The sequence below is a fragment of the Nerophis ophidion genome, unplaced genomic scaffold (genome assembly GCF_033978795.1).
Source record: "Nerophis ophidion isolate RoL-2023_Sa unplaced genomic scaffold, RoL_Noph_v1.0 HiC_scaffold_53, whole genome shotgun sequence".
NCBI classification, from domain to species: Eukaryota; Metazoa; Chordata; class Actinopteri; order Syngnathiformes; family Syngnathidae; genus Nerophis; species Nerophis ophidion.
Window position 1 is genome coordinate 217,784 of NW_026906975.1, and position 72,089 is coordinate 289,872.

The 72,089-nt window shown below is 40.7% G+C and overlaps 3 protein-coding genes, 1 long non-coding RNA gene and 5 other non-coding genes across 10 annotated transcripts in view; 6 read left to right on the plus strand and 3 right to left on the minus strand.

Moving 5' to 3' along the window:
- Positions 1 to 1,339: 1,339 nt before the first annotated feature.
- Positions 1,340 to 1,426, plus strand: trnay-gua (transfer RNA tyrosine (anticodon GUA)). The gene is given in 2 exon segments: positions 1,340 to 1,376; positions 1,391 to 1,426. It is a non-coding gene; the product is annotated as a tRNA-Tyr (tRNA).
- An 834-nt stretch (positions 1,427 to 2,260) lies between these two features.
- trnaf-gaa (transfer RNA phenylalanine (anticodon GAA)) lies at positions 2,261 to 2,333 on the plus strand. Its single transcript has one exon. It is a non-coding gene; the product is annotated as a tRNA-Phe (tRNA).
- Positions 2,334 to 11,744: 9,411 nt separating this feature from the next.
- Positions 11,745 to 16,114, plus strand: LOC133546963 (zinc finger protein 391-like). Of its 2 annotated transcripts, none has more exons than XM_061892812.1 (3): positions 11,745 to 11,880; positions 13,326 to 13,548; positions 14,656 to 16,114. In XM_061892812.1, the coding sequence occupies exons 2-3, from the start codon at positions 13,326 to 13,328 to the stop codon at positions 15,831 to 15,833; spliced, it is 1,401 nt and encodes a 466-aa protein (XP_061748796.1). In that variant the 5' UTR covers positions 11,745 to 11,880; the 3' UTR covers positions 15,834 to 16,114. The 2 variants fall into 2 exon arrangements, with proteins under 2 accessions (XP_061748796.1, XP_061748797.1); XM_061892813.1 differs by lacking the exon at positions 11,745 to 11,880 and adding an exon at positions 12,897 to 12,982.
- Positions 16,115 to 18,079: 1,965 nt separating this feature from the next.
- trnay-gua (transfer RNA tyrosine (anticodon GUA)) lies at positions 18,080 to 18,166 on the plus strand. The gene is given in 2 exon segments: positions 18,080 to 18,116; positions 18,131 to 18,166. It is a non-coding gene; the product is annotated as a tRNA-Tyr (tRNA).
- Positions 18,167 to 19,330: 1,164 nt separating this feature from the next.
- On the plus strand, positions 19,331 to 19,403 carry trnas-gga (transfer RNA serine (anticodon GGA)). The gene has a single exon. It is a non-coding gene; the product is annotated as a tRNA-Ser (tRNA).
- Positions 19,404 to 28,620: 9,217 nt separating this feature from the next.
- Positions 28,621 to 33,682, minus strand: LOC133546959 (uncharacterized). The gene is made up of 3 exons (XR_009805288.1): positions 33,580 to 33,682; positions 33,252 to 33,408; positions 28,621 to 28,795 (listed from the first exon to the last, which is right to left on the minus strand). It is a non-coding gene; the product is annotated as an uncharacterized LOC133546959 (long non-coding RNA).
- Positions 33,683 to 47,870: 14,188 nt separating this feature from the next.
- On the minus strand, positions 47,871 to 56,646 carry LOC133546960 (gastrula zinc finger protein XlCGF48.2-like). Its single transcript, XM_061892808.1, has 3 exons — positions 56,508 to 56,646; positions 54,348 to 54,570; positions 47,871 to 49,938 (listed from the first exon to the last, which is right to left on the minus strand). The coding sequence occupies exons 2-3, from the start codon at positions 54,568 to 54,570 to the stop codon at positions 48,920 to 48,922; spliced, it is 1,242 nt and encodes a 413-aa protein (XP_061748792.1). The 5' UTR covers positions 56,508 to 56,646; the 3' UTR covers positions 47,871 to 48,919.
- Positions 56,647 to 58,312: 1,666 nt separating this feature from the next.
- The window catches only part of LOC133546965 (gastrula zinc finger protein XlCGF8.2DB-like), a 27,021-nt gene continuing 13,244 nt past the window's right edge, over positions 58,313 to 72,089 (plus strand). Inside the window, exons 1-2 of the mRNA XM_061892815.1 lie at positions 58,313 to 58,361; positions 59,525 to 60,220. Coding sequence (XP_061748799.1) covers positions 58,313 to 58,361; positions 59,525 to 60,220 — 745 coding nt within the window. The remainder of the gene's footprint in view (positions 58,362 to 59,524; positions 60,221 to 72,089) is intronic.
- On the minus strand, positions 66,106 to 66,178 carry trnaf-gaa (transfer RNA phenylalanine (anticodon GAA)). The gene has a single exon. It is a non-coding gene; the product is annotated as a tRNA-Phe (tRNA).

Genomic DNA, 72,089 nt, shown 5'->3' on the forward strand with positions numbered 1-72,089 from the left:
AACAGTTCGATTTGTTATAAATGTCAGAGTATTGTATATTTAAATAGTACATGTACCATTGACACCAATAAAATGATGGGGACCAGCTGTCCGAGGTAAAATGAAGAAACATGGAGTGTTTATTCATATCATATCATTCATTAATTTGCCTAATGTAGGGAGCTAGCTTTTTTGGTTGTTTTTTAAATACATATTTTAAACTCTGCCATCTGTACTGATCTGGGCTGATATCTCATGTTCCATAATTTGAGTTGTTTGCAGAAACGTAAATACTTTTTATAGTAATATTAAAACCATATTCATTAATTGTAGTGATAGCCTGTCATTCATTATTCTACTAAAATAGTCATTGCAATCATAACATGAATAATTAGGCCCATATCAATCAATGTTTATTTATATAGCCCTAAATCACAAATGTCTCAAAGGACTGTACAAACCACTACGACTACGACATCCTCGGAAGAACCCACAGAATGCTAATCATGTGGTCCTGATATGAAGTAGGCATAGATAAGTGGGTTCGGGTAGACTCTGGTGTAAACTTCAAGTAGATAGAGGAAAGAAAATTAATAAATTAATCACATTAACTATGTGATGTTCTCTCAACAGATGAGACATTACCTTCGTCAAAGACTTTTAGATCAAATTCAATTGACATTTTCCACAACTCCACTAAATTTGGATGATTTAGAATGTGTTTGTCGACAGGAGCTGTATTATCTTGATACATATTGACCATGACCCGCTCTGCTATACTTCTGATTGACGCTCAGCTTTTTTGGCCTGACCAATCAGAAAGGAGGGGCCGTCTAAGCATACCCGCGCCCAAAGTGCCAAAACGAAAATGCACCGCGCGCACGAAGTGGAGAATCAGCACGCGATAACAGTTTTTATGCGCTTGGATTTTTGGCACTAATGTGACGCCATACAAATAGTCAGCTACTTTTGTTGAAGTCCAATTGACAGCGAAATGAACAAGGTACACAACAGGGTATTTAAACAGGATGGTTTCAAAGGGTTTCAGGCAGGTTACATGAAGTTTAATTGTATGCAATATTCCTAACATTCATGGTAGTAAAACATTCTTCAATGACGTGGCCTCATTTTGGTATATTTTTAATTACATCTGCGGTCCCCTCCAAGGTTTCTCATTGTCATCCCATTGGGTTGAGTTTTTTCTTGCCCTGATTTGGGATCTGAGCCAAAGACGTTGTTGGGGCTTGTGCAGCCCTTTGAGACACTTGTGATTTAGGTCAACTAAGTCAACTTAGGTCAACTAAGTCAACTTTGATACTAAAGTGACTCAAACATCAGAGTAAGTATGTGGTGATACTAACCTTCGATAGCTCAGTTGGTAGAGCGGAGGACTGTAGTTGCTCATGCTGGAATCCTTAGGTTGCTGGTTCAAATCCGGCTCGAAGGATTACTCTTTTTTTTAAAATGATTAAATCAAGATAAACAACACAAGATACACTTACAATTAGTGCACCAACCCAAAACATCCCTCCCTCATTCTCACTCATTCATACATTACATTTCTGTGTGACGTCGTTCAAATAAGAATCCAAATAATGTCTTACATCCTGAGGATGTAAACTGTGTGTTGTTTTGGCGTAAGATATTTACGAAACACAACCTGTCCTACAGTAAGATGTTTCTTTCTGTAGGGATAGTGATGCAATGGATTATGTGTCTCACTACGGACTAGAAGATTCTAGGTTCAACTCCTAGCCAGCGTGCTGTTGTTTGTTAACTCAACTGAAACAGTATTCTGTACAATTTTAGGGGGAGTTTATTTTGCTTTTTTTTTTTTTTTTTTTAAATCTACTAACTGAAACATGTGTTTGTTTTCTCTTTATTATTGCGAATGTATAACTGGTAGTTGTATCTGTTCTTATACCATTTAAACTATCTTTCTTCTAATCAAGGTTCATCTACACTTGAAGAATTAATTATTAGCCTGCTAAGAACTTTTGAACATTTCTGAAAAATCTGCCAAATGTTTGCAATAATCATAACATTCTCGGTAATAAAACATTCTTCAGAAGCATTTTGGTACATTTTTTAGAGAGCCTGACATGCTCAGTCATGGAGCGTAAGACATTCTTTTTGAGCTTCCGGGATTCAAGTACCTGTTCTGCTGACCAATACTAGACTTTGAGACCCCTTGGAAAGACCTCCTTCCACCCCTCAAAAGTCACCAATAGGGCAGACCTTGGTTACATTTGAAAATGTAAACCCAAGAAAATGTTGTATAGCTGAAATAGCTCAGTTGGGAGAGCGTCAGACTGAAGTTCTGAAGGTCCCTAGTTCAATCCCGGGTTTCAGCACAACTCGCTGAGTTTCTGAATCAAATCTTCTTACTAATAATCCTTCTGTGGCTCTTACAATACTGAAATGGTCTCCCTGGCCTGCCAGCCTTGCTGGTGGAATCCTAGTATCAGTTGTTACACACCTTTCCTCTCTTTTTAATTTGGACAACTGTTACGTGGTTTAACGGTGTATCGTTCCTTAAGCCAAAGTTTGGTCTTTAACTGAGCCTTCCATCGGGCTGTTTCAAACACAAATTTGTTGTCTTGAGGGTTTGTCTTGGACTGTATAACTTGAAACTGAGAGTAATAAAGCTGAGCTCAGTGTGAGGTGAAGGTGCATCTAACACACCTACAGCAAAATATTAACCACAACTTTTTCCATACAGATACACTGTCTAACAATTTGACTTTAAAGTATTGCGTTTAATCCTTCAGATAATCACATTAACGCTCTCCCACCTGAACTAAAGTGGATGTGAGGGATGTTTTTGAATTTCAGTTTTTCAAATGAAATAGAGAAAAAACAATCATTTTTGAAAACTATTTAAATTAAAAATAGATTTGAAAGACTGCTGCAGGGGGGCAAAGGGACATTTTTTGAGAAATGTATGGAGGTCAGCATCAGCCACTTGAACCCTCAGATTAAAAGTCTGATGCTCTGCCGACTGAGCTACCCAGGACCTTTGATGTGCTGATATGTCCAACATCTGAGATAACATCCATATTGGCAATCTCAGGTGAAAGCGAATTAGTCAGCATGTTCAGTGACAAGCTGGGAACTGTCAAAGTTCAAGCTCCCCAAGTGCTTGAACCCAAAGCTCATTTTTGACAGATAGGCCAGTTTTACATCGTCATCAACAAAGAAGGTTTTGACCAAAAAAGAAGCTCCTCTCCCGAAGTTGCAAACTCTGAGCTGCATTTAACTTGGATGCTCCCCAAAATATTGCCAGAAGCATTTTGTTTTAATTTTTAGTGGAGGTTAGCTGCAACAGGTAGAGCTGGTGAAGGCCCAGGCTGCAACAAATAGAAGGTCACTAGATTTTAAAGTCCAACATAAGCAGTCAGTAAAGCCCTGTTTTGGTAGTAAGCCTCATGTAAACTGTGTGTTCCTTTGGCCTAAGATGTTTACAATATACAACCTGTACAAAATTACAGGGCACGGAGCTAGTGGTGCAATGGATAACATGTCTGACTACGGATCAGAAGATTCTAGGTTCAACTCCTGACTAGCTCGTTGTTTTTTGTTAATTGAACTGAAACAAAATTCAGTGCTGTTTCTTTGAGAGTGTTTTTTTGCATTTAAAATAAATATCTACTAACTGGAACATGCTTTTTTTTGTCTTGTTATCATTGTGAATAGATAACTGGAAGTTGTATCTGTTGTTATACTCGGGACATTCATTTAGAATAAAGTGGGTGAGGAAAAAGGTGAAACAAAACAAATCTTACCTGAGCACGCCTTCCTCTTGTTAGAGTAAAACATGTTGGGGCTTGGTCACTAGCATTCAAACTAGATGTGACTATTCTGTCTATGAACATGAACAGGGAAGCAAACACATTATCAGTCTGGATGGTTTATTACAGCTGTGATGGTATAGTGGTTAGTACTCTGTGTTGTGGCTGCAGCAACCCTGGTGTGACTCCGGGTCATGGCACCATACCCTTCCTGTACTTTTTTGATGATTTTTGAAAAAAGAGCTATCTTGTTCCCTCTGGTAAGTGGTTGAACAAGATGTGAAACCAACCAGGTACTCTGGCGAAATTAAAAATATCTATTTGATGTCATTACAGTATTGTCCTTGATGCATCATTTAATATGACTGATGTGTGCTTTGTGCTGTTACTTTATCACTTGGTAAAATTGCATTATAAACTCAGTCAATCGATCAATACTTTCTTTCTTTTATTTCTTTCTTGTGTTTATTCCGAACATGAACATACTTACAACATAATACATCAGACACTTTAATACCATTTCACATTACATCATGTCCGAAAAGGAGTAGGATGAAGCAAAGCTTATTTAATCCTACCCCTTTCCCACTTCAGAGCGTTTACAAATATATACATTCATTTACTGACCTTTTTTGTAGTCAAATAGTGAAATGACATCCGTGAATGAGTAATACAACAGTTTTGTAATATGTAATTCATTAATTCAGTCATTATTAGCATACTGAGATGAAGAATATCTTATTTTCAATAAGGTTGAAGTTTTTCCTCTTCTTTGTACTTTATAAGCACTATTAATCTGAACAACATCTTAAACTGGATCATATCAGTACAATTTTTAACTTCATTACTTAATCCATCAATCCACCCATCTTCTTCCACTTAACCGAGGTCAGGTCACGGGGGCAGCAGCCTAAGCAGGGAAGCCCAGACTTCACTCTCCCCAGTCACTTTGTCCAGCTCTTCCCGGGGGAACCCAAGGCGTTCCCAGGCCAGCCGGGAAACATAGTCTTCCCAACGTGTCCTGGGTCTTCCCCGTGGCCTCCTACCGGTTAGGTGTGCCCTAAATCCTGACCAGATGCCCGAACCACCTCATCTGGCTCCTCTCCATGTGGAGTAGCAGCGGCTTTACTTTGAGGTCCCCTCGGATGACAGAGCTTCTCACCCTATCTCTAAGGGAGAAACCCATCACCCAGGCGGAGGAAACTCTTTTGTGCCGCTTGTACTCGTGATCTTGTCCTTTTGGTCATAACCCAAAGCTCATCACCATAGGTGAGGATGGGAACGTAGATCGACCGGTAAATTGAGAGCTTTGCCTCTCGGCTCAGCTCCTTCTTCACCACAACGGATCGATACAGCGTCCACATTACGATCCGCCTGTCGATCTCACCATCCACTCTTCCCTCACTCGTGAACAAGACTCCGAGGTACTTGAACTCCTCCACTTGGGGCAGGGTCTCCTCCCCAACGCGCAGATGGCACTCCACCCTTTTCCGGGCAAGAACCATGGACTCACACTTGGAGGTGCTGATTCTCATCCCAGTCGCTTCACGTTCGGCTGCGAACCGATCCAGTGAGAACTGAAGATCCTGGCCAGATGAAGCCATCAGGACCACATCATCTGCAAAAAGCAGGAACCTAATCCTGCAGTCACCAAACCCGATCCCCTTAACGCCTTGACTGCGCCTCGAAATTCTGTCCATAAAAGTTATGGACTTGAATCCTGGAAGTCAGAATGAAAGTCTGATGTTCTTACGACGGAGCACTTCAGGGTTTCTTCACAACACGTAAAAATAAATAAAAATGAAGCAAGATGCTTCTGGCAACAGTTTGCTTGCATATTTGACCCCGTTCTTGGAAATACTGGTAGATTTGATTGACATGTGTTGCTTTCTTGACACAGAGCCAGTTCAAAGCAATGTTCTCAAATGTTTAGCAGGGTTAAGGTCCAGTCTCTGGAACGGACATTCCAGAAACCTGCCTGAAACCCTTTGAAAACAGTTTTTATGTGTGTTTAATATTGTTGTCTTGTTGGAAAAGCTGCTTGTGTACAAAGATCAGCCTTTTCACTCTTGATTGGAGGTGAGGCAAAGTCTCATCTGACCAGTAAACTTTTCTCCCAAAACTGCTTTGGGTTCAAGCACTTGGTGGGCTTGAGGTTTGGCAGTTTCCACTCTGTCACTAAACATCCATCCATCCATTTTCTACTGCTTATCCCTTAAAACTGGACAATTCAAGGCATGAGCCGACTACAGCAGTGATGAACAAACAATATGAAAGTAGGTTTGAGGTTCTAGGTCACATGACTAAAGCTATTGACAATTGAAATGTTCTTAGTGAGCCAATGACAAGTACTTTATTGACGGTCCCTTAAAGTAAAGCACTTGTCAGCAGGGACTGACAGACGTGGCATGAGTTTTCAAACAGTCAGCCTGGCTGGATGTTGAATGTCTGTTGAATATCCAACTTGGAAACTCATTTGACCTCTGTTTGGCATTTGGAGATCACTCCAGCAGCACTGAGAGCAGTCTGAGTCAAACTACCTTGAGATAAATTTTGCAATTGTCAATGCCAACAAAGAAATGGACTCAAAAAAACGCTATAAAAGTTATGGTAGCTTGATGCTAATATACATTGGCTTTGCTATTGACATGCTACTGATTAGCATTAGCAATTTCTCATGACGTTAACACCCACCAAATGAGTTAATTAAAACTATAACTAAGATAAATGTTAGAATCAGACAGCTGGTGCATAATAAATCCAATATTTACAGTATGAACACTTTTTTGGGCGCAACAAAACACATTATGAATTTACACTACAGCCATCTAGCGTACTGGACTTGCAAATGTAAATAAAGCTACATGTAACTGATGATATGAAAACAAAAAAACAAAAAACAAAGGGTAACGAAAGGACCGCAGTTATCAATAATAATCTTATTTTTAAACGTTGCAATATAAATTTATCGCAAACAATCAAAATTATTAACAGACACAAAAGTACCAAAAAGTCGTACTGTTGAGGACTGGTATTGATTTGGAGGTAGTGGAATTTGTTCCGAATCAGTTGAAAAGTGAACAGTACCCATCCCTACCAGCAAGTGTTGTTGTATTGGAAACTAATTTACAAACACAACTTCATCACACACAATACTCCACTATGGAATTGTTCTTATATTAAAATGAGAAACAAATCCATCTCCGAACAGCAATGGTTTGAAAAAGGCATTTGGTCACTGATGCACTTATTGACTGATAAAAATAGTTTATTATTTGAAGATTTCATTAAGTACGACCTGGAACAAGAAAAAAACTCATAACTTAAAATTTTCCATTCTTTCTAAGGCAAAATAAATAATTTGAGAAAAAAACGACGGAATTGACCACTTAAAGTAATATTTTGGATGTTGTTTTGCAATTGAAGACAACACTTGTTCGATCTGTGATTGGGAAACACAATAAACTGTTTTTTTTTAAGAATATATGCAAAGTAAATCTCTGTGGGATGATGTACAATATTGGCTTTTGTCTGACACTCCAAACTTTGACTGATATTGATGTTGTTTTGGGGATGTTAAAAAAAAAAATAAAAAACATTAAAACAAATGTTTAAAACACAATACATATAATACACAAATGTAAGTTTGTAAAAACAAAACCATCCTTTCACAAAAAAAAAAATCTGCCATTTTCTCTCACTTTTATATTGCATAAAGGTCTGGGGACATACATATAAAACAATCACAACACAATCATCATAATACAGAGTAATGACGATAATGAATAAAAATGATTGTAGAGACCCAACAAATGGTTTAAAAAGACACATTTTAAAATTGTATAAAAGACAACTGTTTAAATGATGTATAAAGTAAATAACAATATGCTTCCTGAAGTGGTCCAGAAGATGTTTCAGATGTGAACCAGTACATATGTATATCATATAAAGGTGATAATCTATGGGATTATTAACAATTACAAATACAATATTTCATATAATTAAGTCTAAAATTGTATGATGAATATACAGGATATATATATATATATATATATATGTGTGTGTGTGTGTGTATACATACGCACAAAATGTTTATTGCATGTAAAATGTGTGTTGTACTGTTTACTCAGCTTTTTACCCAAATTGTTCTGTCCATTTTTTAATAAAAGTACACAATGTTGTATATTAATGCATGTGCTTGACTGAAAAAAGGATTAATATAAAATATCTAATCTATAAATGTGGAAGCATTTTAAAAAGATTGTTGGAAAAACAACAATGTCACACATGTTATATGTGCTGATGTTGTTAGAAAGTCAAAATGAAAGTCTGGACAGTTTATTTCAAATCCTGCAGTTTCATTTGCTGCTGCTGTTCTCACCAGCACACTTGTGTTTCTTACACTGGTACTTAGAAGACAATCTTTCACCACACACACTGCAACTCAACACTTTCTCTCCTGGGTGTCTTCTCATGTGTGCTTCAAGGGTTGATTGTTGACAAAAGCTTCTGTTACAGATTGAACAGGAATGTGAATTTTCACCAGTGTGTGTTCTCTTGTGTACTTTCAAACACCAGTTTTCTGTAAAACCTTTATCACAGATTGAACAGGAAAAAGGTTTTTCACCAGTGTGTGTTCTGTCGTGCAGTTTTAAATGATGACTTTGTGTAAAACCTTTACCACAGACTGAACAGGAAAACGGTTTTTCACCAGTGTGTGTTCTCATGTGCACTTTTAACCATCGACTTTCTGTAAAACCTTTACCACAGATTGAACAGACAAAAGGTTTTTCACCAGTGTGTGTTCTCATGTGTGCTTTTAAAAGGGGACTTTGTACAAAATCTTTACCACATTCTGAGCAAGAAAAAGGTTTTTCACCAGTGTGTGTTCTCATGTGTCTTTTCAAATTTTGACTTTCTGTAAAACCTTTACCACAGGTTGAGCAGGTAAAAGGTTTTTCACCAGTGTCCGTTCTCATGTGTCTTTTCAAATTTTGACTTTCTGTAAAACCTTTACCACAGGTTGAACAGGAAAAAGGTTTTTTACCAGTGTGTGTTCTCATCTGTATTTTCAAATTGTGACTTTCTACAAAACCTTTGACACAGGTTGAACAGACAAAATGTTTTTTACCACTGTGTATTCTCATGTGCACTTTCAAACTCCAATTTTGTGTAAAACCATTACCACATATTGAACGGATAAAAGGTTTTTCTCCAGTGTGTCTGCTCATGTGTGTTTTCAGACGACATGTGTGTTTTCAGACGACAACCTCTATAAATGGGTTGTACTTGTATCGCGCTTTTCTACTTTCAAGGTACTCTTTGACACTACTTCCACATTTACCCATTCACACACTGATGGAGGGAGCTGCCATGCAAGGTGCTAACCAGCACCCATCAGGAGCAAGGGTGAAGTGTCTTGCTCAGGACACAATGGACGTGACGAGGTTAGTACTAGGTGGGGATTGAACCAGGGACCCTCGAGTTGCGCACGGCCACTCTACCACTGCGCCACGCCGTCCCTATTATTACATCATTCCCAGTACTATGTTCTCAAATAAAGTAACCAGATATTAACAGTAAATAAACAAGTACATTAATAATAATTGTTTCGACAAAATAATACAATTAGAAAAGACACAATATGTTACTGCATATGTCAGCTGCCAAATTAAGAGCCTTTGTAAACAGTTTTGAAATTCTTCTATTATCAATCATATACCAAATGATGTATCGTGACATATATTGTTATTAGGATATAGATTTGAGGTCATATCACTCATACCAAACATTGTTTCGCCGAGTCATTTTGTTTAGCCCACCAAATATGTTTATTTTTTTATAATCTTCAGATGTGTGTGTATTAAGGGTGTAACGGTACGTGTATTTGTATTGAACCGTTTCGGTACGGGGGTTTGGGTTCGGTTCGGTGGTGTATCGAACAAGTTTCCACACGGACATATTAAGTAGCGCACCGCACGTTGTGTCAACAATGCACACTGAGGCACAACACACAGCATGCTAACAACGACCGGGCTACTACAAAGAGTAAAAACCAGAGCTGAAAGACACTCCTGCCTCGTTAAGATCTCCCGTTTGGGAACACTTCGGCTACGCAGTGCGATACAACAATGGATAACATGGCTTCAACGAAGAGAAAGACGAACAAACGCAGCTCCCACTGCATTCAAGCAGCTTCTACTCGGCAACTCAGGCAGGGCTAAAGCAATAACAAATGCTGTTGGTGTTTTTACAGCAGCAGATTTAAGACCATAGTGCATTAAAAACTCGATTTTGACCCACTTCTATGGTGGAAATACAATGAGCCCATATATCCTCTTACTGCCAAGTTAGCCAGGCACTACCTCGCCATACCTGCTACCTCCGTGTCCAGCGAAAGGGTATTTTTCACAGTTGGGGACATTGTAACTGCAAGCAGGTCTGCTCTTTCTGCAGACAAGGTGGTTAAACTAATTTTTCTGGCAGAAAACATGAAAATTGAGTGAAAGTCATCAGGGTTATAGGGTGGGGAGGGGGAAGAAAAGTTAATCTGAGGCTGAGTTGACTTGAAACTGTTTAATGTTGCACTTTTTGTATGTAGAAGGAAAGTTTTGTCATTTTATTTAATCTGAGCTACAACTTGAAGCAGTTTTATGTTGCACTTTATACGTTAAAATGTTGCATTTTATAAGTAGAAAGGTTTTGTTAAGAAACCAATTCAGAGCCTTATCTTATTTTGTTTTTAATTTTATATATATATATATATATATATATATATATATATATATATATATATATATATATATATATATATATATATATATATATATATATGTCCAGAGTCGGGACCTGGGGTGGACCGCTCGCCTGTGCAACGGTTGGGGACATCTCTGCGTTGCTGACCTGTCTGCGCTCGGGATGGTCTCCGGCTGGCCCCACTATGGACTGGACTCTCACTATTATGTTAGAAACTGGCTGGCCTGGGAACGCCTCGGGATCCCCTAGAAAGAGCTGTATGACGTGGCTGGGGAAAGGAAAGGCTGGGCTTCCCTACTTAGGCTGCTGGCCCCGCGACCCGACCTCAGATAAGCAGAAGAAGATAGATGATTGGATGTGTAACACAACTTGATGTTTCTTGAAAACACTGTCCAGTAGTTGATGTTGTCGCTCCTTCTCCTCTTTTGTTGGACAAAGTTCCTCCTCTTATTCTGTTGTCGTTTTTTTTTTTTTTTTTCTAAAATCACAAATATTTCTTCAACGGCAGCAGTTAGTCGCTGATTCAGCAACACTCACATCATTTGTAATGTAGACATGTTCACACAATAAAAACACTTTACACTTACATTGGATCTCTGCTTTGATGTGTCGATCACTTCCGCCTCTCTTTGTTAGCAGCTAACAAGCTAAGCTAACCAGCAGGCTAGGCTAGCACGTCAAAGTGCACTCAGACTAATGTATCCGCATACAAACAATTAATAACGACGTTTACTCTGTTAAACGACACACACGTGCACATGTACGTTGTAATTAAGACCTAGAAACCATAATAACCAAAACAACGTATTCTCCGCCAGACGCCATCTTGTTTTGTGCTTCCTCCTGTGTGACGTCATCGAGGTGTTCTCAACCGCGGAACAAATGTTGGCCCAGCACGTGTTTCACTGGGACAATAGTGAGTGGTGCACACTTCCTTCAAACACGTGTTTCACTGGGACAATAGTGAGTGGTGCACACTTCCTTCAAACACGTGTTTCACTGGGACAATAGTGAGTGGTGCACACTTCCTTCAAACACGTGTTTCACTGGGACAATAGTGAGTGGTGCACACTTCCTTCAAACACGTGTTTCACTGGGACAATAGTGAGTGGTGCACACTTCCTTCAAACACGTGTTTCACTGGGACAATAGTGAGTGGTGCACACTTCCTTCAAACACGTGTTTCACTGGGACAATAGTGAGTGGTGCACACTTCCTTCAAACACGTGTTTCACTGGGACAATAGTGGGTGGTGCACACTTCCTTCGCCCGGCCACAGAAGACAAAAAAGAGTTGCTGGTGTAACAATAGGAAGAATATATTCCACTCCTCTCTTGTACACGCGGCTTATGAGGTAATATACATGATATATTTTCATATTATTTATCTTATTTACCTCATATGTTGTTCGAAGCTAACGTGCTAGCTTTAGCCCGCTAGCAGGCCTTTGTAGCAAATGCGAGCGTTTTTTTTTTGAGGAGTGTATTTTATATGTTCTATGTAAGAATTATATTGACTTATTTAATACTTTTAACAGTATTTTTGTTGTATATTACAGTCACGCTTAACATCATTGAATATTTGTTACTAGAAAGAAACGAACGTCTCGAAATTTAAGTCTGGAATAAGTCACATGGTATAATAATAATAATAATAATACATTTTATTTGGTATAGCGCTTTTCAGTGTACTCAAAGATGTTTTACAGGATGAACAAAAAATATTATTGTTATTGTAATGACAGTGTAATATAATGTACTATTGCAGTGGTCTGCTTTATGTTGGTGTCAACTTTATTAGCAATAAATACAAATGATGTTTGCAGGAGAAAAGAATAGAATATTAAAATAAAATTTAAAAAAATTTGCATCAATATTTTGTATGTAGTCAGAACATGAGGTACCCAAATATTTTAAATAATTGTTTACATTTATGAATTTGTATATATATATATATATATATATATATATATATATATATATATATATATATATATATATATATATATATATATATATATATATATATATATACATATATATGTATATATGTATATATATACTCGCTGGCACTTGTTCCACGTGCTTCGCTGCACTTCTGTTTGTTTTCTGTTGGGTTAAAAATGTTGCTTTCGCAGAAGAAAGTTAAAGTAGCAATGATTGTCACACACACACTAGGTGTGGTGAAATTTGTCGTCTGCATTTGACCCATCCCCTTGATCACCCCCTGGGAGGTGAGGGGAGCAGTGGGCAGCAGCAGTGCTGCGCCCGGGAATCATTTTTGGTGATTTAACCCCCAATTCCAACCCTTGATGCTGAGTGCCAAGCAGGGAGGTAATGGAAAACAAGGAGAGGATATTGCGCGTAAAAGTAAAGCCAACCGACCACAGCTCTGTAGTCCTGGTCACCGTTGACGTGAGGTGGGACTATTTTGGAGGTGCACGTCAAGGTTGGCTGGTAGGTTGGTAGTGGGAGGAGCCAGTTGGCGTCACTTGATGCTGCAGCACAATGACACTTTTATACGTGCAGACTGACTTCATGCAGTCATGACGGTATTAAAATCCCAGCAGGAGGTTTTCTATAAGTTGTTACTTTTTAAACAATAATTAATGTAAATGCAGGAAACAGGATCAATGACACAATTCATAATAATCAATAACTGATGATTATTCCATGTGTAGAAGAACATCACCACAAAGTGGTGTCAGTCCACTTGGAAAATTTTATATTTGATAGACTAAACAACATTTGACACATCTGAGCTGAAGTTTGTTTGTGTTGTCTTGCGGACGTCCAACAGATGAACGCTCGTCAAGAAGAACGTCCCCTTCAGCAGCAGGAGGATCCACAGCCCCCCCACATTAAAGAGGAAGAGGAGGAAGTGTGGATCAGTCAGGAGGGAGAGTGTCCTGTAGGGCAGGAGGAGGCTGATGTCAGCAAGTTTCCACTGACTGTTGTCTCTGTGAAGACTGAAGAGCATGAAGACAAACCACCTGAGTCCTCACAGCTTCATCACAGTCCAAGTAAGCACAACATCCACATATCATCTAATACAATGTTTGTGACACATGTTCATCCAGGGGCCACATTTATCACTAAAGATGGAGATATATTTGCTTTTTAACACCACCATTTAAAAATGAATGATTATCAATCATCAACAGTGTAATTGCTGGGGTGTAACCATGTGACCTAGAGGCCGTCCTCCTTACCTCACGTGGTCAGATGAAGGCAATCATTCAATATGGCTACTGTTTATTTACCTTTGGCAGCACATATGTCAGCATATTTCAAGGGTTTAGTGATGAAGATAAGAGCTGTATACCAAGTACCATTTTTTTTTTTTTAGTACTGGTTCCTAAAGGTCTACTGAAAGCCACTACTAGCCACCACACAGTCTGATAGTTTATATATCAATGATGAAATATTAACATTGCAACACATGCCAATACGGCCTTTTTAGTTTACTAAATTGCAATTTAAAATTTCCCGGGAGTTTCGTCTTAAAAACGTTGTGTAATGATGACGTGTACGCAAGACGTCACGGGTTTATAGGAAGTATGAGCGCTGCACACACACACAGCTAAAAGTCGTCTGCTTTCACGGCATAATTACACAGTATTTTGGAGATCTGTGTTGCTGAATCTTTTGCAATTTGTTCAATTAATATTTCAGAAGTCAAAGTAGAAAGATGGAGTTGGGAAGCTTTAGCCTTTAGCCACACAAACACATGGTGATTCCTTGTTTAAAATTCCCGGAGATCAAACTTTCCATCATAGCTGAGACAACAATACAGAATACAGATTTACACTGTAAACAACCTCATCTTTTCTCCAAGCTTATACATCAGTAACTGACATTAACATCACAGGGGTCGCTGGAGCCTATCCCAGCTGCATTCAGGTTAAAGGGAATTTATCACAATTTAGATTTTAGGCCATATTGCCCATCCCTCGTAAAAAGTGGTCTTCTATTCCTGTGAATAATGTTGTAAAGAGCAATGTGTTTGTTTTCAGGCCAATTAATATAATCACTTTTTATTTTAAGTACATGTAAACTTACTGAATGTCTCATGTGACTGAGCAAATCTGGACATTTCTCAAGCATGTTTGTCATTGTGTGTCCTGCAGACGTCTGTGGAGAACAACGTCTGCCTGAAAAAAAGGAGAGTAGCTTCAGGATGGTGAAGGAGGATCCTTCAAAGAGGAAGACCAGGCGCCACGGACCCTCTGGCGTCTCCTTTTCCTCTTTGACACAGACCCTTCCCTGTAAAAATGAAGAGGAAGACTCACTGACGCCCCACATTAAAGAGGAAGAGGAGGAACACAGCATCACTCAAGAGGGAGATCATCTTGAAGGACTGGAGGAGTTCCCAGTGACTGGTGTCCCTGTGAAGAGTGAAGATGATGAGGTGAAAGGTGAAAGTGAGGAGAGGGGAGGGGGGGAGCCTCCAAGCAGCAGCTCAACACAACACATGACAACAGAAGCTGATGGAGACCACTGTGGAGGATCACAAGCAGACAAGCTCTTAGCTCCACTATCAGATAGTGAGGACACAACGTCACACTCTCCTGACACTGATGATGAAGACTCTAAAGATGATAAGACATGTCACACTGACAACACTCACTTCACATCTTCTCACTGTCACAAAACATTTAAAAACCATAGTCATCTGAAAAGACACATGAGAACACACACTGGAGAAAAACCTTTTATCTGTTCAGTCTGTGGTAAACGTTTTGTTCGAAGTCACAATGTGAAAGTGCACATGAGAACACACACTGGTGAAAAAGCTTTTATCTGTTCAGTCTGTGGTAAACGTTTTGTTCGAAGTCATAATGTGAAAGTACACATGAGAACACACACTGGAGAAAAAACGTTTTCTTGTTCAATCTGTGGTAAAGGTTTTATACAAAGTCAATATTTGAAAGTGCACATGAGAACGCACACTGGAGAAAAACCTTTTCCCTGTTCAACCTGTGGTAAAGGTTTTACAAAAAATCAATATTTGAAAGTACACATGAGAACACACACTGGCGAAAAACCTTTTTCCTGTTCAATCTGTAGTAAAGGTTTTGTACAAAGTAACAGTTTGAAAGTACACATAAGAACACACACTGGTGAAAAATCACATTCTTGTTCAATCTGCAACAGAAGCTTTTGTGACCGATCAAACCTTTTAGCACACATGAGAAGACACCCAGGAGAGAAAGTGTTGAGTTGCAGTGTGTGTGGTGAAAGATTGTCTTCTAAGTACCAGTGTAAGAAACACAAGTGTGCTGGTGAGAACAGCAGCAGCAAATGAAACTGCAGGATTTGAAATAAACTGTCAAGACTTTCATTTTGACTTTCTAACAACTTTATGATTCATTTGTTGGGTCTCTATAATCTATTTTATTCATTACCGTTATTACTCTGTATTATAATGATTGTGTTGTGATTGTTTTATATGTATGTCCCCAGACCTTTATGCAATATACAAGTGAGAGAAAATAGCAGATTTTTTTTTTGTTTTTGTGAAAGGATTTTGTTTTTACAAACTTACATTTGTGGATACATCAAATAAATCCAGTATTGTGTTCTAAACATTTTTTATGTATTTTTTTCTTTTTTCAACATCCCCAAAACAACATCAATATCAGTCAAAGTTTGGAGTGTCAGACAAAAGCCAATATTGTACATCATCCCACAGAGATTTACTTTGCATACATTCATAAAATAAACTGTTTATTGTGTTTCCCAATCACAGAACCAACAAGTGCTGTCTTCAATTGCAAAATAACATCCATAATATAATTTTAAGTGGTCAATTCCATCCTTTTTTTTAATTTAGATTAACTCTTTTATCTCAGAAAGAATGGATACTTTTAAGTATTTTTTTGTTTCAGAGAAAATAAGAAGAAGAAGAAATAGAAAACAATTAAAAAAGATGCAGTAACTAGAATATTTTAAATAAAAGCCTATTTAAATTTTGTAATATTTCTTATTTGCAGGTCATACTTAATTAAATCTTGAAATATTAAAATATTTTTATCAGTCAATAAGTGCATCAGCGACCAAATGCCTTTTTCAAACCATTGCTGTACAAAGATGGATTTGTTTCTCATTTTAATATAAGAACAATTCCACAGTGGAGTATTGTGTGTGATGAAGTTGTGTTTGTAAATTAGTTTCCAGTACAACAACACTTGCTGGTAGGGATGGGTACTGTTCACTTCTAATTCCATGTTTTATGTGTTATATATGTCAATATATTGTGTGTTTGTATTTTGCCAACATGGTAGAATCACATGATAGGCAGGTTGTATCATGTTTTTCTGTCACCTTGAGGAAATGGCATAAAGAGGAAGATGACAATATAATGTCACTTGGACAATGATGTACAGAACAGAGGAGATGTATTTCATTTTAATTTTTGGTTTCAGGCAATTATTTTGTATTATTATTATTTCACAAAACCTCTCCATTATCCAGCTATGGATTTCTGGTAGCTGCTTAAAAGGAGATGGAAGGAGATAGTGAGCTGATGTATGAGGAAGGTATGGACATGGATAGGACTAGAGGGGAGAGAAGGTCATGAAGGTAAGTCGAGTGCTAAAAGAGTAGAAAAGAGGAAAAAGATTATAGTGGTGTCAGGTTCAAACACTGAAGCGTCTATTAAACAGACGAGAAGGAAGAAATCATGCACAGACAGAGTTACATTTTGCTCAATTGAGGAGAGATGTGTTTTGGGCTGTACTCTAGTTACAGATCCAAACTACGTTCTAAAAGTCCAGCCCACGTGCTGCCTCTATTTATTTGGGAGGTCCCTGGTTACATCACTGAGGCTGTCGCTGAGGGAAGGGGGTCATCTTCACAGCTCCAGCTAGACACAATATATAATTATACATAAATGCAAATGTGCTGACAGTCGTGATATCACCTTGTCTCTGTTCTGTCTACGTCACGGTACTCGATGTTTGGTCTTGGCAGTCAGCAGGCCGGTTCTGGAAACAAACACTGATAAGAGACTTGCTTGCAATCTTGTGGATTGCCAGCTTTGCACAGACAAAGAAAAAATAATTTCAGCACACTTGATAATAACCATAGCAACAGCCTTTAAGCATAAGAGTTGTGTGATAATATACCGTAGTTCCTTGAATAGGCGCCGGGGCGCTAATTAATTTAAAACCTCTTCTCACTCCTGCGCTTAATCAAGGCATGCGGTAAAAGTAAGCAGGAGCTAATCATTTTAAAACCTCTTCTCACCCGTGCGCTTACCAGTGGCATGCATTAAAAATCTGACTGTGATTAAAACATAAATAAATAAACATTTATTCTGTGGCCGCGGCCCGGTGGTTGGGGACCACTGCTCTACAAGGTTTCTCATTGTCATCCCATTGGGTTGAGTTTTTTCTTGCCCTGATGTGGGATCTGAGCCCAGGATGTCGTTGTGGCTTGTGCAGCCCTTTGAGACACTTGTGATTTAGGGCTATAGAAGTCAACTTTGATTGATTAATTGCTTGATAATAATGTGACTCAAAAATCAGAATTAGTATTGTTTGATCCTAACCTTCGATAGCTCAGTTGGTAGAGTGGAGGACTGTAGTTGCTCATGCTGAAATCCTTAGGTCGCTGGTTCAAATCCGGCTCGAAGGATCACCCGTTACGCTTTTTTTTTTTTTAATTAAATCAAGATAAACAACACAAGATACACTTACAATTAGTGCACCAACCCAAAAACTGTCCCTCACTCATTCTCACTCATTCATACATTACATTTCTGTGTGACGTCGTTCAAATAAGAATCAGAATAATGTCTTACATCCTGAGGATGTAAACTGTGTGTTGTTTTGGCGTAAGATATTTACGAAACACAACCTGTCCTACAGTAAGATGTTTCTTTCTGTAGGGATAGTGATGCAATGGATTATGTGTCTCACTACGGACTAGAAGATTCTAGGTTCAACTCCTAGCCAGCGTGTTGTTGTTTGTTAACTCAACTGAAACAATATTCTGTGCGATTTTTGGGGGGAGTTTACTTTGCTTTGGCTTTTCTAAATCTACAAACTGAAAAATATGTTTTTTTTCTCTTTATTATTGTGAATGTATAACTGGTAGTTGTATCTGTTCTTATACTCGGGGCATTCAATCAGAATAAAGTGGGTGAGGAAAAAGGTGAGCACAACAATATAAATGTGACTATTTTACATCTTAGCAGTTGTTCTTTACACCACAATGGAGTAAAACCTAAATATTTCCCCAGAACATCAAGTATTAGCACACTGATTGAGATTCTCTTCCATGATGTCGTTCAAACAGAATGTGGCTTGAGCAGATGGTTTAACATTAGACATCAGGAGAGCAAACACATTATCAATCAAGATGAGTAGGAACAGCCGTGATGGTATAGTGGTTAGTACTCTGTGTTGTGGTCACAGCAACCCTGGTTCAATTCCGGGTCATGACGCTTAAACTGCTTTTCTTTTCAGCATTTTTCATCTACACTTGAACACTTAATTATTAGCCTGCTAAGAACTTTTGAACATTTCTGAAAAATCTGCCAAATGTTTGCAGTAATCATAACATTCTCAGTAGTAAAACATTCTTCAGAAGCATTTTGGTACATTTTTTAGAGACCCTGACATGCTCAGTCATGGAGCGTAAGACATTCTTTTTGAGCTTCCGGGATTCAAGTACCTGTTCTGCTGACCAATACTAGACTTTGAGACCCCTTGGAAAGACCTCCTTCCACCCCTCAAAAGTCACCAATAGGGCAGACCTTGGTTACATTTGAATAAGTAAACCCAAAGCATTCGTATAGATGAAATAGCTCAGTTGGGAGAGAGTCAGACTGGAGATCTGAAGGTCCCTGGATCGATCCCGGGTTTCAGCATAAATATGTGTGCTTCTAAAATGGTAGCTATTGTTAATAAGCCTCCTGTGGCTTTTACAATACTGAAATGGTCTCCCTGGCCTGCCAGCCTTGCTGGTGGACTCCTAGTATCAGTTGTTACAAACATTTCCTCCATTTTTTATTTGGACAAGCGTTACGCTGTTTAACGGTGTATCGTTCCTTAAGCCAATGTTTGGTCTTTAACTGAGCCTTCCATCGGGCTGTTTCAAACACAAATTTGTTGCCTTAAGGGTTTGTCTTGGACTGTATAACTTGAAACTGAGAGTAATAAAGCTGAGCTCAGTGTGAGGTGAAGGTGCATCTAACACACCTACAGCAAAATATTAACCACAACTTTTTCATACAGATACACTGTCTAACAATTTGTGTTTTAGGTATTGTGGTTAAACCTTCAGATGATCACACTAACGCTCTCCCACCTGAACTAAAGTGGATGTGAGGGATGTTTTTGAATATCAGTTTTTCAAATGAAATAGAGGAAATACAATCATTGTTGAAAACTATTTAAATTAAAAATAAATTCGAAGGACTGCTGCAGGGGGGCAAAGGGACATTTTTTGAGAAATGTATGGAGGTCAGCATCAGCCACTTGAACAGGGACTTGAACCCTGGACTCTCAGATTAAAAGTCTGATGCTCTGCCGACTGAGCTACCCAGGACCTTTGATATGCTGATATGTCCAATATCTGAGATAACATCCATATTGGCAATCTCAGGTGAAAGTGAATTAGTCAGCATGTTCAGTGACAAGCTGGGAACTGTCAAAGTTCAAGCTCGCCAATTGCTTGTTTTACATCGTCATCAACAAAGAAGGTTTTTACCAAAAAAGGCGCTCCTCTCCCAAAGTTGCCAACTCTGAGCTGGATTTAACTTGGATGCTCCCCAGAATTTTGCCGGAAGCATTTTGCTTTAATTTTTAGTGGAGGTTAGCTGCAACAGGTAGAGCTGGTGAAGGCCCAGGCTGCAACAAATAGAAGGTCACTAGAATTTAAAGTCCAACATAAGCAGTCGGGCCAAGCAGTGTGCAGCTTTAGCGGTCGCGGAGGCAAAAACTCGGACATGGGAAGAGTTCGGGGAAGCCATGGAAAACGACTTCCGGACGGCTTCGAAGCGATTCTGGACCACCATCCGCCGCCTCAGGAAGGGGAAGCAGTGCACTGTCAACACCGTGTATGGTGCGGATGGTGTTCTACTGACTTCGACTGCGGATGTTGTGGATCGGTGGAAGGAATACTTCGAAGATCTCCTCAATCCCACCAACACGTCTTCCTTTGAGGAAGCGGTGCCTGGGGAATCTGTGGTGGACTCTCCTATTTCTGGGGATGAGGTTGCTGAGGTAGTCAAAAAGCTCCTCGGCGGCAAGGCCCCGGGGGTAGATGAGATCCGCCCGGAGTTCCTTAAGGCTCTGGATGCTGTGGGGCTGTCTTGGTTGACAAGACTCTGCAGCATCGCGTGGACATCGCGGGCGGTACCTCTGGATTGGCAGACCGGGGTGGTGGTCCCTCTCTTTAAGAAGGGGGACCGGAGGGTGTGTTCCAACTATCGTGGGATCACACTCCTCAGCATTCCCGGTAAGGTTTATTCAGGTGTACTGGAGAGGAGGCTACGCCGGATAGTTGAACCTCGGATCCAGGAGGAACAGTGTGGTTTTTGTCCTGGTCGTGGAACTGTGGACCAGCTCTTTACTCTCTGCAGGGTTCTTGAGGGTGCATGGGAGTTTGCCCAACCAGTCTACATGTGCTTTGTGGACTTGGAGAAGGCATTCGACCGTGTCCCTCGGGAAGTCCTGTTGGGAGTGCTCAGAGAGTATGGGGTACCGGACTGTCTTATTGTGGCGGTCCGTTCCCTGTACGATCAGTGTCAGAGCTTGGTCCGCATTGCTGGCAGTAAATCGGACACGTTTCCAGTGAGGGTTGGACTCCGCCAAGGCTGTCCTTTGTCACCGATTCTGTTCATAACTTTTATGGACAGAATCTTTAGGCGCAGTCAAGGCGTTGAGGGGTTCCGGTTTGGTGGCCGCGGGATTGGGTCTCTGCTTTTTGCAGATGATGTGGTCCTGATGGCTTCATCTGGCCGGGATCTTCAGCTCTCACTGGATCGGTTCACAGCCGAGTGTGAAGCGACCGGAATGAGAATCAGCACCTCCAAGTCCGAGTCCATGATTCTCGCCCGGAAAAGGGTGGAGTGCCATCTCCGGGTTGGGGAGGAGACCCTGCCCCAAGTGGAGGAGTTCAAGTACCTAGGAGTCTTGTTCACGAGTGGGGGAAGAGTGGATAATGAGATCGACAGGCGGATCGGTGCGGCGTCTTCAGTAATGCGAACGTTGTATCGATCCGCTGTGGGGAAGAAGGAGCTAAACCGGAAGGCAAAGCTCTCAATTTACCGGTCGATCTACGTTCCCATCCTCACCTATGGTCATGAGCTTTGGGTCATGACCGAAAGGATAAGATCACGGGTACAAGTGGCCGAAATGAGTTTCCTCCGCCGGGTGGCGGGTCTCTCCCTTAGAGATAGGGTGAGAAGCTCTGTCATCCGGGAGGAACTCAAAGTAAAGCCGCTGCACCTTCACATCGAGAGGAGCCAGATGAGGGGGTTCGGGCATCTGGTCAGGATGCCACCCGAACGCCTCCCTAGGGAGGTGTTTAGGGCACGTCCAGTTGGCAGGAGGCCACGGGGAAGACCCAGGACACGTTGGGAAGACTATGTCTCCCGGCTGGCCTGGGAACGCCTCGGGATCCCCCGGGAAGAGCTAGACGAAGTGGCTGGGGAGAGGGAAGTCTGGGCTTCCCTGCTTAGGCTGCTGCCCCCGCGACCCGACCTCGGATAAGCGGAAGATGATGGATGGATGGATGGGCAAAAACAGTCAGTAAAGCCCTGTTTTGGTAGTAAGCCTAATGTAAACTGTGTGTTCCTTTGGCGTGAGATGTTTACAATATACAACCTGTACTACACTAAAAGGCACGGAGCTAGTGGTGCAATGGATAACGCGTCTGACTACAGATCAGAAAATTCTACGTCCAACTCCTGGCTAGCTCATTGTTTTTTGTTAATTGAACTGAAACAAAATTCAGTGCTGTTTCTTTGAGAGTGTTTTTTGCATTTAAAATAAATATCCACTAACTGGAACATGCATTTTTTTTTTTTTTTTTTATTGTGAATAGATAACTGGAAGTTGTATCTGTTGTTATACTCGGGACATTCATTTAGAATAAAGTGGGTGAGGAAAAAGGTGAAACAAAACAAATCTTACCTGAGCACGCCTTCCTCTTGTTAGAGTAAAACATGTTGGGGCTTGGTCACTAGCATTCAAACTAGATGTGACTATTCTGTCTATGAACATGAACAGGGAAGCAAACACATTATCAGTCTGGATGGTTTGTTACAGCCGTGATGGTATAGTGGTTAGTACTCTGTGTTGTGGCTGCAGCAACCCTGGTGTGACTCCGGGTCATGGCACCATACCCTTCCTGTACTTTTTTGATGATTTTTGAAAAAAGAGCTATCTTGTTCCCTCTGGTAAGTGGTTGAACAAGATGTGAAACCAACCAGGTACTCTGGCGAAATTAAAAATATCTATTTGATGTCATTACAGTATTGTCCTTGATGCATCATTTAATATGACTGATGTGTGCTTTGTGCTGTTACTTTATCACTTGGTAAAATTGCATTATAAACTCAGTCAATCGATCAATACTTTCTTTCTTTTATTTCTTTCTTGTGTTTATTCCGAACATGAACATACTTACAACATAATACATCAGACACTTTAATACCATTTCACATTACATCATGTCCGAAAAGGAGTAGGAAGAAGCAAAGCTTATTTAATCCTACACCTTTCCCACTTCAGAGCGTTTACAAATATATACATTCATTTACTGACCTTTTTTTTATAGTAAAATGACATCCGTGAATGAGTAATACAACAGTTTTGTAATATGTAATTCATTAATTCAGTCATTATTAGCATACTGAGATGAAGAATATCTTATTTACTATAAAGTTGAAGTTTTTCTCATAATTCCTCTTCTTTGTACTTTATAAGCACTATTAATCTGAACAACCTCTTAAACTGGATCATATCAGTACAATTTTTAACTTCATTACTTAATCCATCCATCAATCTTCTTCCGCTTAACCGAGGTCAGGTCGCGGGGGCAGCAGCCTAAGCAGGGAAGCCCAGACTTCCCTCTCCCCAGTCACTTTGTCCAGCTCTTCCCGGGGGAACCCAAGGTGTTCCCAGGCCAGCCGGGAGACATAGTCTTCCCAACGTGTCCTGGGTCTTCCCCGTGGCCTCCTACCGGTTGGACGTGCCCTAAATCCTGACCAGATGCCCGAACCACCTCATCTGGCTCCTCTCCATGTGGAGGAGCAGTGGCTTTACTTTGAGGTCCCCTCGGATGACAGAGCTTCTCACCCTATCTCTAAGGGAGAGACCCACCACCCAGGCGGAGGAAACTCTTTTGTGCCGCTTGTACCCGTGATCTTGTCCTTTCGGTCACAACCCAAAGCTCATGACCATAGGTGAGGATGGGAATGTAGATCGACCGGTAAATTGAGAGCTTTGCCTTTCGGCTCAGTTCCTTCTTCACCACAACGGATCGGTACAGCGTCCGAATTACGATCCGCCTGTCGATCTCACCATCCACTCTTCCCTCACTCGTGAACAAGACTCCGAGGTACTTGAACTCCTCCACTTGGGGCAGGGTCTCCTCCCCAACCCGCAGATGGCACTCCACCCTTTTCCGGGCAAGAACCATGGACTCACACTTGGAGGTGCTGATTCTCATCCCAGTCGCTTCACGTTCGGCTGCGAACCGATCCAGTGAGAACTGAAGATCCTGGCCAGATGAAGCCATCAGGACCACATCATCTGCAAAAAGCAGGAACCTAATCCTGCAGTCACCAAACCCGATCCCCTTAACGCCTTGACTGCGCCTCGAAATTCTGTCCATAAAAGTTATGGACTTGAATCCTGGAAGTCAGAATGAAAGTCTGATGTTCTTACGACGGAGCACTTCAGGGTTTCTTCACAACACGTAAAAATAAATAAAAATGAAGCAAGATGCTTCTGGCAACAGTTTGCTTGCATATTTGACCCCGTTCTTGGAAATACTGGTAGATTTGATTGACATGTGTTGCGTTCTTGACACAGAGCCAGTTCAAAGCAATGTTCTCAAATGTTTAGCAGGGTTAAGGTCCAGTCTCTGGAACGGACATTCCAGAAACCTGCCTGAAACCCTTTGAAAACAGTTTTTATGTGTGTTTAATATTGTTGTCTTGTTGGAAAAGCTGCTTGTGTACAAAGATCAGCCTTTTCACTCCTGATTGGAGGTGAGGCAAAGTCTCATCTGACCTGTAAACTTTTCTCCCAAAACTGCCTTGGGTTCGAGCACTTGGCGGGCTTGAAGTTTGACAGTTTCCACTCTGTCACTAAACATCCATCCATCCATTTTCTACTGTTTATCCCTTAAAACCGGACAATTCAAGGCATGAGCCGACTACAGCAGTGATGAACAAACAATATGAAAGTAGGTTTTGTGAAGACTCTTCTTCGGCATGGTAATGCCGGTGTAGTTTTCCCGTGGATGTGTCGAAGCAGAACACAGCAAAGGTAAGATATAAGGTATTTATTTAATAACAAAAGGCTATGAACAAAAACACTGGTGTAAAGAGAAAAGGTAAACAAAAGACGCTAGCGTGAAAGCTAGGATAAAACACAAGGAAAACTAAAACTTGGTACGAGGACACAAAAGAGTAAACAAAAACATTCAGCATGAAAGCTGGAATATAAAGTGGCTTAGCATGAGAGCTAGCGAGAAAATACATACGAAGGATGAGAGTCGTCACTGATGCGCGTGGGCAAATTAGGATCCGAGAATGAGTAAACAGAAAAGGTGAGCTTAAATAGGAGGGTGAAAATTAGTAGCAGGTGTGCGGGGCGAGACTAACAGGTGGACTGATGTGTAACCATAGTGATGGACAAAAACAGGAAATAAACGGGTGGGACTGAGAATGAAAAAACAAACATGTGAAGATCTGAGCAGCAGATCGCAACAGGTTTGAGGTTCTCGGTCACATGACTGAAGCTACTGACAATTGAAATGTTCTTAGTGAGCCAATGACAAGTACTTTATTGACGGTCCCTTAAAGTAAAGCACTTGTCAGCAGGGACTGACAGACGTGGCATGAGTTTTCAAACAGTCAGCCTGGCTGGATGTTGAATGTCTGTTGAATATCCAACTTGGAACTCATTTGACCTCTGTTTGGCATTTGGAGATCACTCCAGCAGCACTGAGAGCAGTCTGAGTCAAACTACCTTGAGATAAATGTTGCAATTGTCAATGCCAACAAAGAAATGGACTAAAAAAAAACGCTATAAAAGTTATGGTAGCTTGATGCTAATATACATTGGCTTAGCTATTGACATGCTACTGATTAGCATTAGCAATTTCTCATGACGTTAACACCCACCAAATGAGTTAATTAAAACTATAACTAAGATAAATGTTAGAATCAGACAGCTGGTGCATAATAAATCCAATATTTACAGTATTAACACTTTTTTGGGCGCAACAAAACACATTATGAATTTACACTACAGCCATCTAGCGTACTGGACTTGCAAATGTAAATAAAGCTACATGTAAATGATGATATGAAAACAAAAAAACAAAAAAAATGGTAACGAAAGGACCGCAGTTATCAATAATAATCTTCTTTTTAAATGTTGCAATACAAATTTATCACAAACACTCAATATTATTAACACACACAAAAGTACCAAAAAGTCGTACTGTTGAGGACTGGTATTGATTTGGAGGTAGTGGAATGTGTTCCGAATCGGTTGAAATGTGAACAGTACCCATCCCTACCAGCAAGTGTTGTTGTACTGGAAACTAATTTACAAACACAACTTCATCACACACAATACTCCACTATAGAATTGTTCTTATATTAAAATGAGAAACAAATCCATCTTTGTACAGCAATGGTTTGAAAAAGGCATTTGGTCGCTGATGCACTTATTGACTGATAAAAATAGTTTATTATTTGAAGATGTCATTAAATACAACCTGGAACAAAAAAATACTCTTAACTTAAAAGTTTCCATTCTTTCTAAGGCAAAAGAGTTAATTTAAGGGAAAAAAAAAGATGGAATTGACCACTTAAAGTAATATTTTGAATGTTGTTTTGCAATTGAAGACAACACTTGTTCGATCTGTGATTGGAAAACAAAATAAGCAATTTATTTTAAGAATGTATGCAAAGTAAATCTCTGTGGGATGATGTACAATATTGGCTTTTGTCTGACACTCCAAACATTGACTGATATTGATTTGGGGATGTTAAAAAAGACAAAAATAACATTAAAAAAAATGTTTAAAACACAATATATATAATACATCCACAAATGTAAGTTTGTAAAAACAAAACCATCCTTTCACACACAAAAAAAAAAAATCTGCCATTTTCTCTTACTTTTATACCGCATAAAGGTCTGGAGACATACATATAAAACAATCACAACACAATCATCATAATACAGAGTAATGACGATAATGAATAACAAATGATTATAGAGACCCAACCAATGGTTTAAAAAGACACATTTTAAAATTGTATAAAATACAACTGTTTAAAATGTATAAAGTAAATAATAATAATATGCTTCCTGAAGTGGTCCAGAAGATGTTTCAGATGTGAACCAGTACATATGTATATCATATAAAGGTGATAATCTATGGGATTATTAACAATTAGAAATACAAATATGTAATACTTCAATATTTCATATAATTAAGTCTAAAATTGTATGATGAATATACAGTCTCTCTCTCTCTCTCTCTCTCTCTCTCTCTCTCTCTCTCTCTCTCTCTCTCTCTCTATATATATATATATACATATATATATATATATATATACATAAATGAGTGTGTGTGTGTGTGTGTGTGTATACATACACACAAAATGTTTATTGCATGTAAAATGTGTGTTGTACTGTTTACTCTCAGCTTTTTACTCAAATTGTTCCGTCCATTTTTTAATAAAAGTACACAATGTTGCATATTAATGCATGTACTTGACTGAAAAAAAGCATTAATATAAAATATCTAATCTATAAATGTAGGCGCATATTAAACAGATTGTTAGACAAACAACAATGATGTCACACATGTTATATGTGCTGATGTTGTTAGAAAGTCAAAATGAAAGTCTGGACAGTTTATTTCAAATCCTGCAGTTTCATTTGCTGCTGCTGTTCTCACCAGCACACTTGTGTTTCTTACACTGCTACTTAGAAGACAATCTTTCACCACACACACTGCAACTCAACACTTTCTCTCCTGGGTGTCTTCTCATGTGTGCTACAAGCTTTGATTGTTGACAAAAGCTTCTGTTACAGATTGAACAGGAATGTGAATTTTCACCAGTGTGTGTTCTCTTGTGTACTTTCAAACACCAGTTTTCTGTAAAACCTTTATCACAGATTGAACAGGAAAAAGGTTTTTCACCAGTGTGTGTTCTGTCGTGCAGTTTTAAATGATGACTTTGTGTAAAACCTTTACCACAGACTGAACAGGAAAACGGTTTTTCACCAGTATGTGTTCTCATGTGTATTTTCACATCTGTACTTTGTGTAAAACCTTTACCACAGGTTGAACAGACAAGAGTTTTTTTACCACTGTGCATTCTCATGTGCACTTTCAAACTCCAACTTTGTGTAATACCTTTACCACATATTGAACAGATAAAAGGTTTTTCTCCAGTGTGTGTTCTCATGAGTCTTTTCAGAGAACTATGGTATTTAAAAGTTTTGTGAGAGTGAGAAGATGTGAAGTGAGTGTTGTCAGTGTGACATGTCTTATCATCTTTAGAGTCTTCATCATCAGTGTCAGGAGAGTGTGACGTTGTGTCCTCACTATCTGATAGTGGAGCTAAGAGCTTGTCTGCTTGTGATCCTCCACAGTGGTCTCCATCAGCTTCTGTTGTCATGTGTTGTGTTGAGCTGCTGCTTGGAGGCTCCCCCCCTCCCCTCTCCTCACTTTCACCTTTCACCTCATCATCTTCACTCTTCACAGGGACACCAGTCACTGGCATCTTGATGACATCAACCTCCTCCAGTCCTTCAAGATGCTCTCCCTGCTGACTGATGCTGTGTTCTTCCTCGTCCTCCTTAATGTGACGGCTCTGTGGATCCTCAGCTTCCGCTTTAAATTTGGGGATTAGTGGGTGTTCCTCTTCCTCTTTAAAATGGGGGATCTGAAGGTATTCCTCTTCCTTCTTAATGTGGGAGGGCTGTGGCTCCTCCGTCTGCATCCTGAAGCTCCACTTCTGTTGCTCAGGGTGAAGATGTTCTTCACAGACGTCTGCAAGACAAACACACACCATGTCTGCTCAGTCACACAATGCATTCAGTACTTTTACATGCACTTAGGAAAAACAAGTTATCGTATGAACTGTCTTGAAATCTCAGTGACGCAGAAACACGCTGCTCTTTACAACATTATTCACAGGAAAAGAAAAACAAACCAGGACGACAGGACTTTTTATTATGGACAGACGACATGGTTTAAAATTGATTTTGCAATGTATTATTTCATATATAATTATTAACAGAACCATTTTAAAACAGACTGCACAGGCTCCTAATTTAGTTGCTGAAATATGCAGTAAAATATTAAATGATAAATAATGATAAATGGGTAGGGGTGCAACGGTACGTGTATTTTTATTGAACCGTTTTGGTACGGAGGTTTCGGTTCGGAGGTGAACCGATCCGACACGGACATATAAGTAGCGCCGCACGTTGTGTAAATAATGCACACCGAGGCACCATGAATTGATTTACGTGGACCCCGACTTAAACAAGTTGAAAAACTTATTCGGGTGTTGTACAGAATATGTACTGTACTGTGCAATCTACTAATAAAAGTTTCAATCAATCAAAAAAACAACAACACACGGCATGCTAGCAACGACTGGGATATGATAGACTGACCACACCTCCTCTTTTCACGAGATATATCCTCTTTATGGAGATGTCCAGGTGGAGTTTCTTAAATGCCTCGAATGTCCGGCATTTTAAGTTATGGTTGCGTGTATTTTCAATGTACGTTCAAGGATAAGAAGGGGTTAAAAACAAAACAAAAAGTGGTGCACGCAGCAGCATTCGTGAGGGAGGGCCAGAGAGAGCGAGAGAGTTATGATAAACGCGCATGCGTCGCCAGGCTCTGATTTTTATCCTTTGATTAATCAGATTTAATTTTTTATTATCTATAGCAGGGGTGTCAAAAGTGTGCCCTGGAGGCCATTTGCGGCACACAGCTAATGTTTTAAAGGCCCACAGCACATTCTAAAAATACTATTCACATAAACAAAAACATAAACAAAAGTGAAATAAAAGAGCTTAAAGGCTAAATGTAATTTAGAAAAAGTTGCAACGTTGACTATTAAAACAAAGCTGTTTTTTGACAAGAACAAGAAAGTTTGATCATATTACGCCTGTACTGTATATACCTTTATATACATATATACATACATATATACCTATACTGGCTCACCTGCACTGGCTTCCTGTGCACTTAAGATGTGACTTTAAGGTTTTACTACTTACGTATAAAATACTACACGGTCTAGCTCCATCCTATCTTGCCGATTGTATTGTACCATATGTCCCGGCAAGAAATCTGCCTTCAAAAGACTCCGGCTTATTAGTGATTCCTAGAGCCCAAAAAAAGTCTGCGGGCTATAGAGCATTTTCCGTTCGGGCCCCAGTACTCTGGAATGCCCTCCCGGTAACAGTTGAAGATGCTACCTCAGTAGAAGCATTTAAGTCTCACCTTAAAACTAATCTGTATACTCTAGCCTTTAAATAGACCTCCTTTTTAGACCAGTTGATTTGCCGCTTCTTTTCTTTTTCTCCTCTGTCCCTCCCTCCCTTGTGGAGGGGGTCCGGTCCGATGACCATGGATGAAGTACTGGCTGTCCAGAGTCGAGACCCAGGATGGACCGCTCGTCGGGACCCAGGATAGACCGCTCGCCTGTAACGGTTGGGGACATCTCTACGCTGCTGATCCGCCTCCGCTTGGGATGGTTTGCTGTGAATGGGACTCTCGCTAGTGTCTTAGATCCGCTTTGAATTGAACTCTCGCGGCTGTGTTGGAACCATTATGGATTGAACTTTCACAGTATCATGTTAGACCCGCTCGACATTCATTATCGAGGAGGGGGGGGGGGGGGGGGGTTGCCCACTTTTGAGGTCCTCTCCAAGGTTTCTCATAGTCATCATTGTCACTGGCGTCCCACTGGGTGTGAGTTTTCCTTGCCCTTAAGTGGGTTCTTCCGAGGATGTCGTAGTCGTAGTGGTTTGTACAGTCTTTTGAGACATTTGTGATTTAGGGCTATATAAATAAACATTGATTGATGATTGATTTTTTTCTTTCAAACTGTCATTGCTTAAAACATAATATTGAATCAAAATCATAGTTATTATGAATTAATGACCTATCCAAGTTTCCCAAAACTTCACATCAAATATTCCACTAGGAAAAATATTTTTGGTGGGAGATTTAGCAAATTTGTTAAAGCCATCCATTCATTTTCTACCGCTTATTCCCTTGTGGGGTTGCGGGGGCGCTGGCGCCTATCTCAGCTACAATCGGGCGGAAGGCGGGGTACACCCTGGACAAGTCGCCACCTCATCACAGGGCCAACACAGATAGACAGACAACATTCACACACTAGGGACCATTTAGTGTTGCCAATCAACCTATCCCCAGGTGCATGTCTTTGGAGGTGGGAGGGGCCTATCCCCAGGTGCATGTCTTTGGAGGTGGGAGGGGCCTATCCCCAGGTGCATGTCTTTGGGGGTGGGAGGGGCCTATCCCCAGGTGCATGTCTTTGGAGGTGGGAGGGGCCTATCCCCAGGCGCATGTCTTTGGAAGTGGGAGGAAGCCGGAGTACCCGGAGGGAACCCACGCATTCACGGGGAGAACATGCAAACTCCACACAGAAAGATCCCGAGCCTGGATTTGAACCCAGGACTGCAGGACCTTTGTATTGTGAGGCAGACGCACTAACCCCTCTGCCACCGTGAAGCCCCAAATTTGTTAAATAAATAATAAAAAAATGTATATTTTGTTTTTTCTTACTGTACCGAAAATGAACCGAACCGTGACCTCTGAACCGAGGTACGTACCGAACCGAAATTTTTGTGTACTGTTACACCTCTATAAATGGGTTGTACTTATATAGCGCTTTTCTACCTTTCAGGTACTCAAAGCGCTTTGACACTACTTCCACATTTACCCATTCACACACACATTCACACACTGATGGAGGGAGCTGCCATGCAAGGTGCTAACCAGCACCCATCAGGAGCAAGGGTGAAGTGTCTTGCTCAGGACACAATGGACGTGACGAGGTTAGTACTAGGTGGGGATTGAACCAGGGACCCTCGAGTTGCGCACGGCCACTCTCCCACTGTGCCATGCCGTCCCTATTATTACATCATTCCCAGTACTATGTTCTCAAATAAAGTAACCAGATATTAACAGTAAATAAACAAGTACATTAATAATAATTGTTTCGACAAAATAATACAATTAGAAAAGACACAATATGTTACTGCATATGTCAGCTGCCAAATTAAGAGCCTTTGTAAACAGTTTTGAAATTCTTCTTTTATCAATCATATACCAAATGATGTATCGTGACATATATTGTTATTAAGATATAGATTTGAGGTCATATCACTCATACCAAACATTGGTTCGCCGAGTCATTTTGTTTAGCCCACCAAATATATTTATTTTTTTATAATCTTCAGATGTGTGTGTATTAAGGGTGTAACGGTACGTGTATTTGTATTGAACCGTTTCGATACGGGGGTTACGGTTCGGTTCGGTGGTGTATCGAACAAGTTTCCACACGGACATATTAAGTAGCGCACCACACGTTGTGTCAACAATGTACACTGAGGCACAACACACGGCATGCTAACAACGACCGGGCTACTACAAAGAGTAAAAGCCAGAGCTGAAAGACACTCCTGCATCGTTAAGATCTCCCGTTTGGGAACACTTCGGCTACGCAGTGCGATACAACAATGGATAACATGGTTTCAACAAAGAGAAAGACGAACAAACACAGCTCCCACTGCATTCAAGCAGCTTCTACTCTGCGACTCAGGCAGGGCTAAAGCAATAACAAATGCTGTTGGTGTTTTTACAGCAGCAGATTTAAGACCATAGTCCATTAAAAACTCGATTTTGACCCACTTCTATGGTGGGAAAACAATGAGCCCACATATCTTCTTACTGCCAAGTTAGCCAGGCACTACCTCGCCATACCTGCTACGTCCGTGTCCAGCGAAAGGGTATTTTTCACAGCTGGGGACATTGTAACTGCAAGCAGGTCTGCTCTTTCTGCAGACAAGGTGGTTAAACTCATTTTTCTGGCAGAAAACATGAAAATTGAGTGAAAGTCATCAGGGTTAAAGGGTGGGGAGGGGGAAGAAAAATTAATCTGAGGCTGAGTTGACTTGAAACTGTTTAATGTTGCACTTTTTGTATGTAGAAGAAAAGTTTTGTCATTTTATTTAATCTGAGCAACAACTTGAAGCAGGTTAATGTTGCACTTTATATGTGAGAATGTTGTACTTTATATGTAGAAAGGTTTTGTTAAGAAACCAATTCTGAGCCTTATCTTATTTAGTTTTTAATTTTATACATGCGTAAATATATATATATATATATATATATATATATATATACATATATATATATATCTTTCCAAAGTCGGGACCCGGGGTAGACAGCTCACCTGTTAATCGGTTGGGGACATCTCTGCGTTGCTGACCTGTCTGCGCTCGGGATGGTCTCTGGCTGGCCCCACCATGGACTGGACTCTCACTATTATGTTAGAAACTGGCTCGCTTGGGAACGCCTCGGGTTCCCCTAGGAAGAGCTGTATGAAGCGGCTGGGGAAAGGAAAGGTATGGCGTCACATTAGTGCCAAAAATCCAAGCGCATAAAAACTGTTATCGAGCGCTGATTCTCCACTTCATGCGCGACACCCTTTTGCGTGCGCGCTGTGCCTATGTGCGCGCGCGCCGTCTTTGTTTTGGCACTTTGTGGGCGGTTATACTTACACGGCCCCGCCGTTTTGATTGGTCGGGCGAAAATAGCTGAGGGCCAATCAGAAGTATAGCAGGGCGGGTCATGGTCAATATGTATCAAGATGATACAGCTCCTGTCGACAAACACATTCTAAATCATCCACATTTAGTGGAGTTGTGGAAAATGTCAATTGAATTTAATCTAAAAGTCTTTGAAGAAGGTAATGTCTCATCTGTTGAGAGAACATCACATAGTTAATGAAGAGTCAAGATCAATATCTCTCTTTTCATACAATCAGTCCACACATGTCAGTCAATGATGGAAATTATATTTTCAAATGTGTTTTCTTTCCTCACTTGTCTGTCTTAAAAAAATATTTGTATTTATTTAATATTTGTATATGTAAATATTGAATGTATGCCACAAAGTGGGACTATTAATTTTCTTTCCTCCTTTCGATTTGTTGTAAATGTCTGAGTATTGTATGTATGTGTATAATTAAATAGTACATGTATCATTGACATCAATAAAATGATGGGGGGCAGCAGTCCGAGGTAAGATGGAGAAACATGGAGTGTTTATTCATATCTATGATGGAAGGTCCATGGCAGTTCCCTGGGATTAAAAAGAAAGGAAATCAGGTTTTCATGGCTGAACAAGTAGGTCTTTAATACTATTATCTCTCAGATTGAATTTGCCTAATGTATGGAGCTAGCTTTTTTTGTTGTTTTTTTAAATACATATTTTAAACTCTGCCATCTATACTGATCTGGGCTGATATCTCATTTTCCATAGTTTGAGTTGTTTGCAGAAACGTAAATACTTTTTATAGTAATATTAAAACCATATTACTTAGTTGTAGTGATAACCTGTCATTCATTATTCTACTAAAATAGTCATTGCAATCATAACATCAATAATTAGGCCCATATGCTAATCATGTGGTCCTGATAAGAAGTACGCATAGATAAGTGGCTTCAGGTAGACTCGGGTGTAAACTTAAAGTAGATAGAGGAAAGAAAATGAATAGTCCCCCATTGTGGCATACATTCAATATTTACATATACAAATATTAAATGAATAACAATATTTTTTAAAACAGACAAGTGAGGAAAGAAAACACATTTGAAAATATAATTTCCATCATTGACTGACATGTGTGGACTGATTGTATGAAAAGAGAGATATTGATCTTGACTCTTCATTAACTATGTGATGTTCTCTCAACAGATGAGACATTACCTTCTTTAAAGACTTTTAGATCAAATTCAATTGGCATTTTCCACAACTCCACTAAATGTGGATGATTTAGAATGTGTTTGTCGACAGGAGCTGTATCATCTTGATACATATTGACCATGACCCGCCCTGCTATACGTCTGATTGGCCTGCAGCTATTTTCGCCTGACCAATCAAAAAGAAGGGGGCGTGTAAGAATAACTGCCCACAAAGTGCCAAAACGAATACAGCGCGCGTGCACATAGGCACCGCGCGCTCGCAAATAGGCGCCGCGCGCACTCAAAAAGGCGCTGCGAGCGTGCACAAAGACATCACACGCGCACAAAAGGGTGTCGCGCACACGCAATAAAAGTTTTTATGCGCTTGGATTTTTGGCACTAATGTGACAACATAGAAAGGCTGGGCTTCCCTACTTAGGCTGCTGCCCCTGCGACCCGACCTCAGATAAGCAGCAGAAGATAGATGGATGGATGTGTAACACAACTTGATGTTTCTTGAAAACAGCGTCCAGTAGTTGATGTTGTTGCTCCTTCTCCTCTCTTGTTCGACAAAGTTCCTCCTCTTATTCTGTTGTTGTTGTTTTGTTTTTTTTTACATCACAAATATTTCTTCAACAGCAGCAGTTAGTCGCTGATTCAGCAACACTCACATCATTTGTAATGTAGACATGTTCACACAATAAAAACACTTTACACTTACATTGGATCTCTGCTTTGATGTGTCGATCACTTCCGCCTCTCTTTGTTAGCAGCTAACAAGCTAAGCTAACCAGCAGGCTAGGCTAGCACGTCAAAGTGCACTCAGACTAATGTATCCGCATACAAACAATTAATAACGACGTTTACTCTGTTAAACGACACACATGTGCACATGTACGTTGTAATTAAGACCTAGAAACCATAATAACCAAAACAACGTATTCTCCGCCAGACGCCATCTTGTTTTGTTCTACCTCCTGTGTGACGTCATCGAGGTGTTCTCAACCGCGGAAAAAATATTGGCCAATACGTGTTTCACTGGGACAATAGTGAGTGGTGCACACTTCCTTCAAACACGTGTTTCACTGGGACAATAGTGAGTGGTGCACACTTCCTTCAAACACGTGTTTCACTGGGACAATAGTGAGTGGTGCACACTTCCTTCAAACACGTGTTTCACTGGGACAATAGTGAGTGGTGCACACTTCCTTCAAACACGTGTTTCACTGGGACAATAGTGAGTGGTGCACACTTCCTTCAAACACGTGTTTCACTGGGACAATAGTGAGTGGTGCACACTTCCTTCAAACTTGTGTTTCACTGGGACAATAGTGAGTGTTGCACACTTCCTTCAAACACGTGTTTCACTGGGACAATAGTGAGTGGTGCACACTTCCTTCAAACACGTGTTTCACTGGGACAATAGTGAGTGGTGCACACTTCCTTCAAACACGTGTTTCACTGGGACAATAGTGAGTGGTGCACACTTCCTTCAAACACGTGTTTCACTGGGACAATAGTGAGTGGTGCACACTTCCTTCAAACACGTGTTTCACTGGGACAATAGTGAGTGGTGCACACTTCCTTCAAACTTGTGTTTCACTGGGACAATAGTGAGTGTTGCACACTTCCTTCAAACACGTGTTTCACTGGGACAATAGTGAGTGTTGCACACTTCCTTCAAACACGTGTTTCACTGGGACAATAGTGAGTGGTGCACACTTCCTTCAAACACGTGTTTCACTGGGACAATAGTGAGTGGTGCACACTTCCTTCAAACACGTGTTTCACTGGGACAATAGTGAGTGGTGCACACTTCCTTCAAACTTGTGTTTCACTGGGACAATAGTGAGTGTTGCACACTTCCTTCAAACACGTGTTTCACTGGGACAATAGTGAGTGGTGCACACTTCCTTCAAACACGTGTTTCACTGGGACAATAGTGAGTGGTGCACACTTCCTTCAAACACGTGTTTCACTGGGACAATAGTGAGTGGTGCACACTTCCTTCAAACACGTGTTTCACTGGGACAATAGTGAGTGGTGCACACTTCCTTCAAACTTGTGTTTCACTGGGACAATAGTGAGTGTTGCACACTTCCTTCAAACACGTGTTTCACTGGGACAATAGTGAGTGTTGCACACTTCCTTCAAACACGTGTTTCACTGGGACAATAGTGAGTGGTGCACACTTCCTTCAAACACGTGTTTCACTGGGACAATAGTGAGTGGTGCACACTTCCTTCAAACACGTGTTTCACTGGGACAATAGTGAGTGGTGCACACTTCCTTCAAACTTGTGTTTCACTGGGACAATAGTGAGTGTTGCACACTTCCTTCAAACACGTGTTTCACTGGGACAATAGTGAGTGGTGCACACTTCCTTCAAACACGTGTTTCACTGGGACAATAGTGAGTGGTGCACACTCCCTTCAAACACGTGTTTCACTGGGACAATAGTGAGTGGTGCACACTTCCTTCAAACTTGTGTTTCACTGGGATAATAGTGAGTGTTGCACACTTCCTTCAAACACGTGTTTCACTGGGACAATAGTGAGTGGTGCACACTTCCTTCAAACACGTGTTTCACTGGGACAATAGTGAGTGTTGCACACTTTCTTCAAACACGTGTTTCACTGGGACAATAGTGAGTCGCGCACACTTCCTCCAAACACGTGTTTCACTGGGACAATAGTGAGTGGTGCACACTTCCTTCAAACTTGTGTTTCACTGGGACAATAGTGAGTGTTGCACACTCCCTTCAAACACGTGTTTCACTGGGACAATAGTGAGTGGTGCACACTTCCTTCAAACACGTATTTCACTGGGACAATAGTGAGTGGTGCACACTTCCTTCAAACACGTGTTTCACTGGGACAATAGTGAGTGGTGCACACTTCCTTCAAACACGTGTTTCACTGGGACAATAGTGAGTGGTGCACACTTCCTTCAAACACGTGTTTCACTGGGACAATAGTGAGTGGTGCACACTTCCTTCAAACACGTGTTTCACTGGGACAATAGTGAGTGGTGCACACTTCCTTCAAACACGTGTTTCACTGGGACAATAGTGAGTGGTGCACACTTCCTTCAAACACGTGTTTCACTGGGACAATAGTGAGTGGTGCACACTTCCTTCAAACACGTGTTTCACTGGGACAATAGTGAGTGGTGCACACTTCCTTCAAACACGTGTTTCACTGGGACAATAGTGAGTGGTGCACACTTCCTTCAAACACGTGTTTCACTGGGACAGTAGTGAGTGGTGCACACTTCCTTCAAACTTGTTTTTCACTGGGACAATAGTGAGTGTTGCACACTTCCTTCAAACACGTGTTTCACTGGGACAATAGTGAGTGGTGCACACTTCCTTCAAACACGTGTTTCACTGGGACAATAGTGAGTGTTGCACACTTCCTTCAAACACGTGTTTCACTGGGACAATAGTGAGTGGCGCACACTTCCTCCAAACACGTGTTTCACTGGGACAATAGTGAGTGGTGCACACTTCCTTCAAACACGTGTTTCACTGGGACAATAGTGAGTGTTGCACACTTCCTTCAAACACGTGTTTCACTGGGACAATAGTGAGTGGTGCACACTTCCTTCAAACACGTGTTTCACTGGGACAATAGTGAGTGGTGCACACTTCCTTCAAACTTGTGTTTCACTGGGACAATAGTGAGTGTTGCACACTTCCTTCGAACACGTGTTTCACTGGGACAATAGTGAGTGGTGCACACTTCCTTCAAACACGTGTTTCACTGGGACAATAGTGAGTGTTGCACACTTCCTTCAAACACGTGTTTCACTGGGACAATAGTGAGTCGCGCACACTTCCTCCAAACACGTGTTTCACTGGGACAATAGTGAGTGGTGCACACTTCCTTCAAACTTGTGTTTCACTGGGACAATAGTGAGTGTTGCACACTCCCTTCAAACACGTGTTTCACTGGGACAATAGTGAGTGGTGCACACTTCCTTCAAACACGTGTTTCACTGGGACAATAGTGAGTGGTGCACACTTCCTTCAAACACGTGTTTCACTGGGACAATAGTGAGTGGTGCACACTTCCTTCAAACACGTGTTTCACTGGGACAATAGTGAGGGGTGCACACTTCCTTCAAACACGTGTTTCACTGGGACAATAGTGAGTGGTGCACACTTCCTTCAAACTTGTGTTTCACTGGGACAATAGTGAGTGTTGCACACTTCCTTCAAACACGTGTTTCACTGGGACAATAGTGAGTGGTGCACACTTCCTTCAAACACGTGTTTCACTGGGACAATAGTGAGTGGTGCACACTTCCTTCAAACACGTGTTTCACTGGGACAATAGTGAGTGTTGCACACTTCCTTCAAACACGTGTTTCACTGGGACAATAGTGAGTCGCGCACACTTCCTTCAGACTTGTGTTTCACTGGGACAATAGTGAGTGTTGCACACTCCCTTCAAACACGTGTTTCACTGGGACAATAGTGAGTGGTGCACACTTCCTTCAAACACGTGTTTCACTGGGACAATAGTGAGTGGTGCACACTCCCTTCAAACACGTGTTTCACTGGGACAATAGTGAGTGGTGCACACTTCCTTCAAACACGTGTTTCACTGGGACAATAGTGAGTGGTGCACACTTCCTTCAAACACGTGTTTCACTGGGACAATAGTGAGTGGTGCACACTTCCTTCAAACACGTGTTTCACTGGGACAATAGTGAGTGGTACACACTTCCTTCAAACACGTGTTTCACTGGGACAATAGTGAGTGGTGCACACTTCCTTCAAACACGTGTTTCACTGGGACAATAGTGAGTGGTACACACTTCCTTCAAACACGTGTTTCACTGGGACAATAGTGAGTGGTGCACACTTTCTTCGCCCGGCCACAGAACAAGATAAAAAGTCCCATTTAAGAGTTGCTGGTGTAACAATAGGAAGAATATATTCCACTCCTCTCTTGTACACGCGGCTTATGAGGTAATATACATGATATATTTTCATATTATTTATCTTATTTACCTCATATGTTGTTCGAAGCTAACGTGCTAGCGTTAGCCCGCTAGCAGGCCTTTGTAGCAAATGCGAGCGTTTTACTTGAGGAGTGTATTTTATATGTTCTCTATGAGAATTATATTGACTTATTTAATAATTTAACTGTTTTTTGTTGTATATTACAGTCACGCTTAACATCATTAAATATTTGTTACTAGAAAGAAACGAACGTCTCGTAATGTAAGTCTGGAATAAGTCACATGGTATAAAAATAATAATAATAATACATTTTATTTGGTTTAACGCTTTTCAGTGTACTCAAAGATGCTTTACAGGATGAAAAATTAATATTATTGTTATTGTGATGACAGTGTAATATAATGTATTATTGCAGTGGTCTGCTTTATGTTGGTGTCAACTTTATTAGCAATAAATACAAATGATGTTTGCACGCACTTCTATTACCTTGATAACATCCATCCATCCATTTTCTACCGCTTGTCCCTATTTGGGGTTGCAGCCTATCTCAGCTGCATTGGGTGGACATATCATGGAAATTAAATCAACTGATGTTTGTTATTATGAATACACTATTTGCACAATTGTAAGTGATTAATGCTTATTCAGTCAGACTAAAATAAATATTTATTAAATAAATGTTAAATATTAAAAAATAGCTTTAATATACTGCACACAAAATTAATTTGCATCAATATTTTGTTTGTAGTCGGAACATGAGGTACCCAAATATTCTAAATATTTGTTTATATTTATAAATTTATATATATATATATATATATATATATATATATATATATATATATATATATATATATATATATACTCACTGGCACTTGTTCCACGTGCTTCGCTGCATTTCTGTTTGTTTTCTGTTGGGTTAAAAATGTTGCTTTCGCAGAAGAAAGTTAAAGTAGCAATGATTGTCACACACACACTAGGTGTGGTGAAATGTGTCCTCTGCATTTGACCCATCCCCTTGATCACACCCTGGGAGGTGAGGGGAGCAGTGGGCAGCAGCAGTGCTGCGCCCGGGAATCATTTTTGGTGATTTAACCCCCAATTCCAACCCTTGATGCTGAGTGCCAAGCAGGGAGGTAATGGAGAACAAGGAGAGGATATTGCGCGTAAAAGTAAAGCCAACCGACCACAGCTCTGTAGTCCTGGTCACCGTTGACGTGAGGTGGGACTATTTTGGAGGTGCACGTCAAGGTTGGCTGGTAGGTTGGTAGTGGGAGGAGCCAGTTGGCGTCACTTGATGCTGCAGCACAATGACACTTTTGTACGTGCAGACTGACTTCATGCAGTCATGACGGTATTAAAATCCCAGCAGGAGGTTTTCTGTAAGTTGTTACTTTTTAATCAATAATTAATGTAAATGCAGAAAATAGGATCAATTACCTCCTCTCTGAGCTGCAACCTTATCGTGGTAGAGGAGTTTGCGTGTCCCAATGATCCTAGGAGCTATGTTGTCCGGGGGCATAAAGCCCCCTGGTAGGGTCTCCCAAGGCAAACAGGTTCTAGGTGAGGGATCAGACAAAGAGCAGCTCGAAGACCTTTATGAAGAAGAAAAAGCATGGACCCAGATTTCCCTCGCCCGGACGTGGGTCACCGGGGCCGCCCCCCCTCTGGAGCCAGGCCCGGAGGTGGGGCACGATGGCGAGCGCCTGGTGGCCGGGCCTGTTCCCATGGGGCCCGGCCGGGCACAGCCCGAAGAGGCAACGTGGGTCACCCCTCCAATGGGCTCACCACTCATGGGAGGGGCCATAGAGGTCGGGTGCAATGTGAGCTGGGCGGCAGCCGAAGGCAGGGCACTTGGCGGTCCGATCCTCGGCTACAGAAGCTAGCTCTTGGGACGTGGAACGTCACGTCACTGGGGGGGAAAGAGCCTGAGCTAGTGCGCGAAGTCGAGAAATTCCGGCTGGATATAGTCGGACTCACTTCAACGCACAGCAAGGGCTCTGGAACCACTTCTCTCGAGAGGGACTGGACCCTCTTCCACTCTGGCGTTGCCGGCAGTGAGAGGCGACGGGCTGGGGTGGCAATTCTTGTTGCCCCCCGGCTCAAAGCCTGCACGTTGGAGTTCAACCCAGTGGCCGAAAGGGTAGCCTCCCTCCGCCTTCGGGTGGGGGGACGGGTCCTGACTGTTGTTTGTGCTTATGCACCAAACAACAGTTCAGAGTACCCACCCTTTTTGGGTACACTCGAGGGAGTACTGGAAAGTGCTCCCCCGGGTGATTCCCTTGTCCTACTGGGGGACTTCAACGCTCACGTTGGCAACGACAGTGAAACCTGGAGAGGCGTGATTGGGAAGAATGGCCGCCCGGATCTGAACCCGAGTGGTGTTTTGTTATTGGACTTTTGTGCTCGTCACAGTTTGTCGATAACAAACACCATGTTCAAACATAAGGGTGTCCATATGTGCACTTGGCACCAGGACACCCTAGGCCGCAGTTCCATGATCGACTTTGTAGTTGTGTCATCGGATTTGCGGCCTCATGTTTTGGACACTCGGGTGAAGAGAGGGGTGGAGCTTTCTACCGATCACCACCTGGTGGTGAGTTGGCTGCGATGGTGGGGGAGGATGCCGGACAGACCTGGGAGGCCCAAACGCATTGTGAGGGTCTGCTAACCCTAACAGCAATTAAAATTACACATGAGAATGCAATCAGGTGAAAAAACATACTCCTGTTCGAGCTGCAACAACAGCTTTGGTCACCTAAACACTCTTACATTACACATGAGAAGACACCCAGGAGAGAAAGTGTTGAGTTGCAGTGTGTGTGGTGAAAGATTGTCTTCTAAGTACCAGTGTAAGAAACACAAGTGTGCTGGTGAGAACAGCAGCAGCAAATGAAACTGCAGGATTTGAAATAAACTGTCCAGACTTTCATTTTGACTTTCTAACAACATCAGCACATATAACATGTGTGACATCATTGTTGTTTGTGTAACACAATCTTGTTTATATGATTCTAACATTTATAGATTAGACACTTCAGATTAGTGTGTTTATTTCAGTCAAGTACATGAGTTAATATACACATTTGTGTACTTTGAAATGAACACAACAATTTGACTGAAAGGGTGCGAATAAACAGTACATACAATTATGTTACATACAATAAATATTGTATGTGTAAATATCCATAATTTACCTTTATACTTATTCATAATAGTGTTTTATATGTTTTTTGAAGAATGATGTGTTTCATATTTTATTTTGTAATTGTAGATGATTCCATTGATGAATTCCTTTTATATGATGTACATATTTGTTTTACATGTGTTCATACCTTTGCTTTTGAGTACACATAAATCCCTCTTAGTTCATATTTACTGCTTCACATCTGAAACCTCTTCTGGACCACTTCTGGAAGCATATTATTATTTACTTTATACATCATTTGAACAGTTGTCTTTTATACAAGATCATTTACTTTTAAAATGTGTGACTTTATGAATCATTTGTTGGGTCTCTATAATCCATTCTATTAATTGTCTTTATTACTTTTTGTGTAATATGAATATTGATGTGTGCTTGTTTTATATGTATGTCCGCAGACTTTTATGCAATAAACAATGTATGTTTCAACTAAAGTTGGGTACAATAATTGTAGTTAATATTTGTAAGTATGTATTTTATTCAATTTTGTATTGCACTGTAGCGGTTGCTTTACGGACATAATTCGCCACACCTAGTGCTTGACCTTATTGTTATTATTCACTGTATTGTTCGATTGTGCACATGACAATGTTGTTCTGTTTCACTGTACTGTTCAATTAGGCACATGACAAGGTTGTTCCGTTGCAGGTAATTCGGCGCGGCCCCTTTAAGTGGCCGTCAGGAGATTCTCCCAAAGGTGGGGGTTTGTTGTTCCCGCCATTTTTTTTTGAGTGTTTTAAGTCATTCTGTTTTGTTCTAAAAGAATAAAGGACGCACACGTTTTTGTGTTTCAACGATACACGAAGTTGTCTTGCTTTCACGCTACAAGCACAACAGCACTCCATTTTTTATTGTTTTCTTTATATGACTTACATGTAGTGTCCAGCTTACTTCATCATCTATATTAACTCCTAAAAATGTGATTACCTTTGTTCCTTTCATTTCAATATTATCCCTCATAATTTGTGTTTTACATTTTTACAACCTCCAAATATGATATATTTAGTTGTATTGAAGTTTAGTGACAGTTTATTGACGTGCAGCCATCTATTTTATGGTCAAGTTCTCTCTGGATAAAATAAGATGAGAGTTAAATCAAGCGGTAATGAAGGTGAAGAATGGAAGATTATTATATACATAATTATATATAGATAGTAGTGACAATTAAAGACACTTTCATCCTGTTCATTTGAGCAAAGAAAGAGAGTAAAGTGTAATATTGTAAACAATAGAAGAATATCAATATCCGCAGTCAATATTCCAACATTGTGAAGCTCAGCTATGGTAAAAAACATATTCAGCTTTAAAGGCTTTATGGGAGTGATGTAATAACTGTTATAAACATGTGAATATTCAAAGTAATAATGTATGATATTAATACAATAGTAAAATGGTACGTTTGGGGGATGTGTAATATTGTTTGTATGAACATCCTGAATGTTTTCATGCTAGAATAGTTTTAATTAGTAGAGAGTGGGGGAAAATGAGGCTGTAATGATAATGTTTTGTTTTAAGCCTGTTTATGAATAATTAAAGATAATTAAAATGCCAAAATGTAGCTTACATCCTCAGTGAGCTGAACTCCAGCAGTAAAGATGAGATAAATAATGTGGAAAGGTCAGAAGTCAAATGTTTCTTCAGGTAATACATGGAGCCTCTGCTGCCACCCAGCGGTCGTTGGAAAGAATGCATACATTTTGTTTTGACCTCCTTAAAGCTGCTTTTTACTTTCTGTCCTGTTTGTGTCCAAGTCTGTAGTGTGGGCAATAGGACAGAAGGAGGACATTTTGTTAATAGACTGTGGAGGGCAGCAATACACCTAAGAAGTTCTACTAGTCTGCTGGAAATAGAAAGAAGACATACGTAATAAACTGTACAGAACAGGCAAGAAATAAGAGTGAGAAGATCAAAATAATCGTCAAAGCAGTAGCAAAGTTTTTAAATGTAAAAGAACTATCTTGGGAACAGGTGCAAGGTGAACTACAGAGAGGAGACAAAACGGAGTCATGTGACCACAATCCAACGCCATGTTGATTGTTCAGTGGAATGCCAGAAGTCTAATAGCAAACGGACAGGAATTAAAGGGATATGTTAGAGCCAAATTTCCTTATTTGTTTATATTGTTTTTATTTTGTTTTCACTGATTGATTGCTGGCTTCAGTTCATGCTGAATTTCCTATTCGGCAGATTGCTCCGCCCACTACCTCTTGAGAACCAGGAAGTGTTGACAGGGATGGGACCGTTGCTGTGGTGCGGTTGCCATGGTAGCCTCCTTTAATTGGGTTCAGCTGGGAACACTGGGGGGTGATTGCATGGAGGACAAACAGTTTTGGAGCGTGTGGTGTGGTGTGTGGTCAGGTCTCACTGCTGTGACAATGTGCCATTCAAGGTCAGCATACATAATGTTCTAGAACCTACTTTTCATTTCATTTTGATAGCTTGGAATAAAGGGATTGTCATATCCAAACACATTTCTACAGTACTGGACATTCAATCATCAAAATGGTCAACACAGTATCAGTATCAGTATCAGTATCAGCCCAAAGATAAGTGCTGTACAATGAGAATAAAATGCCTCGTAGCCGATTACACAAATGTGATCAATTCATCTTGATACTGTCCTGCCACAGTGAATAGGTTTCCCTTTTTAAAAGGGCAAATTCCTCCCTGGGTCTTTTGTCCTAATGACTGTCTGGATGAAGTGAGGAGACTATAATATAGGAAAACAATTTATTTTACTAATAAACTAGAATAAGTAACACATTTTTACATCTTCTCAACAACACCACATTCTTACATAAAACATATTTAAGAATGGTGGTAACAAATAAATACAAAGTTAGTAAAAATGTGAGTGTAAGAAGTAAACAAACGTTCTGTGTAACACAACTAACACTCCTTCTCCTCTTTTGTTGGACAAAGTTCCTCCTCGTTCTTTCGCACATTTTCACACAATCACAACACTTTACACTCACACTTGATCCAAACTAAGTGATGTGTTTTGATCACTAATGTGTTCTTAATCCGCGTTGACAGAAAGTAAAAAGCAGCTTTAAGGACGTCAAAACAAAATGTATGCATTCTTTCCAACGGCCGCTGAAGAAACATTTGACTTCTGACCTTTCCACATTAATCTAATCTTTACTGCTGGAGTTCAGCTCACTGAGGATGTAAGCTACATTTTTTTTATTTTTAATTATCTTTAACTATTTATAAACAAACCATTATTATCGTCATTACTGCCTCATTTTTTTTTCCACTCTTAAAACTATTCTAGCATGAAAACATTCAGGATGTTCTTCAAAACAATATTAAACATCCCCAAACGTAGCATTTTATTATTGTTTTAATATCATACTGTGACGGGCTTCCTGCCGTCCTGGTGTGAGTTGCAGTGCCATCCAACACATGACGCATCATAACAGGTTTGACTCTGATTTATTGCTTCAATCATCATGTCATTCTCTTGCCTTCTTGTCGCCGCACCTTGCAGTGCGCGGGCGTTTCCTGCTTCTGTTCGCGGTGTCCGGGGTTTGCGTCCGTGGCGGGGACTCATCGTCTCTCAGGTCTGATCGTTCGTTGCTCGTGGTCGGTCTCGTCAGCGGGTTCCTTCTCCTACTTCCCCCTGAATGTTCCTCCTTCCCCCTTTTTATGCTGCAGGAGCAGATGATGTGATTGAGCGCAGCTGTGTGGTGTACGCACCTTGCGCTGATTGCTGTTGTCCTGCCGCCCTGCGTGCGTCACGCCTCTCCCCTCTGCTGCATGCCCCGCCTCCTGGCCTCCATCTTTGTCAGGACAATCATGTTTCTCAGCCCGCTGTCGGCCCGTCGGCTGCGTCTCTCCACACATACATTATTACACTTAATAATCACATGTTTATAACAGTGCTGGCATTTTTTATTTCCCATCCATCATCTTCCGCTTATCCGAGGTCGGGTCGCGGGGGCAGCAGCCTAAGCAGGGAAGCCCAGACTTCCCTCTCTCCAGCCACTTCGTCTAACTCTTCCCGGGGGATCCCGAGGCGTTCCCAGGCCAGCCGGGAGACATAGTCTTCCCAACGTGTCCTGGGTCTTCCCCGTGGCCTCCTACCGGTTGGACGTGCCCTAAACACCTCCCTAGGGAGGCGTTCGGGTGGCATCCTGACCAGATGCCCGAACCACCTCATCTGGCTCCTCTCCATGTGAAAAAGCAGCGGCTTTACTTTGAGTTCCTCCTGGATGGCAGAGCTTCTCACCCTATCTCTAAGGGAGAGCCCCGCCACCCGGCAGAGGAAACACATTTCGGCCGCTTGTACCCGTGATCTTATCCTTCCGGTCAGGACCTAAAGCTCATGACCATAGGTGAGGATGGGAACGTAGATCGACCGGTAAATTGAGAGCTTTGCCTTCCGGCTCAGCTCCTTCTTCACCACAACGGATTGATACAACGTCCGCATTACTGAAGACGCCGCACCGATCCGCCTGTCGATCTCACCATCCACTCTTCCCCCACTCTTTTTTTTATTTCCCCTCGGGGATTAATAAAGTATTTCTGATTCTGAAAATTACATCACTCTCATAAAGTCTTTAAAAATAAATATGTTTTTTACCATAGGTCAGCGTCACAATGTTGGAATATTGACTGCTGATATTAATATTCTTCTATTTTTGGAATATTACACTTTACACTTTTTTTGCTTAAATCAACAGGATGAAAGTGTCTTTAATTGTCACTACTGAGTGTAACTATACATTCTTATGGATAATATTGAAATAAAAATAATAAAGGTAGTCACATTTTTAGGAGTTAATATAGATGATGAAGTAAGCTGGACACTACTTGTAAATCATACAAAAAAAAGTAAGAAAAACAATTGAGTGCAGTACTGAATAGAATAAAATACATACTTACAAATATTAACTAGAATTATTGTAGCCAACTTCAGTTGAAACATACATTGTTTATTGCATAAAAGTCTGGGGACATACATATAAAACAATCACACAACAATCATCATATTACAAAAGAGAGTAATAAAGATAAGTCATAGAATGGATTCTAGAGACCCAACAAATGATTAAGTCACACATTTTAAAAGTAAATGATCTTATATAAAAGACAACTGTTCAAATGATGTATAAAGTAAATAATAATATGCTTCCAGAAGTGGTCCAGAAGATGTTTCAGATGTGAAGCAGTAAATATGAACTAAGAGGGATTTATGTGTACTCAAAAGCAAAGGTATGAACACATGTAAAACAAATATGTACATCATATAAAGGAGTTCATCTATGCAATTATCTACAATTAGAAAATAAAATATGTAACACTTCATTGTTCAAAAAAACTTATATAAAACACTTATGAATAAGTATAAAACTGAATTATAAATATCGACACTTAAAATGTTTATTGTATGTAACATATTTTATGTAGTTTATTTTCACCCTTTCGGTCAAATTGTTGTGTTCATTTTAAAGTACACAAATGTGTATATTAACTCATGTACTTGACTGAAATAAAAGCACTAAACTGAAGTGTCTAATCTATAAATGTAGAAGCATATTAAACAGATTGTTAGACAAACAACAATGTCACACATGTTATATGTGCTGATGTTGTTAGAAAGTCAAAATGAAAGTCTGGACAGTTTATTTCAAATCCTGCAGTTTCATTTGCTGCTGCTGTTCTCACCAGCACACTTGTGTTTCTTACACTGCTACTTAGAAGACAATCTTTCACCACACACACTGCAACTCAACACTTTCTCTCCTGGGTGTCTTCTCATGTGTACTGTAAGAGTGTTTAGGTGACCAAAGCTTTTGTTGCAGATTGAACAGGAGTATGGTTTTTCACCTGATTGCATTCTCATGTATAATTTTAATTGTTGTCTTTCTATTCAAACTTTTACCACATACTGAACATATAAAACGTTTTTCACCAATGTGTGTTCTCATATTTACTTTTAAACTTTGTATTATGACAAAACTTTTACCACATTATGAGCAGGAAAAAGTTTTTTCTCCAGTGTGTATTGTCATGTGTTTTTTTAAATGGTCCCTTTGAGTAAAAACCTTACCACAGATTGAACATGAAAAAGGTTTTTCTCCAGTGTGTGTTCTCATATGTACTTTTAAACTTTGATTTATTACAAAACTTTTACCACATTCTGAGCAAGAAAAAGGTTTTTCTCCAGTGTGTATTCTTATGTGTATTTTCAAATGGTGCTTTTGAGTAAAATCTTTACCGCAGATTGAACAGGAAAAAGGTTTTTTTCCAGTGTGTATTCTCATGTGTGTTTTCAAATGGTGCTTTTGAGTAAAATCTTTACCGCAGATTGAACATAAAAAAGGTTTTTCTCCAGTGTGTGTTCTCATGTGTACTTTCAGCATGTGTTTTAGTCTAAAATCTCTCCCACATTCTGAGCAGGAAAAAGGTTTCTCTCCGGTGTGTGTACTCATGTGCCTTTTCAGATTACTATGGTATTTAAAAGTTTTGTGACAGTGAGAAGATGTGAAGTGAGTGTTGTCAGTGTGACATGTCTTATCATCTTTAGAGTCTTCATCATCAGTGTCAGGAGAGTGTGACGTTGTGTCCTCACTATCTGATAGTGGAGCTAAGAGCTTGTCTGCTTGTGATCCTCCACAGTGGTCTCCATCAGCTTCTGTTGTCATGTGTTGTGTTGAGCTGCTGCTTGGAGGCTCCCCCCCTCCCCTCTCCTCACTTTCACCTTTCACCTCATCATCTTCACTCTTCACAGGGACACCAGTCACTGGGAACTCCTCCAGTCCTTCAAGATGATCTCCCTCTTGAGTGATGCTGTGTTCCTCCTCTTCCTCTTTAATGTGGGGCGTCAGTGAGTCTTCCTCTTCCTTTTTACAGGGAAGGGTCTGTGTCAAAGAGGAAAAGGAGACGCCAGAGGGTCCGTGGCGCCTGGTCTTCCTCTTTGAAGGATCCTCCTTCACCATCCTGAAGCTACTCTCCTTTTTTTCAGGCAGACGTTGTTCTCCACAGACGTCTGCAGGACACACAATGACAAACATGCTTGAGAAATGTCCAGATTTGCTCAGTCACATGAGGCATTCAGTAAGTTTACATGTACTTAAAATAAAAAGTGATTATATTAATTGGCCTGAAAACAAACACATTGCTCTTTACAACATTATTCACAGGAATAGAAGACCACTTTTTACGAGGGATGGGCAATATGGCCTAAAATCTAAATTGTGATAAATTCCCTTTAACCTGAATGCAGCTGGGATAGGCTCCAGCGCCCCCTGTGATGTTAATGTCAGTTACTGATGTATAAGCTTGGAGAAAAGATGAGGTTGTTTACAGTGTAAATCTGTATTCTGTATTGTTGTCTCAGCTATGCCGCCATCTTGTGGTCGAGTTTGCTCACTGCGAGTGCTGTGGGCTGAAAGTGTATTTCCTTTTGCTTCATGCCTTGAACCTGAAGTAATGTTTCGTCATTTATCTCGCCAAGCAACGTTTGTATGTGAAACCGGGGATTTCCACTGGATGTGGAACGGCGCCCCCATAGGGACGGACTTGTTCCGTTTTTTGTTTTCAAGTCAATGTGTCAGTTTCCACCACCTGGCTTCTATATTTAGTGGTCGACACAACAAAGCTGTAAAATTGAGCTAAAATCTGCTCGTGTGGGACAGGAAGTCATGTATGAACACAAAATAAATGATCCAGTTTACTTTCAAAGTATAACATTCTGTTTAAGGTGGATGGTATTTTACACTTTGAAAAGTCCTAATGGACATGAAGTCAACTTGTCAAAAGGTTGTCAGACCTAATTTCACCTTCTTGACACAAATGGATGAAAACATTCTGATTCTAAAAGGCCCAAAATTAAAGAATCATTAAACAGGCATATCCTGGGCAGCTATACGGAGGTCTGTACTACAGCGTTGTATTAAAATGACTATTTCCATCTCCAACATGAAAGTGAGTGTCGCTAACACTACTGCACACAGGAAATCATGTGGAGGAGAATTGCAAGTAGTCGAAACAAAGATTGTGAATGACTGACAAGAGGCCCACTTTGTTCATGTAAGTCTACTGTGGAATAAACATACTCAGGTGCTGAGAGGGATGCACAAAGTAAGACCTCTTAGTCCAGTTTAAAATCCACAGACCAAGAAGGAAACACTTGGATATAGCAATATATTGATGACGGCAATAATTAAGTTATTAGGTTTATTTTCATTTATATCGGTCCTGGCCTACGATTGTGTGAACATTTTAATGCCTCTGGAATTCGTATTTAATGCTTTTTAACACCATTTAAGGCCTTTATTTAGGCAAAGTCCGTTCAATGATTTTTAATGCTTTTTAATGACGCACAGAAACCCTGCTAAAGCTCTTAAATTTAAACAGATGTGGACTGATCCATACAAAAATTCACGATAACATTACCAAGCATAATATCAATATAAGGTAATTACAGCAGTTTGATCGATATTTTGTATTATATATATATATATATATATATATATATATATATATACACATATATATATATATATATATATATATATATATATATATATATATATATTTTGTTGAGTTTGTTATTGTTTACAAACTCAGTAAAAAGGAAGACTTTAAGGGCATAAACCCAATGATTTAATTCAGAGCCATATTTAAATATTCAATTGATATTCTAACACCACCATCCTGTGTTTTTGTCTGATTATGATTGCCAACAAAAATGTAATCATTCAATTATCCTGATGACTTTAAATACCAGTATCCGCATTGGTATGACCCATACTGCTTCTGAAACTATTTGGTACTGGATCGATACCAACATTTGTAGTATCAGCCAAAACTAAAGTATCAAACAACAAAAACAGTGATTATTACATTTGAACAAAAGAGAAGACTAAGTGATTATTACATTTTAACGGAAGTGTAGATAGAAACACATCACATTAGAATGTTCCTAAATAAAAATATTCTTCATGGAATTATTGAGACATTTCTAGGATGTGTTTACGATTTTTACGAGATTTTGATAGAATTTAATACAATCTAAGGCAACTCGACAGTTTCAGGTTCGATTCTACTCACTGCCGTTGTGTCCTTGAGCAAGGTACTTTACCCACCTGCTCCCAGGGCCACCCACACTGGTTTAAATGTAACTTAGATCATGGGTTTCACTATGTAAAGCGCTCTGAGTCACTAGAGTAATGCGCTAAATAAATATACTTCACTTCATTTAAAAGGAAACCGCACTTTTGTAATTTATTTTGCCTATCAAGAACACATATTTTTCTTTTTTATGCATTCTAAATAGTAATAAATGCGATCAAAATCTGTTTACAATAGAGGCTACTAGAGTCGCACTATTCTGCCTAAAAATAACTTGAAAAGCATCCAAACACCTCCATTAAGGTTTTATGTACATGCAGTAGGTATATATGTCATTTAGTAACAGGTACTTTTTTAAAAAGATGGAATATTTACGTATTTTTGCTTATTAGCGCATTACTTTCAAAAAAGCATCACTACATGTGCTTTTTTTTCAACATCACTGAATATTACACACTACAGACTTCCTGAGAGCCAACAAATATAATAAAACATCACATACTGTACAATGTCTGCTGTCACTATGACGCAGACTGATAGAATCTTGTTATATTCCCGTTTAGATGAGGAAAGACTCATAATCGTCGCACGGTATGGGGGGTGAAGCCAAGCCTCTTTTCGGGCCTAAATTGGCTGTCAAAGGGAACCAACTTGTCAGAGTACGTCCTCATCCTTCTACTACCCAGGTGAGAGGCCACTTATAATAACAATATCACTAATACTTGGTTGGTATTCAAGCCACGAAATGCAAATGTAGTATTGTTGGTGCTTTTTGGATGGTTATAGAGGACCTCTCATTGGCTCCATTGCAAGTGGACTTTTATTTACATTCATGAGTTACAATGTGATTTAAAAATATATATATCAATAGTCATGTCTTTCATAATGATTGTGAAGGATAGAAAAAATTCCCCCAAAAAGTGCAGTTGTCCTCCAAATTCAAACGATTAGATTTAAAGGCCTACAGAAATGAGATTTTATTTAAACGGGGATAGCAGGTCCATTCTATGTGTCATACTTGATCATTTCGCCATATTGCCATATTTTTGCTGAAAGGATTTAGTAGAGAACATCCACGATAAAGTTCGCAACTTTTGGTCGCTAACAGAAAAGCCCCGCCTTTACAGGAAGTCGCAGACGATGACGTCACATGTTGATGGCTCCTCACATATTCACATTGTTTTTAATGGGAGCCTCCAACAAAAACAGCTATTCGGACCGAGAAAACGACAATTTCCCCATTAATTTGAGCGCGGATAAAAGATTTGTGTTTGTAGATATTGATAGCGACGGACTAGAAAAAAAAAAAACGCAATTGCATTGGGACGGATTTTGATGTTTTTAGACATATTTACTAGGATAATTCTGGGAAATCCCTTATCTTTCTATTGTGATGCTTGTGTTTTAGTGAGTTAAATAGTACCTGATAGTCGGAGGTGTGTCTCCACGGGTGTCCTGACGCCAGTGTCTCAGAGGAGTCGACGGCAGCTTTATGGATGGCACAAGCTCAGCTTTTCTCCGGTAAGAAGCGACGTTTTAACCACAATTTTGTCACCGAAACCTGCTGGTTGACATTCTGTCGTGATTCATGTTCGCTTGACCGCGCTCTGATCCATAGGAAAGTTTCACCTCCAGGAATTTTAAACAAGGAATCACCGTGTGTTTGTGTGGCTAAAGGCTAAAGCTTCCCAACTCCATCTTTCTACTTTGACTTCTCCAATATTAATTGAACAAATTGCAAAAGATTCAGCAACACAGACGTCCAAAATACTGTGTAATTATGCCGTTAAAGCAGACGACTTTTAGCTGTGTGTGTGTGCAGCGCTCATACTTCCTATAAACCCGTGACGTCTTGCGTACACGTCATCATTACACAACGTTTTTAAGACGAAACTCCCGGGAAATTTAAAATTGCAATTCAGTAAACTAAAAAGGCCGTATTGGCATGTGTTGCAATGTTAATATTTCATCATTGATATATAAACTATCAGACTGTGTGGTGGGTAGTAGTGGCTTTCAGTAGGCCTTTAGGAATCTTCACCACTAAACCTTTGAAATATGCTGACATATGTGCTGCTAAAAGTAAATAAACAGTAGCCATATTGAATGTTTGCCTTCATTTGACCAGGTGAGGTAAGGAGGACGGCCTCTAGGTCACATGGTTACACCCCAGCAATTACACTGTTGATGATTGATGAGCATTCATTTTTAAATGGTGGTGTTAAAAAGCAAACATATCTTCATCTTTAGTCCTAAATGTGTCCCCCGGATGAACATGTGTCACAAACATTGTATTAGATGATATGTGGATGTTGTGCTTACTTGGACTGTGATGAAGCTGTGAGGACTCAGGTGGTTTGTCTTCATGCTCTTCAGTCTTCACAGAGACAACAGTCAGTGGAAACTTGCTGACATCAGCCTCCTCCTGCCCTACAGGACACTCTCCCTCCTGACTGATCCACACTTCCTCCTCTTCCTCTTTAATGTGGGGGGGCTGTGGATCCTCCTGCTGCTGAAGGGGACGTTCTTCTTGACGAGCGTTCATCTGTTGGACGTCCGCAAGACAACACAAACAAACTTCAGCTCAGATGTGTCAAATGTTGTTTAGTCTATCAAATATAATATTTTCCAAGTGAACTGACTCCACTCTGTGGTGATGTTCTTCTACACATGGAATAATCATCAGTTATTGATTATTATGAATTGTGTCATTGATCCTGTTTTCTGCATTTACATTAATTATTGATTAAAAAGTAACAACTTATAGAAAACCTCCTGCTGGGATTTTAATACCGTCATGACTGCATGAAGTCAGTCTGCACGTATAAAAGTGTCATTGTGCTGCAGCATCAAGTGACGCCAACTGGCTCCTCCCACTACCAACCTACCAGCCAACCTTGACGTGCACCTCCAAAATAGTCCCACCTCACGTCAACGGTGACCAGGACTACAGAGCTGTGGTCGGTTGGCTTTACTTTTACACACAATATCCTCTCCTTGTTCTCCATTACCTCCCTGCTTGGCACTCAGCATCAAGGGTTGGAATTGGGGGTTAAATCACCATAAATGATTCCCGGGCGCAGCACTGCTGCTGCCCACTGCTCCCCTCACCTCCCAAGGGATGATCAAGGGGATGGGTCAAATGCAGACGACAAATTTCACCACACCTAGTGTGTGTGTGACAATCATTGCTACTTTAACTTTCTTCTGCGAAAGCAACATTTTTAACCCAACAGAAAACAGCGAAGCACTTGGAACAAGTGCCAGCGAGTATATATATACATATATGTATATATGTATATATATATACATATATGTATATATGTATGTATATATATATATATATATATGTATATATATATATATATATATATATATATATATATATATATATATTTATATATATATATATATATATATATATATATATATATATATATATATATATATATATATATATACACAAATTCATAAATGTAAACAATTATTTCAAATATTTGGGCACCTCATGTTTTGACTACATACAAAATATTGATGCAAATTTTTTTTAATTTTATTTTAATCTTTACCTGTATGTCATCTTTTTTGTAAGGGGCGCTGGAAGCCGGCAGACCCGTCAGCGATCCTGTTCTGTCTCCCTATAATGTTTGTCTGATCTTGAATGGGATTGTGCTGAAAATTGTAATTTTCCTGAAGGAACTCTCCTGACGGAATAAATAAAGTACTATCTAATCTAATCTAAATTCATTTTGTGTGCAGTATATTAAAGCTATTTTTAATATTTAACATTTATTTAATTAAATATTTATTTTAGTCCGACTGAATAAGCATTAATGACTTACAATTGTGCAAATAGTGTTTTCGTAATAACAAACATCAGTTGATTTAATTTCCATATGTCCACCCAATGCAGCTGAGATAGGCTCCAACACCCCCTGTCCCCCCTCGCAACCCCAAATAGGGACAAGCGGTAGAAAAATGGATGGATGGATGTTATCAAGGTAATAGAAGTGCGTGCAAACATCATTTGTATTTATTGCTAATACAGTTGACACCAACATAAAGCAGACCACTGCAATAATACATTATATTACACTGTCATTACAATAACAATAATATTTTTTGTTCATCCTGTAAAGCATCTTTGAGTACACTGAAAAGCGCTATACCAAATAAAATGTATTATTATTATTATTATTATACCATGTGACTTATTCCAGACTTAAATTTCGAGACGTTCGTTTCTTTCTAGTAACAAATATTCAATGATGTTAAGCGTGACTGTAATATACAACAAAAAACAGTTAAAGTATTAAATAAGTCAATATAATTCTCACAGAGAACATATAAAATACACTCCTCCAAAAAAAACGCTCGCATTTGCTACAAAGGCCTGCTAGCGGGCTAACGCTAGCACGTTAGCTTCGAACAACATATGAGGTAAATAAGATAAATAATATGAAAATATATCATGTATATTACCTCATAAGCCGCGTGTACAAGAGAGGAGTGGAATATATTCTTCCTATTGTTACACCAGCAACTCTTTTTTGTCTTCTGTGGCCGGGCGAAGGAAGTGTGCACCACTCACTATTGTCCCAGTGAAACACGTGTTTGAAGGAAGTGTGCACCACTCACTATTGTCCTAGTGAAACACGTGTTTGAAGGAAGTGTGCACCACTCACTATTGTCCCAGTGAAACACGTGTTTGAAGGAAGTGTGCACCACTCACTATTGTCCCAGTGAAACACGTGTTTGAATGAAGTGTGCACCACTCACTATTGTCCCAGTGAAACACGTGTTTGAAGGAAGTGTGCACCACTCACTATTGTCCCAGTGAAACACGTGTTTGAAGGAAGTGTGCACCACTCACTATTGTCCCAGTGAAACACGTGTTTGAAGGAAGTGTGCACCACTCACTATTGTCCCAGTGAAACACGTGTTTGAAGGAAGTGTGCACCACTCACTATTGTCCCAGTGAAACACGTGTTTGAAGGAAGTGTGCACCACTCACTATTGTCCCAGTGAAACACGTGTTTGAAGGAAGTGTGCACCACTCACTATTGTCCCAGTGAAACACGTGTTTGAAGGAAAAGTGCACCACTCACTATTGTCCCAGTGAAACACGTGCTGGGCCAACATTTGTTCCGCGGTTGAGAACACGTCGATGACGTCACACAGGAGGAAGCACAAAACAAGATGGCGTCTGGCGGAGAATACGTTGTTTTGGTTATTATGGTTTCTAGGTCTTAATTACAACGTACATGTGCACAGGTGTGTCGTTTAACGCAGTAAACGTCGTTATTAATTGTTTGTATGCGGATACATTAGTCTGAGTGCACTTTGACGTGCTAGCCTAGCCTGCTGGTTAGCTTAGCTTGTTAGCTGCTAACAAAGAGAGGCGGAAGTGATCGACACATCAAAGCAGAGATCCAATGTAAGTGTAAAGTGTTTTTATTGTGTGAACATGTCTACATTACAAATGATGTGAGTGTTGCTGAATCAGCGACTAACTGCTGCCGTTGAAGAAATATTTGTGATTTTAGAAAAAAAAAAAAAAAACGACAACAGAATAAGAGGAGGAACTTTGTCCAACAAAAAAGGAGAAGGAGCGACAACATCAACTACTGGACAGTGTTTTCAAGAAACATCAAGTTGTGTTACACATCCAATCATCTATCTTCTTCTGCTTATCTGAGGTCGGGTCGCGGGGCCAGCAGCCTAAGTAGGGAAGCCCAGCCTTTCCTTTCCCCAGCCACGTCATACAGCTCTTTCTAGGGGATCCCGAGGCGTTCCCAGGCCAGCCAGTTTCTAACATAATAGTGAGAGTCCAGTCCATAGTGGGGCCAGCTGGAGACCATCCCGAGCGCAGACAGGTCAGCAACGCAGAGATGTCCCCAACCGATGCACAGGCGAGCGGTCCACCCCAGGTCCCGACTCTGGACATATATATATATATATAAAATTAAAAACAAAATAAGATAAGGCTCTGAATTGGTTTCTTAACAAAACCTTTCTACTTATAAAATGCAACATTTTAACGTATAAAGTGCAACATAAAACTGCTTCAAGTTGTAGCTCAGATTAAATAAAATGACATATCTTTCCTTCTACATACAAAAAGTGCAACATTAAACAGTTTCAAGTCAACTCAGCCTCAGATTAACTTTTCTTCCCCCTCCCTACCCTATAACCCTGATGACTTTCACTCAATTTTCATGTTTTCTGCCAGAAAAATTAGTTTAACCACCTTGTCTGCAGAAAGAGCAGACCTGCTTGCAGTTACAATGTCCCCAGCTGTGAAAAATACCCTTTCGCTGGACACAGAGGTAGCAGGTATCGCGAGGTAGTGTCTGGCTAACTTGGCAGTAAGAGGATATATGGGCTCATTGTATTTCCACCATAGAAGTGGGTCAAAATCTAGTTTTTAATGCACTATGGTCTTAAATCTGCTGCTGTAAAAACACCAACAGCATTTGTTATTGCTTTAGCCCTGCCTGAGTTGCCGAGTAGAAGCTGCTTGAATGCAGTGGGAGCTGCGTTTGTTCGTCTTTCTCTTTGTTGAAGCCATGTTATCCATTGTTGTATCGCACTGCGTAGCCGAAGTGTTCCCAAACGGGAGATCTTAACGAGGCAGGAGTGTCTTTCAGCTCTGGTTTTTACTCTTTGTAGTAGCCCGGTCATTGCTAGCATGCCGTGTGTTGTGCCTCAGTGTACATTGTTGACACAACGTGTGGTGCGCTACTTAATATGTCCGTGTGGAAACTTGTTCGATACACCACCGAACCGAACCCAAACCCCCGTACCGAAACGGTTCAATACAAATACACGTACCGTTACACCCTTAATACACACACATCTGAAGATTATAAAAAAATAAACATATTTGGTGGGCCAAACAAAATGACTCGGCGAACCAATGTTTGGTATGAGTGATATGACCTCAAATCTATATCCTAATAACAATATATGTCACGATACATCATTTGGTATATGATTGATAATAGAAGAATTTCAAAACTGTTTACAAAGGCTCTTAATTTGGCAGCTGACATATGCAGTAACATATTGTGTCTTTTCTAATTGTATTATTTTGTCGAAACAATTATTATTAATGTACTTGTTTATTTACTGTTAATATCTGGTTACTTTATTTGAGAACATAGTACTGGGAATGATGTAATAATAGGGACGGCGTGGCGCAGTGGGAGAGTGGCCGTGCGCAACTCGAGGGTCCCTGGTTCAATCCCCACCTAGTACTAACCTCGTCACGTCCATTGTGTCCTGAGCAAGACACTTCACCCTTGCTCCTGATGGGTGCTGGTTAGCACCTTGCATGGCAGCTCCCTCCATCAGTGTGTGAATGGGTAAATGTGGAAGTAGTGTCAAAAAGTACCTTGAAAGTAGAAAAGCGCGATACAAGTACAACCCATTTATAGAGGTTGTCGTCTGAAAACACACATGTCGTCTGAAAACACACATGAGCAGACACACTGGAGAAAAACCTTTTATCCGTTCAATATGTGGTAATGGTTTTACACAAAATTGGAGTTTGAAAGTGCACATGAGAACACACACTGGTAAAAAACCTTTTTCCTGTTCAACCTGTGGTAAAGGTTTTACAGAAAGTCAAAATTTGAAAAGACACATGAGAACACACACTGGTGAAAAACCTTTTACCTGCTCAACCTGTGGTAAAGGTTTTACAGAAAGTCAAAATTTGAAAAGACACATGAGAACACACACTGGTGAAAAACCTTTTTCTTGCTCAGAATGTGGTAAAGATTTTGTACAAAGTCCCCTTTTAAAAGCACACATGAGAACACACACTGGTGAAAAACCTTTTGTCTGTTCAATCTGTGGTAAAGATTTTACAGAAAGTCGATGGTTAAAAGTGCACATGAGAACACACACTGGTGAAAAACCGTTTTCCTGTTCAGTCTGTGGTAAAGGTTTTACACAAAGTCATCATTTAAAACTGCACGACAGAACACACACTGGTGAAAAACCTTTTTCCTGTTCAATCTGTGATAAAGGTTTTACAGAAAACTGGTGTTTGAAAGTACACAAGAGAACACACACTGGTGAAAATTCACATTCCTGTTCAATCTGTAACAGAAGCTTTTGTCAACAATCAAAGCTTGTAGCACACATGAGAAGACACCCAGGAGAGAAAGTGTTGAGTTGCAGTGTGTGTGGTGAAAGATTGTCTTCTAAGTAGCAGTGTAAGAAACACAAGTGTGCTGGTGAGAACAGCAGCAGCAAATGAAACTGCAGGATTTGAAATAAACTGTCCAGACTTTCATTTTGACTTTCTAACAACATCAGCACATATAACATGTGTGACATTGTTGTTTTTCCAACAATCTTTTTAAAATGCTTCCACATTTATAGATTAGATATTTTATATTAATCCTTTTTTCAGTCAAGCACATACATTAATATGCAACATTGTGTACTTTTATTAAAAAATGGACAGAACAATTTGAGTAAAAAGCTGAGTAAACAGTACAACACACATTTTACATGCAATGAACATTTTGTGCGTATGTATACACACACACACACACACACACACACACACATATATATATATATATATATATATATATCCTGTATATTCATCATACAATTTTAGACTTAATTATATGAAATATTGTATTTGTAATTGTTAATAATCCCATAGATTATCACCTTTATATGATATACATATGTACTGGTTCACATCTGAAACATCTTCTGGACCACTTCAGGAAGCATATTATTATTTACTTTATACATCATTTAAACAGTTGTCTTTTATACAATTTTAAAATGTGTCTTTTTAAACCATTTGTTGGGTCTCTACAATCATTTTTATTCATTATCGTCATTACTCTGTAATATGATGATTGTGTTGTGATTGTTTTATATGTATGTCCCCAGACCTTTATGCAGTATAAAAGTGAGAGAAAATAGCAGATTTTTTTTTTTGTGAAAGGATGGTTTTGTTTTTACAAACTTACATTTGTGTATTATATATATTGTGTTTTAAACATTTGTTTTAATGTTTTTTATTTTCTTTTTTAACATCCCCAAAACAACATCAATATCAGTCAAAGTTTGGAGTGTCAGACAAAAGCCAATATTGTACATCATCCCACAGAGATTTACTTTGCATACATTCTTAAAAAAAACAGTTTATTGTGTTTTCCTATCACAGATCGAACAAGTGTTGTCTTCAATTGCAAAACAACATCCAAAATATTACTTTAAGTGGTCAATTCCGTCGTTTTTTTCTCAAACTATTTATTTTGCCTTAGAAAGAATGGAAAATTTTAAGTTATGAGTTTTTTTCTTGTTCCAGGTTGTACTTAATGAAATCTTCAAATAATAAACTATTTTTATCAGTCAATAAGTGCATCAGTGACCAAATGCCTTTTTCAAACCATTGCTGTTCAAAGATGGATTTGTTTCTCATTTTAATGTACGAACAATTCCATAGTGGAGTATTGTGTGTGATGAAGTTGTGTTTGTAAATTAGTTTCCAGTACAACAACACTTGCTGGTAGGGATGGGTACTGTTCACTTTTCAACCGATACGGAACAAATTCCACTACCTCCAAATCAATACCAGTCCTCAACAGTACGACTTTTTGGTACTTTTGTGTGTGTTAATAATTTTGATTGTTTGCGATAAATTTATATTGCAACGTTTAAAAATAAGATTATTATTGATAACTGTGGTCCTTTCGTTACCCTTTGTTTTTTGTTTTTTTGTTTTCATATCATCATTTACATGTAGCTTTATTTACATTTGCAAGTCCAGTACGCTAGATGGCTGTAGTGTAAATGCATAATGTGTTTTGTTGCGCCCAAAAAAGTGTTAATACTGTAAATATTGGATTTATTATGCACCAGCTGTCTGATTCTAACATTTATCTTAGTTATAGTTTTAATTAACTCATTTGGTGGGTGTTAACGTCATGAGAAATTGCTAATGCTAATCAGTAGCATGTCAATAGCAAAGCCAATGTATATTAGCATCAAGCTAACATAACTTTTATAGCGTTTTTTTTTAGTCCATTTCTTTGTTGGCATTGACAATTGCAACATTTATCTCAAGGTAGTTTGACTCAGACTGCTCTCAGTGCTGCTGGAGTGATCTCCAAATGCCAAACAGAGGTCAAATGAGTTCCAAGTTGGATATTCAACAGACATTCAACATCCAGCCAGGCTGACTGTTTGAAAACTCATGCCACGTCTGTCAGTCCCTGCTGACAAGTGCTTTACTTTAAGGGACCGTCAATAAAGTACTTGTCATTAGCTCACTAAGAACATTTCAATTGTCAGTAGCTTCAGTCATGTGACCTAGAACCTCAAACCTACTTTCATGTTGTTTGTTCATCACTGCTGTAGTCGGCTCATGCCTTGAATTGTCCGGTTTTAAGGGATAAACAGTAGAAAATGGATGGATGGATGTTTAGTGACAGAGTGGAAACTGCCAAACCTCAAGCCCACCAAGTGCTTGAACCCAAAGCAGTTTTGGGAGAAAAGTTTACAGGTCAGATGAGACTTTGCCTCACCTCCAATCAAGAGTGGAAAGGCTGATCTTTGTACACAACCAGCTTTTCCAACAAGACAACAATATTAAACACACATAAAAACTGTTTTCAAAGGGTTTCAGGCAGGTTTCTGGAATGTCCGTTCCAGAGACTGGACCTTAACCCTGCTAAACATTTGAGAACATTGCTTTGAACTGGCTCTGTGTCAAGAAAGCAACACATGTCAATCAAATCTACCAGTATTTCCAAGAACGGGGTCAAATATGCAAGTAAAATGTTGCCAGAAGCATCTTGCTTCATTTTTATTTATTGTTACGTGTTGTGAAGAAACCCTGAATTGCTCTGTTATAAGAACATCAGACTTTCATTCTGACTTCCAGGATTCAAGTCCATAACTTTTATGGACAGAATTTCGAGGCGCAGTCAAGGCGTTAAGGGGATCGTGTTTGGTGACTGCAGGATTAGGTTCCTGCTTTTTGCAGATGATGTGGTCCTGATGGCTTCATCTGGCCAGGATCTTCAGTTCTCACTGGATCGGTTCGCAGCCGAATGTGAAGCGACTGGGATGAGAATCAGCACCTCCAAGTGTGAGTCCATGGTTCTTGCCCGGAAAAGGGTGGAGTGCCATCTGCGCGTTGGGGAGGAGACCCTGCCCCAAGTGGAGGAGTTCAAGTACCTCGGAGTCTTGTTCACGAGTGAGGGAAGAGTGGATGGTGAGATCGACAGGCGGATCGTAATGTGGACGCTGTATCGATCCGTTGTGGTGAAGAAGGAGCTGAGCCGAGAGGCAAAGCTCTCAATTTACCGGTCGATCTACGTTCCCATCCTCACCTATGGTCATGAGCTTTGGGTCATGACCAAAAGGACAAGATCACGAGTACAAGCGGCACAAAAGAGTTTCCTCCGCCTGGGTGGTGGGTCTCTCCCTTAGAGATAGGGTGAGAAGCTCTGTCATCCGAGGGGACCTCAAAGTAAAGCCGCTGCTCTTCCACATGGAGAGGAGCCAGATGAGGTGGTTCGGGCATCTGGTCAGGATTTAGGGCACGTCCAACCGGTAGGAGGCCACGGGGAAGACCCAGGACACGTTGGGAAGACTATGTTTCCCGGCTGGCCTGGGAACGCCTTGGGTTCCCCCGGGAAGAGCTGGACAAAGTGACTGGGGAGAGGGAAGTCTGGGTTTCCCTGCTTAGGCTGCTGCCCCCGTGACCTGACCTCGGTTAAGTGGAAGAAGATGGGTGGATTGATGGATTAAGTAATGAAGTTAAAAATTGTACTGATATGATCCAGTTTAAGATGTTGTTCAGTTTAATAGTGCTTATAAAGTACAAAGAAGAGGAAAAACTTCAACCTTATTGAAAATAAGATATTCTTCATCTCAGTATGCTAATAATGACTGAATTAATGAATTACATATTACAAAACTGTTGTATTACTCATTCACGGATGTCATTTCACCATTTGACTACAAAAAAGGTCAGTAAATGAATGTATATATTTGTAAACGCTCTGAAGTGGGAAAGGGGTAGGATTAAATAAGCTTTGCTTCTTCCTACTCCTTTTCGGACATGATGTAATGTGAAATGGTATTAAAGTGTCTGATGTATTATGTTGTAAGTATGTTCATGTTCGGAATAAACACAAGAAAGAAATAAAAGAAAGAAAGTATTGATCGATTGACTGAGTTTATAATGCAATTTTACCAAGTGATAAAGTAACAGCACAAAGCACACATCAGTCATATTAAATGATGCATCAAGGACAATACTGTAATGACATCAAATAGATATTTTTAATTTCACCAGAGTACCTGGTTGGTTTCACATCTTGTTCAACCACTTACCAGAGGGAACAAGATACCTCTTTTTTCAAAAATCATCAAAAAAGTACAGGAAGGGTATGGTGCCATGACCCGGAGTCACACCAGGGTTGCTGCAGCCACAACACAGAGTACTAACCACTATACCATCACAGCTGTAACAAACTATCCTGACTGATAATGTGTTTGCTTCCCTGTTCATGTTCATAGACAGAATAGTCACATCTAGTTTGAATGCTAGTGACCAAGCCCCAACATGTTTTACTCTAACAAGAGGAAGGCGTGCTCAGGTAAGATTTGTTTTGTTTCACCTTTTTCCTCTCCCACTTTATTCTAAATGAATGTCCCGAGTATAACAACAGATACAACTTCCAGTTATCTATTCACAATGATAACAAGACAAAAAAATGCATGTTCCAGTTAGTAGATATTTATTTTAAATGCAAAAAAACACTCTCAAAGAAACAGCACTGAATTTTGTTTCAGTTCAATTAACAAAAAACAGCGAGCTAGTCAGGAGTTGAACCTAGAATCTTCTGATCCGTAGTCAGACATGTTATCCATTGCACCACTAGCTCCGTGCCCTGTAATTTCGTACAAGTTGTATATTGTAAACATCTTAGGCCAAAGGAACACACAGTTTACATGAGGCTTACTACCAAAACAGGGCTTTACTGACTGCTTATGTTGGACTTTAAAATCTAGTGACCTTCTATTTGTTGCAGCCTGGGCCTTCACCAGCTCTACCTGTTGCAGCTAACCTCCACTAAAAAATAAAACAAAATGCTTCTGGCAAAATTCTGGGGAGCATCCAAGTTAAATGCAGCTCAGAGTTTGCAACTTTGGGAGAGGAGCTTCTTTTTTGGTCAAAACCTTCTTTGTTGATGAGGATGTAAAACTGGCCTATCTGTCAAAAATGAGCTTTGGGTTCAAGCACTTGGGGAGCTTGAACTTTGACAGTTCCCAGCTTGTCACTGAACATGCTGACTAATTCACTTTCACCTGAGATTGCCAATATGGATGTTCTCTCAGATGTTGGACATATCAGCACATCAAAGGTCCTGGGTAGCTCAGTCGGCAGAGCATCAGACTTTTAATCTGAGGGTTCAAGTGGCTGATGCTGACCTCCATACATTTCTCAAAAAATGTCCCTTTACCCCCCTGCAGCAGTCCTTCGAATCTATATTTAATTTAAATAGTTTTCAACAATGATTGTTTTTCCTCTGTTTAATTTGAAAAACTGATATTCAAAAACATCCCTCACATCCACTTTAGTTCAGGTGGGAGAGCGTTAGTGTGATCATCTGAAGGTTTAACCACAATACCTTAAACACAAATTGTTAGACAGTGTATCTGTATGAAAAAGTTGTGGTTAATATTTTGCTGTAGGTGTGTTAGATGCACCTTCACCTCACACTGAGCTCAGCTTTATTACTCTCAGTTTCAAGTTATACAGTCCAGGACAAACCCTTAAGGCAACACATTTGTGTTTGAAACAGCCCGATGGAAGGCTCAGTTAAAGACCAAACATTGGCTTAAGGAACGATACACCGTTAAACCACGTAACGGTTGTCCAAATTAAAAAGAGAGGAAAGGTGTATCACTACTGATACTAGGATTCCACCAGCAAGGCTGGCAGGCCAGGGAGACCATTTCAGTATTGTAAGAGCCACAGAAGTCTTTTTAGTAAGAAGATTTGATTCTGAAACTCAGCGAGTTGTGCTGAAACCCGGGATCGAACCAGGGACCTTCAGATCTTCAGTCTGACGCTCTCCCAACTGAGCTACTTCAGCTGCGCAACACCTTCTCGGGTTTACACATTCAAATGTAACCAAGGTCTGCCCTATTGGTGACTTTTGAGGGGTGGAAGGAGGTCTTTCCAAGGGGTCTCAAAGTCTAGTATTGGTCAGCAGAACAGGTACTTGAATCCCGGAAGCTCAAAAAGAATGTCTTGCGCTCCATGACTGAGCATTTCAGGCTCTCTAAAAAATGTACCTAAATGCTTCTGAAGAATGTTTTACTACCGAGAATGTTATGATTACTGCAAACATTTGGCAGATTTTTCAGAAATGTTCAAAAGTTCTTAGCAGGCTAATAAATAAGTTTTCAAGTGTAGATGAACCTTGCTTAGAAGAAAGGTAGTTTAAACGGTATAAGAACAGATACAACTACCAGTTATACATTCGCAATAATAAAGAGAAAAAAAACACATATTTCAGTTAATATATTTAAAAAAAAAAAAAAAAGCAAAATAAACACCCCCCAAAATTGTACAGAATACTGTTTCAGTTGAGTTAACAAACAACAACACGCTGGCTAGGAGTTGAACCTAGAATCTTCTAGTCCGTAGTGAGACACATAATCCATTGCATCACTATCCCTACAGAAAGAAACATCTTACTGTAGGACAGGTTGTGTTTCGTAAATATCTTACGCCAAAACAACACACAGTTTACATCCTCAGGATGTAAGACATTATTCTGATTCTTATTTGAACGACGTCACACAGAAATGTAATGTATGAATGAGTGAGAATGAGGGAGGGACGTTTTGGGGTTGGTGCACTAATTGTAAGTGTATATTGTGTTGTTTATCTTGATTTAATAATAATAAATAAAGAGTAATCCTTCGAGCCGGATTTGAACCAGCAACCTAAGTATTTCAGCATGAGCAACTACAGTCCTCCGCTCTACCAACTGAGCTATCGAAGGTTAGTATCACCTCATACTAACTCTGATGTTTGAGTCACTTTAGTATCAACCAATCAACGTTGACTTATATAGCCCTAAATCACAAGTGTCTCAAAGGGCTGCACAAGCCACAACAACATCCTGGGCTCAGATCCCAAATCAGGGCAAGAAAAAATTCAACCCAATGGGATGACAATGAGAAACCTTGGAGGGGACCGCAGATGTAATTAAAAATATACCAAAATGAGACCACGTCATTGAAGAATGTTTTACTACCATGAATGTTAGGAATATTGCATACAATTAAACTTCATGTAACCTGCCTGAAACCCTTTGAAACCATCCTGTTTAAATACCCTGTTGTGTACCTTGTTCAGCCATGTTGCTGTTAATTGGACTTTAACAAAAGTAGCTGACTATTTGTCTCAACTGACTATTAAACTTGTGTCCCCAAGGCATTTGGCTCCAACTTCGGGAGAGTAGCTTCTTTTTTGGTCAAAACCTTCTTACTTGATGAGGATGTAAAAGTGTCTTAATTGTCAATAATGAGGTTTGTGTTCAAGCAATTGGTGAGTTGAGCTTTGACAGTTCCCAGCTTGTCACTGAACATCCTAACTAATCCACGTTCATCTGAGGTTGCCAATATGGCTGTTCTCTTAGATGTTGGGCAAATCAGGCTTGAAGAGGGACTGGGTAGCTCAGACAGCAGAGCATCACACTTTTAATCTGAGGGTCCAGGGTTCAAGTCCTTATGCAGGCAACTCCAGCTATCTTCTTTACATTTCTGCAAAGACTTCACTTAGCAGTCCTGTAACCTGTATTTAGTTTGAATAGTATCTGTCTTTTTCATTGTAAATTGTTAAAGATGTATATTTACACAGAAAAGTTCTACATGGCTGAGGGCGTAAGATTGTCGCCCGCAGGTTGGAAGGAAAATAAATAAAGCTGCGAACAGTGGAACAAGTCTCATCATTGTGCTGACCCACAACAGTTACATAAGCTTTTGGCGACGCTCCCAGCATAGGGCGCCCTTTTCCCCTTTTGCTTTTGTCACAAAGGCTGTCGGTACTTGCCATACTTGTCAATTCAGCTACATATTGCTGGTCCAAACAAAACGCTGCTCTCCACCCAAAACATGTTTGTTTAGTTTTGACTGGGTTTGGGATTGAAAGTAAGATTTGCAGTATCCCCAAGAGTGAGCCACGTGTGCGATCAAGGCACTTCAGTGCTCATGTTACAGGCCTCGCACTGAGTAGCCTGGTCCTAGTGTTCACTTCAGTGCTCATGTTAGAGGCCTCGCACTGAGTAGCCTGGTCCTAGTGTTCACTTCAGTGCTCATGTTACAGGCCTCGCACTGAGTAGCCTGGTCCTAGTGTTCACTTCAGTGCTCATGTTACAGGCCTCGCACTGAGTAGCCTGGTCCTAGTGTTCACTTCAGTGCTCATGTTACAGGCCTCGCACTGAGTAGCCTGGTCCTAGTGTTCACTTCAGTGCTCATGTTACAGGCCTCGCACTGAGTAGCCTGGTCCTAGTGTTCACTTCAGTGCTCATGTTACAGGCCTCGCACTGAGTAGCCTGGTCCTAGTGTTCACTTCAGTGCTCATGTTACAGGCCTCGCACTGAGTAGCCTGGTCCTAGTGTTCACTTCAGTGCTCATGTTACAGGCCTCGCACTGAGTAGCCTGGTCCTAGTGTTCACTTCAGTGCTCATGTTACAGGCCTCGCACTGAGTAGCCTGGTCCTAGTGTTCACTTCAGTGCTCATGTTAGAGGCCTCGCACTGAGTAGCCTGGTCCTAGTGTTCACTTCAGTGCTCATGTTACAGGCCTCGCACTGAGTAGCCTGGTCCTAGTGTTCACTTCAGTGCTCATGTTAGAGGCCTCGCACTGAGTAGCCTGGTCCTAGTGTTCACTTCAGTGCTCATGTTACAGGCCTCGCACTGAGTAGCCTGGTCCTAGTGTTCACTTCAGTGCTCATGTTACAGGCCTCGCACTGAGTAGCCTGGTCCTAGTGTTCACTTCAGTGCTCATGTTACAGGCCTCGCACTGAGTAGCCTGGTCCTAGTGTTCACTTCAGTGCTCATGTTACAGGCCTCGCACTGAGTAGCCTGGTCCTAGTGTTCACTTCAGTGCTCATGTTACAGGCCTCGCACTGAGTAGCCTGGTCCTAGTGTTCACTTCAGTGCTCATGTTACAGGCCTCGCACTGAGTAGCCTGGTCCTAGTGTTCACTTCAGTGCTCATGTTACAGGCCTCGCACTGAGTAGCCTGGTCCTAGTGTTCACTTCAGTGCTCATGTTACAGGCCTCGCACTGAGTAGCCTGGTCCTAGTGTTCACTTCAGTGCTCATGTTACAGGCCTCGCACTGAGTAGCCTGGTCCTAGTGTTCACTTCAGTGCTCATGTTACAGGCCTCGCACTGAGTAGCCTGGTCCTAGTGTTCACTTCAGTGCTCATGTTAGAGGCCTCGCACTGAGTAGCCTGGTCCTAGTGTTCACTTCAGTGCTCATGTTACAGGCCTCGCACTGAGTAGCCTGGTCCTAGTGTTCACTTCAGTGCTCATGTTACAGGCCTCGCACTGAGTAGCCTGGTCCTAGTGTTCACTTCAGTGCTCATGTTACAGGCCTCGCACTGAGTAGCCTGGTCCTAGTGTTCACTTCAGTGCTCATGTTACAGGCCTCGCACTGAGTAGCCTGGTCCTAGTGTTCACTTCAGTGCTCATGTTACAGGCCTCGCACTGAGTAGCCTGGTCCTAGTGTTCACTTCAGTGCTCATGTTACAGGCCTCGCACTGAGTAGCCTGGTCCTAGTGTTCACTTCAGTGCTCATGTTACAGGCCTCGCACTGAGTAGCCTGGTCCTAGTGTTCACTTCAGTGCTCGTGTTACAGGCCTCGCACTGAGTAGCCTGGTCCTAGTGTTCACTTCAGTGCTCGTGTTACAGGCCTCGCACTGAGTAGCCTGGTCCTAGTGTTCACTTCAGTGCTCGTGTTACAGGCCTCGCACTGAGTAGCCTGGTCCTAGTGTTCACTTCAGTGCTCATGTTAGAGGCCTCGCACTGAGTAGCCTGGTCCTAGTGTTCACTTCAGTGCTCATGTTACAGGCCTCGCACTGAGTAGCCTGGTCCTAGTGTTCACTTCAGTGCTCATGTTAGAGGCCTCGCACTGAGTAGCCTGGTCCTAGTGTTCACTTCAGTGCTCGTGTTACAGGCCTCGCACTGAGTAGCCTGGTCCTAGTGTTCACTTAAGTGCTCGTGTTACAGGCCTCGCACTGAGTAGCCTGGTCCTAGTGTTCACTTCAGTGCTCGTGTTACAGGCCTCGCACTGAGTAGCCTGGTCCTAGTGTTCACTTCAGTGCTCGTGTTACAGGCCTCGCACTGAGTAGCCTGGTCCTAGTGTTCACTTCAGTGCTCATGTTACAGGCCTCGCACTGAGTAGCCTGGTCCTAGTGTTCACTTCAGTGCTCATGTTACAGGCCTCGCACTGAGTAGCCTGGTCCTAGTGTTCACTTCAGTGCTCATGTTACAGGCCTCGCACTGAGTAGCCTGGTCCTAGTGTTCACTTCAGTGCTCATGTTACAGGCCTCGCACTGAGTAGCCTGGTCCTAGTGTTCACTTCAGTGCTCGTGTTACAGGCCTCGCACTGAGTAGCCTGGTCCTAGTGTTCACTTCAGTGCTCGTGTTACAGGCCTCGCACTGAGTAGCCTGGTCCTAGTGTTCACTTCAGTGCTCATGTTACAGGCCTCGCACTGAGTAGCCTGGTCCTAGTGTTCACTTCAGTGCTCATGTTACAGGCCTCGCACTGAGTAGCCTGGTCCTAGTGTTCACTTCAGTGCTCATGTTACAGGCCTCGCACTGAGTAGCCTGGTCCTAGTGTTCACTTCAGTGCTCATGTTACAGGCCTCGCACTGAGTAGCCTGGTCCTAGTGTTCACTTCAGTGCTCATGTTACAGGCCTCGCACTGAGTAGCCTGGTCCTAGTGTTCACTTCAGTGCTCATGTTACAGGCCTCGCACTGAGTAGCCTGGTCCTAGTGTTCACTTCAGTGCTCATGTTACAGGCCTCGCACTGAGTAGCCTGGTCCTAGTGTTCACTTCAGTGCTCATGTTACAGGCCTCGCACTGAGTAGCCTGGTCCTAGTGTTCACTTCAGTGCTCATGTTACAGGCCTCGCACTGAGTAGCCTGGTCCTAGTGTTCACTTCAGTGCTCATGTTACAGGCCTCGCACTGAGTAGCCTGGTCCTAGTGTTCACTTCAGTGCTCATGTTACAGGCCTCGCACTGAGTAGCCTGGTCCTAGTGTTCACTTCAGTGCTCATGTTACAGGCCTCGCACTGAGTAGCCTGGTCCTAGTGTTCACTTCAGTGCTCATGTTACAGGCCTCGCAATGAGTAGCCTGGTCCTAGTGTTCACTTCAGTGCTCATGTTACAGGCCTCGCACTGAGTAGCCTGGTCCTAGTGTTCACTTCAGTGCTCATGTTACAGGCCTCGCACTGAGTAGCCTGGTCCTAGTGTTCACTTCAGTGCTCATGTTACAGGCCTCGCACTGAGTAGCCTGGTCCTAGTGTTCACTTCAGTGCTCATGTTACAGGCCTCGCAATGAGTAGCCTGGTCCTAGTGTTCACTTCAGTGCTCATGTTACAGGCCTCGCACTGAGTAGCCTGGTCCTAGTGTTCACTTCAGTGCTCATGTTACAGGCCTCGCACTGAGTAGCCTGGTCCTAGTGTTCACTTCAGTGCTCATGTTACAGGCCTCGCACTGAGTAGCCTGGTCCTAGTGTTCACTTCAGTGCTCATGTTACAGGCCTCGCACTGAGTTGCCTGGTCCTAGTGTTCACTTCAGTGCTCATGTTACAGGCCTCGCACTGAGTAGCCTGGTCCTAGTGTTCACTTCAGTGCTCATGTTACAGGCCTCGCACTGAGTAGCCTGGTCCTAGTGTTCACTTCAGTGCTCATGTTACAGGCCTCGCACTGAGTAGCCTGGTCCTAGTGTTCACTTCAGTGCTCATGTTACAGGCCTCGCACTG

Bases quoted from the DNA above. Each gene is read 5' to 3' on its own strand.
- LOC133546963 (XM_061892812.1), top strand. From the start codon at position 13,326: ATGAACGCTCGTCAAGAAGAACGTCCCCTTCAGCAGCAGGAGGATCCA. The intron at 13,549-14,655 runs GTAAGCACAACA...TGTGTCCTGCAG, and splicing joins ACAGCTTCATCACAGTCCAA to ACGTCTGTGGAGAACAACGT.
- LOC133546960 (XM_061892808.1), bottom strand. From the start codon at position 54,570: ATGAACGCTCGTCAAGAAGAACGTCCCCTTCAGCAGCAGGAGGATCCA. The intron at 49,939-54,347 runs GTAAGCACAACA...TGTGTCCTGCAG, and splicing joins ACAGCTTCATCACAGTCCAA to ACGTCTGTGGAGAACAACGT.